The sequence below is a fragment of the Apus apus genome, chromosome 8, assembly GCF_020740795.1.
Source record: "Apus apus isolate bApuApu2 chromosome 8, bApuApu2.pri.cur, whole genome shotgun sequence".
NCBI classification, from domain to species: Eukaryota; Metazoa; Chordata; class Aves; order Apodiformes; family Apodidae; genus Apus; species Apus apus.
The window spans coordinates 5,630,847-5,698,478 of record NC_067289.1 but is presented as its reverse complement, the minus strand read 5'-3'; the positions used below and the strand labels follow the sequence as shown (position 1 = coordinate 5,698,478).

Below are 67,632 nucleotides of genomic sequence, written 5' to 3'. Positions count from 1 at the left end.
GTGGAGACATGATGTGGAGTCTCTCTGCTGGGGCATTGGGAAAACCTGGTCCTTCAGTCCCTCATTGGTGCAATGTGACTGTTGGTGGAAATGTGGTGTTTCTAGAGCCCACTTTTATACAGCAATGTAGGGCAACAGTTAAACAAGTGACTGTGTGCTGTGGCACTCGCCAAGGGTGAGAAACCTACAGTCTTGCTGTTGCAATTTTGAGGCTGATAAAAGTCAGGCTTGAAATATCTGTACCAATTTTTTACTGAATGAAGGCAGGGAGCCAAAAGCTAGAAAGACAGAAGTATGCAGTGTTCATCTTGGTAGAAAAATATCAGCAGATTGAAGTGAAGAGAGAGTTTTGAAGGTAATATAGCTGCTGGCAGACTGCTGACAGGGTTTCTGATGGACAGAGTTGCATTTGCTGCAGCCTTTTAGCACCTTTGAGGAGTGCATGGTGTCAGACTCTGTCCCGCACAGGACAGCTTATTCTTTTGGAATGACTCAGTGTTTCTCAGCCTGCAGTCACAAACTGAGATGTATAGGAATGCCTCTATCTCAAGCTCATGAAAATAAGCCACCCTGATTTTCACTTCCCCAGAAGTGCCCTCTTTCTCTGTCTTTGATGAAAGCATCTTTGAAGTATGTCACAGTTCTTGGTGGCAGCTTTCACACTTTCCTTCCCACACTTGACATTCAGCTGAACTCTCATTTTTTGGTCAGCTGCTCTCGTTCAGTACTTGGCAGCAGGGTTCAGTTAACGTGTGGCAGCAACAGCGAATGGAAATCCCCAAGGAAGAAAACTGGTGTGAGACGTTACCAGACCTCTGTGAGCAACAGCATGAAAGTTGGAGGGAGGTTTGGCTGTGTTCCTACTCTCTGTGTCCTGGCTGCGCAGCCACCTCCAGTGTGCTGCAGCAGCTCCACTCATGCTTTCAAGTGATCTGCTTTTTGTAACAAGTCCATTCAGTGCATGGGAAGGGTACCAAACTGCCTGCGTCCGGCTCTGTCATCAGTTCATAGAATAAAAATTAATAAAATGTAGGAGATCCCAGTGCAAGATATTTGTGCCTACCTGTGTCCTGCAGCTGCCAAAGAGGGCAGGATGCAGTCATGCATGGAGGGAGACACCTACCTCCTCATCTCCTGGAAAGCATGAGGTTGATGTTGTCCAGGCTTGGCTCTAGAGAAATCTGGGAAGTCTGGAAGATTTCTGGAAGCCATTGTCTGGGGAAATGGCTGCTAGTGGAATGGGTCCTCCTTAGAGCGAGACAATTTAGCAGAGTCTGCTCAGAAATGCTTTGTTTGCAGGCAGCTTTGTACCTCCTCCACCCATTTAATTAGCGGTTTCTGGAGGAGAAGTAGGTTTTTTCCTATGCATCTAAAATAGCAGTTTAGTTTGTGCAGAGCTTTCACCTCTAAGCAGCTCACACCCATGTTGTTAAGTCTGGAGGTCTAGAAAAAACACACTGCCCATTGGGTAATGTCCCAAATTGCTGTGCTTTCAGCACACCAATCTCATATTGGGGGGGGATCTTAAAGGTATGCTTAGCCTTATTTGGGAGCAGTCCATCAAATCAAAGTTACAAAGGTGCATATGTTACTTCAGAGATGCAGGCAGCCCCGCAGCAAGCAGGGCTGGGCAAGGGAAAGGGTGAGCCCTGCTGCAGCTGGGGCCATGCTGCACCCTGGGCTGAGCTAGGAGACTCCCATCTCTGCATGCACAGCACCAGGCCTTGCTGCTTTGATCTCTTCAAAGAAAAAGTAAGGGTAAAAGAGTGGAAAAAACCGACCTCCTTAAAAGGTTTTATTTGCGACTAGAGCCTTTGCTACCCCCCACCCCCCCCCACCCCCATTGTGCAGTGAGCAAAGGCCCCGTCCTATGCTTAGCTTCTTGTGATGACAGAGCAGATTTCCCCCTTTCTGCCTAAATCTCTGGGAAGCACAGTGAGAAGACTACAACCACTTGGGAAGGTGTCAGGGCTTTGCTATTGTCCTGTGCAGGTGGCATGGGCTTTGCTGGGCAGTGGGAGGGCTCTTCTCAAGTTGTCTGCAGCAAGGTCTCTCTTTATAGGGTTTCTTCCTTTTGGCATGTGCCGTGAGTAGGAGGAGGTGCAAAGGCTGAGCTGCACGTGGGCCTGTAAGACCACAGAGGTGGCAGCAGGGTTTGGACCAGCACATGCAAATGACAGCCCAGGCCAGGGTCAGAAAACATGGGTGGAGGTATGTGCCTTGTATGTCCCATCCTGAGGCATGTGGGTGCTGTCTGAGCATCAACACAAAGGGGCTCACTAGTGGTTTTTACCTACTGAGCTTGTTGTGGGTAAGTGCATTGTAGGGTGACAGGCACTTTTCTGCCTTTTCAAATCCCAGTCTCCACTGCAGCTCATACCCTGTGTCCTTAGCTTGGACAGCCAGGGGGTTAGCTGTCCCTTTTGGGGACAGGCAGCAGAGCAGATCCTATACCACCCAGTTCCCCACCTTTCCATGTAACTCATTAACAGACTGCACTCTGTGCCAGTAACACGACTTTATTTCGACTGGATGCGTTGAACAACTGGCTGCCACTTTCTTTAGACAGTCCTTTACATTATAAGGTTGAATAGAACCCGAATAGTCCTTATTCCCACCACCTCCCCAGCTCTTTGGATAGTAGCTTTAATGCCGTTTGCCTCTAGTGCTCTTGATGTCAAGTTTTTCCCCAGTACAAGCAATTGCAATTTCTTCTGACCTTGTATTGTGATTGATGACCATTTTGTAGCTGTTGTGTGTGGTGCTATAGACTTGTCTAAAGCAGACAAAATCTATCTCTGATACTCTGATTGTACATTATTAACAACCAGAAACCAAGACGTTAGTGACTTATGAAAATATCCTCCTTTCTTTTTCTTCAGTGGTTTCATTTTGACTTTTTTTTTTTTTTCTTTTTTGATATTTGGAGTAACCTCTGTTTCTTTGTCACAGCTAGAGCTGCGTAAAAACTGATCCGAGGTAGGGAGAAGGGGCAAAAAATCCCCTGTACCCCGAGCTGTACTTGGTTTGGGTTTTCTGGGGGGAAAAAGAAAGGACAATTTTTGCAGGGGAAAATCTATCTTTTTACTCGAATGTGCATAGGCAGAGAATTACCAGTGGCAGCCTAGATCATTACCTCAGGATCTGGACTGCCATGGATGTCTGAATCAGGGCTAATTTTCATGTGCCTTTCATCCTTCTCTTTAGCAGAAGAGCCCTCTGTCCCACTCGCAAAAAAAGAAAGTGTGAAAACCTGCTGTTGAGTCCCAATTGAACATAGCAAGTATAAAATGCATGCTGCGTGTGTTTTGCCCTAATGTGTTATACACGGGAGCTGAATTTCAGGTTCTTCAGTGGCTTCATATTTGGATTTTGTTAGCTTAGGAGATGCTTCCTTAAATTCCTTGTTGACAAAGTAGTAACAAATAGCATCCAGGCAGCAGTTGGTGTTTGCAAGGACCGAGGCGAGGTGAACAAAATTGTTCACTCTCTGTATTGAAGAGCAGTTGGAGTTGGTGGAGTCCATTATAAAGCGAAGGAGGTGCCCGAGGTAAAGAGGCAAAAAGCATATGATGAACACAGCCATGTTTGCAGACACAATGTAGACAGCCTTCCTTATTGACTTTTCCTTGTGACAATTTTCATTCCTCTTTCTCATGAGTTCTGCAATGACTTGTATGGAGCAGTAGCTCAGGATGATCAGTGGTATGAAAAACCCCACAATAATAGCGCACAGGGTGATCACCGAGGGCTCAGCAGAAGATTTTTCAAAGCAAAGTTCATCTTGTGCTCGGTCCTCTAGCTTTTTAATAAGGGACACCACACAGATGATGACTATCCAGAGAAATCCAGAGGCAAAAGCTGCCTTCAGTGGCGACCTCAGTTCCTTGGCTTTCAAAGGGTACTTGATGGCGACGTACCTATCAGCTGCTATGATAGTGACAATACCAATGCTCATTAAGCGGTTTATGAAGTAGCCACCTTCCAGAACCAGGCACCATCGACCTACCTTCAGCTGATGAAACTGGGATAAAGTTTTAAAAGGCAAAGTAAAGAGCAACAGGCAGTCAGCAGCAGCCAAGTTGACCATGTATACTCTGGTTTCTGTCCACTTGCTGAGTTTGCAGCAGAACACCCACAACGCCAAGACGTTCAGCAAAATGCCCAAGAGCAAAACTGGGGTGTAAATACACAGCTGGACAAGTGGAAAGCTTTCGTAGGCTGTGACACTGCAACTGCTGAGGTTCATTTTGGGGGAATTAAGAGGCACAGTTCCTGCAAAAGCAGATGAAACCTTTTAGAAGCTAGACTCTGGAGTAAATCTGTGATTAATTCAGATAGCTCAGGGCTTTACCACGAGTGAAGTCAAGATTGTGGAGATGACTCTGTAGCACAAAGCTGTCTGTGTGGTACCAAGTAGGAAGGGAGGGAGAGGGACGCAAGCCCGGTCAGTTCTGGAGGAGAGAACGTTCTCTCCACCACACCATGTTCTCACTGGGTGCCATGCAGGGAGGGCTGCTTGCAGAGCGCATCAGGGGAAAATGCTTGGGCTTCTGTTTTGAGCCAGACTCAGATCAGGCAGAAGCAGTTATCCCACAGCTAGAGGTATGTGAGCTGGGGGATGCTTAAACCCAGTTTTCATCCCTTTCCTTCTAGCAGTGCTTAGGAGAAGCCAGCCAGCATCTTTACAACTTAAAATGGTCCTGGAGATGTACTGCAAAAGGACAGCTGTCCTGTCTTTCAGTCCTGAGCTATCTCTGTATTTCTCATTAGTGCTAAAAGCAATTATTAATACATCTCTCATTATTTTTGGCTGCCATTGGCTCCTATGCTCAGTGATAGCATTTAGTGGTCTGCAACAAGGATTGGAGTAGCAGAGATACATGCTGCCTTTTAAGGATTTTGAACACAGGACTTTGTCTCAGAAGAATTGGAGCAGTGTGCCACATTCTAAGACAAAAAAAACCCCACCAATGTCATGGCAAGAAAAGTGATCAGCAACCACTTAAAATAGAGAGACAAGCTGCATGTGGTCAATTGGGTGGTGTTATCTCCTTGGATCCAAAGGCATTATTACTGTTTCTCCTGCTTTGGAGGAGTTACTATAGGCGTATATTCTAGGTGCAACTGTACATGGACAGTGAAGACCCAGGAGGTCTGACATGTCTCAGGATTTTCCCTACAAGGGGAACATGGCTCCATGGGTACATCTTCCCAGGGCTCTAAAGCATCCCGAGCGAGCAAACCATAGGGCAGTGCTGCAGCATCTGTGTGCAGCTGCAGCTCTCAGCTGGCTTTGAAAATTGTACTGCTGAGGAATCATGCCAGGAAACCTCTTCAGAGGTGAGGGAATGTGCTACAGCTGTTATGTATAGCAGCCCTGTGCTGTGGACACATGGAATGAGTTAGGAGCCCAGAAGAAATAAGGATAGGTCGTCTGAGCCAATGGGGAGATCTAGCAAAGGCTGAGACGGCCCTTAAGCATTCAAAACCTGCCTAATATGGCCAGTATCGAAATAGGCCTTTGAAAATACACAGTCTCCAACCTCCTCTCAGTTTCTCCATGACCATTTTGGTCTCCCACCGTGGCTGGGGAAAGGTAGTGCCTTGCAGAGCTCAAATAACCAGGTCAGCAAATAGGCAGGAAGAATTACCTGTTCAGTCGGTGTCCTCAGAGAGAGTGAATATTCCTCCAGACCAGCTGTGGTGGGGCATGCATGCACAATGAGCCCTCCTAGCACTGCTCCTGGCTTGTGACTGATGAGAAGTCCTGTGATGACCATTTGCTAGCAGCTGTGGCACCAGCAATGCTTGTGAAGGAAGCACCCCCACCCCTCCTCAACGCATTTTTCTGGGGTTGAGCTTCCTCTGTTACCACTGGCGTGGCTCGTACCACCCTCCGTTGACTGAGGAGCAAGCAATAGCCCTGCAGTGAGGTGAAATGCTCCTCTGCCATGTGGCCCTGCAGCAGTTCCTCTGGTGATGGAATGGCTTTGGGTTTTTCCTTTGATTTACTGGCCAGTGCCTGCTGTCTCTTTGGGCAATGTCCATTGACCTTCCTACCTAACAGGCTGTGCACATTGCTTGGAGGGGACCCATTGCTCTGGAGGGTCCTGAGGTCTTTTCCTGGCCTTCTAGGCTGCCACTCCTGCTGGGGCTGGAGCAGGGACTGGCTGAGTCCCAAGACAGAGCAGCCCCAGCAGGCCCCCAGTCCCATTCACAGAGCTCTTGGAAACATGAGGGCTGTGGTTCTCAGACAGTTTTGTGATTATTTTAACTGGGTTTCACTCTGATTCATGGTAATTATCTTGATATCCATACTTCTCATCAGCCAGCAATTCTGTGAGAACGTGACCCCGTGACCTTCTGACTTTGTGACTGCTCTGCTGTTGCAGGTGCCTGCTGGCCAGTAGTTCCTCCTTGGCTGTCCATTGCAACCCATTACAAGGAGAGGTTAGACAGGTTGGTCAACAAGCTCAAGGGTCCTTGCTGTGAGTACCTTGAATAGCTGTCTTGGGCAAACACATTTCCCCTTCATGCTTTCCAGGTCATCTCAGAGGAGTTTCAGGAGTATTTCTACATTATTTATGCATTGCAAACCAGCCTTTGAGATTAGTTCCTTGCCAATATATAGTCAGTATAGAGCTTAGCTTAAATACTTCTGAGTTTCCAGGGACTGATTTTACCTTTCTTGTGACTGCTTCTTGGTCTATGTTTATAGGTAGTTACTGGCTTATTAGTACATCTGACTCATTGATCCCCAGCCACCATAACTTTAGTGTCATGGTCCTTGTTTTCAGACAGCTCCTGGTCATCCAGCTCCTGGGTTGTGATACTTCTGCCACTGTACACAAAATACTTCACTTTGCATCATCCTCAAGTGTTGTCCACATGCTTCTATTGTCTATCTCAAGGCAATCTCTATTGGTATTAACCATGAGCAGTTAAAATGAAGCCTATAGGGAGCTCAGCTGATAGCATCTCTCCAGTGTGATACTTCTTATCCACAGCTTGGTGCTATGGTGGACAGACAAGGGCAGCTACATCTCCCATCAGCCCAGTGAGGCTTCAAGGGAGGGACAAACCCAGTCACCAGGCACAAAGAAGCTGGCTGCGATCAGCAAGTTCACCAGGGTATGTCAGAGCAACTCAGCACTAGCTACCGGTAGGTGAAGAAGAATGAAGTGTTATCTGTGGAGAACTTACATGTCTTCTGGTGTAATCCTCAGGTCCCTCTCTGATTCCTGGGCATCACTGGGTCAGGGTCCTCATGCGTCTCTTTTCTCTACCTCGGCTCCCCATCAGCTGCCTTCTAGGCTCTTGCAGCTGCTTATGGCTGCCTTCTTCCATCCAGTTGCAGTTTTTCTTACCTCTGTCATGGACCAATGATGCTAGCTTGGTATTTTCCCCTGCCTCTGCATTTTTCAGCCTTTCTCAGCCCTGAGAATGCTGTCATCGTGTGGTGCAGTGCAGGTGACACTCATGCTGTTTTCTCACTTCCTTGCTGGCAGCTCTGGTGGGGCACTCTGGGGGACCAGTGTCTGTACAACCAGTGTTACTGCTCACAGTGTGCTCCAAAGGACCTTTACTGACCCCCCTGCCTACCACACCTTGGCTGGAAAGGTGGTTTTCTTAGTGCAGGGAGCCAGTGAGGCAAAATACTCCTGTAAGGTGAAGCACCACTTCACTTTTGGCTTTCTATTTGTTCCCTCCCATCAAATGTTACTCAGACACACTGCAAAACTGTGTGTTTTTCGTGCCTGAGCATGGTAGAGCTGTTACTGGCCAGGCTCTTTCTCTTCTTCCCCTGCCCTAGAGAAGGGACTGTGTTTAGTGCTCCCTGACCCTTGATCCTGGTGTGGCTGACTTACTTAAAAGCCTTATTGCCAGTGTGAGATTTCATGTGCTGATTCCTTTAAAGTTCTGGACTTCTCAGCTTTTTTCTCATTACTGAAAGCTGTGACAAAGTGATATGGTGGTTTTCAGGAAACACCTGGACAGCTTTACTGTTTTTATCAGCAGCAGTACTGGGTTAATCTCACTTCTTTGCTTGTAATTTTTGTATGTAGGAAGCTTTTCATATCTAATGGAAGAATTTGATAAGACTCATGTAATCCTTACACTTCTTGATCTCTAAGACTCATTTCTGTTCAGCAGAATTGTTTTTCCATCCCTTGTAAGCTCTTCCTGATGTCCCTTTTGAGGTTGTTTCCCAGCCAAAGCAAGCCCTTCTCATGGGGTTATCCTGTGCTCCTGGTACAGATTGCTACTAGACAAGACAGCTCAGGACACAGAGGTGATGCCTGCCATGCAGGCTGACAGGGCAGGATAAGGGAGAATGGGCTGAAAGGGATGCTAAACTTCCTACTCTCTGAAGAGAGTTAATGGCAGTATATTTGTTGACAGCTTCAAGACTGACAATACTCACATCTCCCTAAGCAGTCAATGGTTCTTAAGATCAGGCACTATTATCTCATATCTTTTCCTGTCTTTGAAAATATACTTTAAAAGGCAGAGTGAGGGCCAAAAAACAGTGTGCAATATACACAGGGCCCTTTTGCGCTGCTTGTGGTGAAGTACCAGTAATGCCAGAGCATAAACAATACTTCAAAGAAGAAAATTAGGACATAAATGATCGACTGAATGACCTGAACAGTTTCATCCATTTTTATGCTGCAGTTGCTCCCTGCAGCTTCCATCATGCTGGGACCTCTGCTCAAGTATTGACATAAAGCAGGTAGAGCTAACAGCTGGATGGGTAGTACCTGCTGTGATGGGAATAGCCTTTCCCTGTGTCATTTGGCCAGTGTCTAGACAGTGGTTTCAGCATATGGTCTGTAGACACTAGAAGGTAATAGGCCACCTGTAGGAGAACTATTTGTAAGTCATCACTAAGTAAATGAGCAGAATATGGGTTTGCATTCCCTGGAGGAATATGTTAGGGATTTAAAAGTCAGAAGACACTGAAAGTCAAGGATTTCAAGCCAACCAAAGTACAGCTATCACATGCATTTAAAAAACACCTTCCCGTGCTGACTTTAAGTTACTGAAGCGACTGTGTCATAAAACATTAGATGCAAATAAATGTGCCCTGGCACTCCCTCTCAGCCCAGCTTTCTCTATGGGTCGCTTCCTTCCTGAGCCCTCCCTTTGTTGCTTAACTTTTTTTTAGCTGCTCTGCTGTCACTTCCCTGTGGGGTAGGAGGATTTGTGATGCATAGTGAGCAAGCACAGATATTATAGAGGAATTTGGTACCTGGGAAATCTGACATTAAAACTTATGCCTGGTCTGGGATCCAGCTAAGATAGATTAAGACTCTCTGTATAATGCATGGAAAGAAATCTGTCAAAATAGGTACAGGAGAGCTGTTGAACCCTCACTGTGCACTGTCCAAGCAACTGGAAGGAAAAAATCCCCCACAAATTCAAAGCAGTGATTCTTTATACAGAGCAATGCTGAGAACCCCTCAGCTGTGGGTCTCCCCTTTCTCTGCAGAAAGGCCTTACACACCCCACTGTCACCAAACCTGCCTTGAAAACTGTTCATGGATGGTGAGGGAAGGATCAGGGCTGAATCTCTTTTGTTGTTCACTGCTGGTTTCTGGGCGTCAACACTCCCGCAGTGTGAGGCTGTGACAGCTCAAGCAGATGCACTCACCTCTCACCAGAGGGAACAACCATTGAAGATTAGATCCTGTTGAAGTACAACAGACCTGTCACCAGGGCTTGTGGTATTTGGTTGGGTGAAATCAGATCTTTGCAGTTCTCTACTTGATGTGCATAATGCTCAGGGTCTATTCTGTGGTCCACCATGCTTTGCCTAGCTCAGTTTTTCCATGCAGTAATGGCTTTATTTATACTCCCAATTATTTTAGTCTCTCAAATGCCAGGGCATTGCCACAAGCTAATACAAGTGTTACATGGCAAGAATGGAGCAATAGTTTTATGCTGCTGTCTGACTCCGGTGGTTTACTCCATGCACAGTAGAGCTGCATCCTGGTGATAGCTGCAAGCTTTGAAATTATATAAGTTGGCAGGAAACTGCCATGGCACAAGCAAATTCTTTGATGTAAGCAGCGCAGATCTAACAGGTTTGGCAGGGGCTTTTTCTTGTTTTTAAGTTACCATGTATTACATTACTAGAAGGGAATTTGTGTATTGCTGTAAGAGTGCTCCATTTCCTATGTTTAGCTGCATGATATGTACAAATAAGCTGATGCATGAAACATTGGTCTTATCATTGGTTCCACGTACCACGTGGCCCTCCCTCTTGACCGTGAGATGCCTGAAGCTGCAATACAACGATCCAAGAAAGCAGTCAGAGCTGGAGTCATTGAGGACAGAAGGACAAGATTCAAGTTAGTATCAGACCCTTGGGAGGGGGTTGCCCCTTTTTGTAGGTGTGCCTGTATTGCTGATGCTTGCAAATATTGTAGGTGGTCCCATTCCCTCTGCCTTGAAACTTCAGCAGCACCTGGTGATGTGGTGTTTATGTCATGTGGTTTAATATCATGACTTGATCTGTGCGTGGCTGTGACTCTTGGTGTTGGCTCATGTTGGACCTCCTCGTTATGCAAGTGGGGAACAGAGAAGGAAATTCCTGGAATTCCTTGGCTGCAAAGTAATAGCAAAATGCATCCAAACAGCAGTTAGAATTCACCAAGCATGAACAGATCTCTATAGAGGCTCTAACTTTCGAGAGTAAGGAATGAGCTCCAGCAACATCCACTGCTAACCGCAAGACCAGTGTGATGTAGAAAGGTGAAAAACATATGATGAATACACACAGATTCACAGAAACAATGTGGATTGCTTTCTGGACTAACTTTGTCTCATGAGGGCTCGTGGCCAACTTCTTTTTGAGACATTTGATGACTTGTATTGAGCAAAAAATCACAATCCCTAAGGAAATAAAATACCCAAAGGTCATGGAGAGTAACAATGAATAATTAACTTCAGTAGATTGCTTCTGAAAGCAGAATTTTTCTTTTCTACCATGAAATTTTGAATGCAAGTAGGAATAAAGTATCAGTATTATCCAAAGAAACATGCAGATAGCAGCCGATTTCAGTGGGGATCGAAGAATCTTTGCTTTTAGAGGGAACTTGATTGCAACATATCGATCAATCGCGATCAGGGTGATGATGAGGATGCTCATAGGCATGTTTGTAAAATAGATGTTCTTTATAGTTAAGCACAGCTTGTCCATGGGTTGATTATATTTCTTAAAATATAACTGGAAAGGCAGGGCAAAGAGCAGGAAAGTGTCTGCGACCATGAGGTTGATCATGTACACCCTGGTCTCAGTCCACCTCTTGAGTTTCCAGCAGAAAACCCAGAAGGCAATCATGTTCAGTGGGATCCCCAAAGAGAGCACTGGGATGTAGATGATCTGCTGAAACAGCATGATACCCTTCTCCAGCACATTGTCATCTTTGGTGCAGTTCTCCATGTTGGTCTCTCTGCAAGAAAAGGGTGCAGGCATGAGACTGAGCTTGGGGATGGGTCCTTTGGGTTAGGTTCAGCTGCAGTGCCCCCACTCTTACAGCTCTATGGCCCCTTGCACCCCAGCACTGCACGCCACTAATTAGATGACGAGGCATTTGGCTATTTATAGAACATAACGGAGTATGTTCCTTTTCCGAGTTAAGTAAAGGTGGCTCGTCCACCTATGTCAAGTCAATGTGATGCGTCATGTTTGAGGTAATCATTACAAGATCCCAGTTTTTTGTCCCACCCCTATCCTGCAACATTTAATAAAACAAAAAGTGAAACCCACACGCTTACAGTTGAATCCGACGCTAGCACTACACACGTGCCTGTGATGCAAACATATGAACAATTTCAACAGAAGAAAACAGTGCCCAATTAACTATTTTTCTCACAAGTTTCTGCTGGTGAGATTTGGATAAACCAATCTCTGTCAATAAATCATGATTTTCGGAGTAGGCAGCCCCTGAGGTGCTTGGTGGCTCATCAGCACCACCTGTTCCTCAGCCATCCAAGTACCACTGTCCCTTGCAACCAGCTAACACAAAAACACAGAGGCAGACTTCTTCTGCAGCTGTTATAGGGTAGCAGCCCCTCTCCAACCATAAGCCTGCCTTGTCCTCCCTCCAGTCCTGGTTTGCACAGTTTGGGTAACAGCAAAGAGTCTGCAAAGCAGAATGATAGTCTTTGTGGTCCCTTGTCTTTGCTGCTGCTGTGGTTATCAGAGAGCTTTAGGGCAGCCTGCAGCAGAACTGAGCAGCGTTCCACACTTGCCTTCCAAGGCCCTTGCCTTGCTGCTGAAGCCACCCCATAGGTTTGCTTTGGGTCATGCTAGGCTTGTGAACCTGCAGAGGACACTTGAGCCCTTCCAGCCATGTGTAACTCAGGTGGTTTTACTCCTGGAGGTGGTGGGAACATTGCTGCAGGCTGCCTTGAGGATGAATCCTCTCCTCTCACTGCAGGATGTTGCAGAGGACTAGCTCAGCATGGGTACCACCAGCCCCAGCAGGTAACAGGTCTCCAGAGACAGAAAGGAAAGTGAGTACAGGTGTCTGATCTCAGCCTTCAAAAAAGGAAGCCAAAATGTTGCTAGAGTAGAAAACATGCATCCAAGAGCTTAGACTATCTCCTGAAATTCCTTTAAATATTTCAGGGTCTCTGCTGCCAGCAAGAAGGCTGTGTAGGATGCATCAGACTGTAGCTCATGAAGTGTTTACAGTGAGGCAGGAAAGGAAAATGCCCAGATTCCTCCAGTCTCTGACAAATACATGGCCTTATAGGTCAGCAGCTTCTCAGCATCAACATCTAAACTGTAGTGAAAGTTTGATTTTATGAACTATAGTAACTGGTTTTAGTGTCCAAGAATGGGAGACTGATCTGGCAACCACAGAGGAAAGCACAGCACCTGCCCAGTACCAAAACTGACATGGCATTACTGAGCCACAGGGACACAGACATTATTAGGGTGGAACTTACGGAAGAACTAACCAACAACCAGTGTCCTGGCTCTCTTGGGCTTTCAGCCTCACAGGTCCTTGGCTGTACTGTGGTACCACCTACCCTGCAGCCATTTCTTGCTAGACTACCACGGTCATCTCACAGTGAAAAAGCCACTCTGCACACATAGCACTGCCTTGAGGAGCAGCTGAGCCCTGCAGCTGGGCATCCCAGCTCCACGGGATCCTCCAAGTAAGCACAGAGCCCGTGGTGGCTCCCAAGGTCCCATGCCACAGCATGCCCAGAGCCAAGTGTCTCCACACCTGTGGAACAGACATGGTCAGAAGCACTGGTGTGAAACCACAGCAAGGGATGAAGAACCCCTTGAATGACTCATGTGGCTGCAGAACAGTGAGGCACAACAGCCGTGAAAGCAGGAGGAATCTGAGGCATCTGTGTGCAGCTGAGGACAGACCCACAAGTCATCAAGCAGGCAGCCCCGGCTGGCACTTCAGAGGTGAGAATACACACCCTGAGTGCAGAGCACACTGCCACACACTGGTGTGGGAAGAATTAAAAGACATTACCTGCTTCTTGTGGGGCCGTCAGGTGGGTTTAGTTCTCAGAAAGGTTGCAGTGTAGATGTGGGTGTCCTGGCAGGGGAGGAGATCTGTTGTGGATGCAGGTGCCAGGGCAGGGTGCTGCTCCATGCAGGGCACTACTGCCCAGGAGCCTGCTGAGGACAGCTCGGGAACACTGAAACCCAGCAGTGAGCTCTCATCCCCCAAGACTCGTTCGTTTATCACCTACTTTTGGGGAGCGCCGAGTGTCTAGCGCCCTCTCTTGTTCTACTCACGTCAACTCTTTGCTTCACTATAATTTTTTCCACCCAGGCTGCACCACCCCTCCTCACTTCACAAAAAAATAGCAATTAAAATTTAATATTTTTCAGTCGTGGGAAAACAAATAATTTCAGAAATCAAACCCATAATGCTTGCAAATTGCCCTTCTGGCAGTGAAAGGGCCCCAGGGAGAAGAGCAGCCCAAGCAGCCTCCGGTGCAGTGGCAGAGTGTGCTCAAGGCAGGCAGCAGTGGGGGGATGATGGCCTTTCTGAGGGAGCATGGGCATGGTGGTGCTCGTGCACCCCAAGATAGTGTGCCCAGGGCAAGGGAACCCACCATGCTTCTCTTTGGTGTCTTTAAAAGAAAGGTGACAGATGTTCTGGGCCGGTTCATCCTTTGCTGAGCAGCCACTGTAAAGCCCAAGCTGGTAGTGATGGTCACTGCCAACCTGGCATGGTTAACAGATACCACCGTGGCAGTGAGCACACCATCAGTGGTAAGACCTTCAGAAACATGTTTAAGAACATGTCTGAGTGGTATTTTATAGTAATTTTGATGGCTTTTGTTGTCTATTGGCTGCAGCAGTTGCAGTCTCATGGCTGCGAGCCAGACTCTGACTCCCTCAGGATTTGTCCCATTAGTTATGGTCTCCTGAGCTTGTAGTCCCAGAGGTGAAAACAGCAGATGTGAGCAGCAGCTATAAGCTCCCTGAAGGCAGATGTGGGTCACTGGGAAACAGCATAAGTAGGCAGGAGAGACTCCTCCACACTGTCGCCTGGAGCACTCAGCATTGCCTGGGCAGAGCTCAGAGGCCATTTTGGAGATTTTTCAGTATTTAGAAAGAAAAAAGCCCCATCCTAGTGAACATTTGAATAACGTTAGAGGTCAACCCACACCCCAACTCCCCTGGCTTTCTGAGGCTGCTGACCCAAGGACCAATGCATTTCCCCCATGTAAACAGCAGGGGTGTCACTGTGGGCAGCCTGTGCAGACACAGCCCACAGTGGGCTTTGGTGTGGGGGGGGGGGTGATACTCTGAGCTGCATCCGGGAGGGTGAACCTGAGGGCCAGCCTGATGCCACAGCATCAACCCAAGGAAGGACAAAACACAGACATCAAAGGTCTAGGCAGAGTTAAAAGTGGTGGGTGGGAGCTGCAGCTCCTGGGGAAGGCTGTTCGAAGGATGGGTCTCTGTGCTGGTGCTCAGCAGTGCAGCAGGAGGGGAGCCAGCAAGAGGACTTAGCTCTGAAATCTCCTGGCCTTGGTGGCACTGAACAAGTCTTGCTTTCATCCAAAAGGTGTTCCTTCACATCTACCTCCCCTGTTGACTTGAAAGGGAAGGGCAGACAGCAGAATCTTGGCTGTTTTGTAGGGCTGTGTGCTCAGTAGTATCCTGGTACCATCCTCCCCTAACCCACCAAAGGAGTATGATAAAAATAAACAGGATTATTTTAATAATGCTAACAACCTGAAATACACAATGAGGTAAACCGTGATACATTCTCTTGAACGTGTTGGCAATAAGGATCATTTTATTTTAGCTGCAAAATGAACTAAAACAGGGAGACATACATAGGTCACCTGTCTTTCTGTATTAGGGTAACGAGTAGGGGCTGGAGGGTGGGATGGAGAGGTGTTGATGACCAGCAGTTGCACACACACTTGTACACCTCTCTGAGAAATAATTAATAGAAACATAGAGTATAAATCACAATTAACTTAATAATGCTAAACCTAACATAGATCTCCCTAAAGAGACAAAGCAGTAGTTATCCCAGTAACACTGAAGCTGTTCTTTTTTTTCTTTAGCAAGTGTCTGTCTGAAAGGGCTGGGTTTGATTTGTTTTTTCAGTGCTGGGCTTGGGCAGCAGAAGGGTTTCATGGAACTCCTTGGTCACAAAGTAATAACAGACACTATCCAGGCAGCAGTTGGATGTGGCAATACACCTTGTCATAGAGGAGAAGTTCCTTGTAAGCTGGAGCAGGAAACAAGTAGCTCCAAAGCTCTCCATTATGACCCTGGCAAGTACCCCAAGGTAGGCTGGCAGAAAACACACTAGAAATACAATCAAATTTGCATAAATAATGTGAAGAGCTTTCTGGATTAATTTCTTCTCTGGTGAATTTGTCTTCAGATGTCTCTTAAGGTTCCTAATTACTTCAGTGGAGCAAAAAGTCAAGATTGCTAATGGAAGAGTAAAAATGAATAGAATGGAAAGCACGCTCCGAGTAGTGGGTGCAGAGGTATCATTCTGAAAGCAGCGTGCAGCATCTCTGTGCCAGAGCTGAAAGGTGGCACCAGTTATCACAGAGACCCACAGAAGCCCACAGAGAAGAGCAGCCCTTGATGGAGATCTGAAGATTCTGGCTTTCAAAGGGTGCTTTATGGCAATGTATCGATCAATGGAGATAAATGAAATTATGTAGATGCTCATTACCATGTTGATAAAATACATTGCCTCTATAAACTGGCAGAGTTCATTCCGGGTTGACTTATTCCAGAGCAAATAAGCCATGCAGGGCAAGGTGCAGATGACAAAGCAGTCTGCAAGGACTAAATTGATTACATATACCCTGGTTTCTGTCCACTTCTTTATCTTCCAGAACACCCAGAGTGCAAGGGCGTTAAACAGTGCTCCAAAAAAGAAAATGAGGTTATACAGAGCAAATTCAATGAGACGAACATGGTGATATAGTTCTAGATTTGTGACACTGCAGTTGTCAGACACATTCATTGTCCTGATCTGTAGATGGTGTTCTGAGACCTGAAATAGGAAAAGACATGGTAAGACTTTCCTTCTACCTCTTTATGGATACATGGCTCCTATCAAAAAAGGCATTTAACTAAATACTCACTTTGTTATGATTGTTAATTTGAGTTGATAAAGCTGGCCTTCTCTGTCAGCCTGTAGCTGGGATGCATCCTTTGTCAAGCTTTGTTTTTTTTTTCTCAGATTATGAATAAATATCTCAAAGTAGAAGATGCCCCCATAGATTGCAAGGGCATCCTGTGACAATATGAACACTTAAGTCCTTAAGCCAGACTGTGCAATTGAGGTAGAATTACTCTTAGCTTGGTTTTGATCTAGGCAGGGATTGCAGCAACCAAAGCTAAAGTCCAGCACAACCCATGAGCAAAAGCTCTTCTACCAGTTCTGCTGGCTTGGGAGACAGACTAGAGGGGTGAAGGGCTGCAAGGGCGTAATAACTTTCACTTGGTAGACATCCTTATGGCTCTAGCTGGGCAGGTTTCCAAACCTTTGGGCTGCCTGTGAACCTGGAGCTCCTGCTCCAAGCTGAGGAAAACAGAGATGAATCTGAGTTCCTGCATCCCAAAAGCATGCTTGAAACCCTAAGGGAGTGAGAGAGGCATGCTGGTCTCCACCTCCCTGGGAGCAGAATCAGGGGTGGAGGGATTAACCTGATTTTAAGCCCATTTTTTTCCAGGAGAGAATATGAGCCATCAGATGTCAAGCAGAAAGACAAACATAAAAGAGGAAAAAATGGTGCAAAATGAGGAAGTTGCCTTGAAGGGCTGCATTAGATGGTTCCTGTTCAAGGCAGGCATCCTGCCACCCTAAGAAATCCTTGAGATGTAAGTAGCAGATACTGAGCCTCTGTCACACTGGCTATTAGATGTTTTGTAAGCGTATTTGTTGTGTAAAGAATGTGCGTTCATGGGCTGATAAAAATCAGCTTTCATCAGACCCCATCCTGTGCACAGTGGCTCTGTGTGACGTGCACATGGAACAATTCTCTGAACTGGTGATTTTATGTATATGTCACAGAATTTTTGCTTGCATCTAAATGCACTTTGGAAAGAATTTAACCTTTTAGTTTATAATAAGTTTTTTACCACTCTAACAGGAGAGTGAAGTGTTGAGGGACCTGGTGAGATCCTGCAGCTTTCAGAGATTTAGAAGGGGAACACCATGACTGACCATGCCTGGTTAAGCAGTTATTTGTCTCCATGCAATGCAGACCATGGCTCAGCTGGTGAGGGCACTGTCTGCAAAATCAGACTTCAGTTCTGAAGTAACTGATAGCCCCACAAATAGGTCAGTTGCTGGGGGGATGCATAAATGGGCACTAGCAAAAAGTTATGTGGCTCTGCATGGAGCTCTCTCCCAGTTCTTGTGTGCTTAGGTCTAGGTTTCTCCACAGAGGCTAGGTGCCTGCACTCTGGATGGAATGTGACAGCTGTCACCTGAGGAAAACCTCTCTGTCTATGGTAAGTAGCAGTAGGGAAACAACCTACATCAAGGGCTGAAGCTGCCACATCAGTATGCTCACTAACTGCATGAGGCAGATGTCCTGGTCTACAACACTGGCCCTGGTCTCCAACACCAGCAGCTGTCTCTGAGTTCAAGTACAGCACAGGTGAACTACACTGGTGGCTCTGCAGCTGAAAGGGCTCTGGCTGCCACCACCTTTGGAGCTAGAGATGTAGCCCAAATGCAGTTCCCAGCATCAGGACTTGCAAATGCTCCAGGCCATGAGACAGCCCAGAGGCTGGGGTAGGAGGAAGGAAACCAGCAGAGCGTTTAAAGCAGGCCATGCAGGGTATGGCTGAGCACAAACCACCTGTAAATAGATGCAGTTTGATAAACTAGCATATCCTGTGACTGCTGGAAATAGCTAAGGTGGGGTCAATAAGATGGCTGCAGTCTCAGGGGGGCTAGGAAGCAACCTACAGTTATGAGAAAAGGGAGAAGTTGGCTGTAAAACAGCATCTTGCTGCTGCTAGGGGACCTGGAACAGGCAGGGTCTTAATGGACAATGTCACCAGTATTGTGAAGTATATCCAGAAGTCCCTTCCAACCCCTACCATCCTGTGATTCTGTGTGGTTCTGTGATTCTTACCAGAGAGCTTGGAAGAAGGGAAGCAAGGTGGAGGCTGAAGGCACAGCGGGTGTCGTGGCTGTACCGTGGGGGCAAACATCCAGTGTTTTTCCCAGCGGGATGCCCCTGAGGAAGCAGAAGCACTGGAGGGGAAGCCCTGCATGTAAAATCCTCCATCCTCCTTGCGGGAGGATCTCAGAAGTGAGCAGGTACCAGAGGGGTGAAGGGTAAATGTGGTGAATGGAATGACAAAGGACAGAGTGGGAGTGAAGGGAGCTGGAACTGAGTGGAGAGGGAGGACGAAGGAAAATGGGCTGGGAATTATGGAGTACAGCACAGCACCCCCACCACCTTCAAACCTGCCACCTCATGGCAACTGCCCTGATTTCCACCTGTGCAGTGAGCAGTGAGCTGACCTGGGAGGGAAGCACAGCCAGGAAGAGGGAGTAGACAAACTGCTTCTGAGGCAGAAGAGCCCTAGGTGAGGGCCCTGCCACAGCACTTCAGTTAAGAGGGTTTCCTCTCTGTTTTCAGACAGCATAAAGAAATTTGGAAACTGCCTGCTCTGACCTTGCTGTTGATGTTCACAGCTCTCTCAGACACAGCCATCTAGGGCACAGCAGTTTATCCTTTTCTTTCTTGAAACTGTTGTTCTTTCAGGCTCATCTATCACTGGATCCCTTGAAAACAGCAATGCAGTCACTCTAACCACAGAACAGCTTTGAAAGACTCAGGAAAGGGGATGCAAGGGTTCACTTAGACTAAAAAGCAATCTCTTGGTTGTTTCCCATGCTGGGATGAATTTAGCTTCCAGTTCCCAGCTGCTGTTAGGAAGTAATATGCTCTGATCTTCCAGACAAAGTACCTTGAAGGTACCTTGGAGTAAGAACAGTAACTGAAAGACTCAGACATCACAACCTACTACATGGACCTCTGTGGTGCAGAGACAGCAGTGCCCTGCAGAAATGGGGTGTCTAAGCCTCCTCTGCCTCCTCCCAGCCACAACAGGACCCTGAGCAGCAGTTCACAGAGAGCAAGAGAGAACAAAACAAAGTGATGTTACCTGTAGGTTTAATGTCACAAAACCAGCAGAGGGTCGAGGCAGGTCATGTGGGGGCTGCGCAGCCCGTGTCCTGGTCAGGAGGAGCAGGCTGGTCTGGAGGACAGGCACAGGCTGCATGTGCAGGGAAAGTGTCAGACACCAGCAGCTCACTGGTACTTGAGGGTTCCTGTAGCACCTCCTCCTCCTGTGTAGGGGAAAATTTCATGTCAGTTTGGTCTTGAATGTCAGTCTGCTGACCAAACAAACAAACAGTGTCAGTACTCTCCAGTGAGGTCTAGTGCCTCATCATTCAGCGCTTTCTAGAACTGTGTGTTCAGCAGCGAGCAGCGCTCCTGAGCAGCTGTGGCTTCAAGAAGCTGTGCTGAAACCTAAGCTAAGCAAGACCAGGAAGATGCTCTATCTGATATTAGATCACCCTCTGCAGCTGGAGGTGCAGACCCCAGACTGAGTCACGCTTGCACAACCTGGGGCAGTGGGCACACCAAGAAGCTTGGCATGTAGCATAGGCTACCACCTGGGCTGAGGAGCAGCATAGATGATGGAAAAGGGGTTGAGCAGCTGGGCCCCACAAGTGCTGAACAATGGCCCCAAGTCTAATTGTAGGCCAGGAGCCAATGCTGAAGCCCAAGGCAAGGGACACGCCAGTACCTGGAAGGAGATGGTCCTTCTCCTCTGCTGTTTCCTGCTCTGGGCTCCCCAGTGCAAGCCAGAGGTGGCCATATTGAAGAGAACATCCAATCCCAGTGCCCAGCCACTTTCCGTTGGGATCAGTTGGAGCCAACAGCCACCAGAGTCAGCAGCACAGAGCTGGGAAGAGGCAGGGGCTCGCCGAGCAGAGCTGCACCAGCAACAGCAAGAACAGCAGCAGCAGGACCTGCTTCCCCTCTCTTGTCACCAGCTGCACCACATCCTTGGTGCCCTGCCAGGGCCCTCCTCTCCTGGGCTGGATGGGCCAGGCCAGCTGCTGCTTTAGCTCCAGGTGGGCTCCCTGTCCAGCAGCTCAGGGACACACAGGACTGTTCCAGCCAGGGCCCAGAGCAGCAGCCTTGCTGATGGCTGCTGCCCTCTGCTCTGCAGGGAGGCTGAGGTGCTGCTGAGCGCAGATGTGCAGCTGACCCGGGGCCGCAAGAGGAGCAAGAGACGCCTTCTCCTCTTCCAGGAGGAACTGGTGGTGGCCAAGTTGCAGTAAGCCTCTCAGAGCCCCCCTGCCTTTCCCCCAGCCCTGGCTCTGGAACACCCTGGCAGCAGCCCCAGACCCCAGCACCCTGGTGCTGGATGCACCCATGTCTGTTCCAAGGGCAGCTGGGACACAGACAAGGCTCTGGCCAGGGGCACCCCGAGGAGGCCACCTCCAGCTGACTGCTGGCTGCTCCTCTCTGCAGAGGTGGCACCACCCTGCGCCCGCAGCTCTGCCTGGCCCTGGACCAGCTGTGGGTGTTCAGCTGCGGGAAGGAGGAGGTGCGGGAGCAAGAAGAGAAGGAGGGAGGCAGCAAGGAGGACGGGACCTCCCTCCTCTTCAGCTGGCCCAGGGGCTCCTGCATTGTGGATTTTGGGTGAGTCATGGTGCCGTGTTCCACAGCCCTGCAGGAGAGGTTCCCAGCAATGCCCCCACCATCCTGGTCATGGCCTGTGCCCTCCCTGCAGAGCCTGGGCAGGCAGGTCCCCCTTTGGTCCCCAGCAGGGAAGGGCAAAAGTAGCTGCTCTGGCTGGATAGGAAGAGTCAGGGCTTGGACAGCTCCACCGGGGGATGTCACCCTGCCTGCCTCTGGGCCAGGGGCAGCAGGGCCTGACGCTGGTTCTCCTCTCTTCCTGCAGGTCCCAGGAGCTGAAGGAGCTGTGGCTGGGCACGCTGCGGGGGTAAGGCAGGGATGCTGCAGGTGCAGCCGGAGGGGTGAACACAGCTCCTAGCTGGGGAGAGGGGCCCACAGTTGCGGGCAGCTCTCTGGCAGAGGTGCCTGCCAGGAGAGAAGAGGTGGCTTAGGGCTCAGCCAGCTCTAGCCCTCTCCCTTCCTGCTGCACAGGACACCAGAAGGAGCCAGAGGAGGTCGAGTGAACCTCCTGCCATCAGTCCAACTCCTGGAGAAGGAGCTGAGCCACCACCATGCTGTGAGTGTCTCCCTGGTGTGGGCCCTCTCCCCTCCTGCAGCCCAGCAGCAGAGGCATTGCTTGCTCACCTTCTCCCACTCCTCCTCTCTTGCCCAGTGGAAGACACTGAGTGCCAGGAGCCTAGAAATGCTGGTGGAGGGCCAGGCAGAAGTGAGTATGGCTGCCTTGCCCCTGCCTCGGGCTGTGGCAGGGATGTGTGACAAGGGGGGTGAGCTTGTGCAAGAGGGAGGGAGGAAGGACCCTGCTGTGCCACTCTGGGAGCAGAGGGGGTTGGGGAGCCCCAAAGAAGGCTGGTGCATGTTGGCTGGGGGAGCCTGAGGAAACCTGCCATGTGGGTTCTTGCAGGCTGATCCCAAGCAAGGACATGCACCAGGCCCACCAAGCAACGGCAGGGGACTTTGCCATGCACTAGGTGAGTTTTGGAAAGAAAGGCAACCTCCTGCAAGTGACTGAGCTGCTCTCACTTGTCGTTTGAGTGTCGCCATGCAGGTTGGGCAGCCCAAAGGTGGATGTCACCTGGAGGAGGAAGGACACCTGCTGGGCAGCGGCCACTGAACATGCTTCTGCAGGGACATGGAGCCTCTGCAGGGACATGGAGCCTCTGCTGCTGCCCACAGCTTGCAAGAGGGCAGGGCGAGGGCTGGGCCAGGCTGTCCTGCTATCCCCCTGGCTCACAGAAGCCTCCCAGCCAGAGTGGTGGCTGCAGCTGCTGGCTCCCTGCCCATCCTGCCACACAGCTCAGCACTGCGCTGCAGGCAGGGCAGGGCCAGGCAGGAGAGGCTCTGGGAGCGCTGGCCTGGCTGTCTCCATTGAGGGGCTCCTGCTCTCTTTTCCTTTGCAGCAGGAGGGAGCAGCAGCAGGAGGAAGGGGCTGCCCTGTCCCTTAGCTCTGCAGCAGAGCCCACCCCCTGCCCAGGTGGCAGGGCAGGTGGGCTCTGGCTGCAGCACGGCCCTCTTTGGGCAGCCCCTGGCAGCGCTGTGTGGGGAGGACGGCAGGCTGCCCCAGCCCCTCCAGGTGAGCCAGACCAGGCAGGGGGTCCCCATTCCTCCTGTGGCTGCGGCGTACAGGTAGTGGGTGTCCCCAGGAGCTCTGTGGGCTCTCCAGCCCCAGCAACGAGCCAGCTCTATGGCAGTGCTCTGGCCACCACTGCTGGAAGGCAGCCCCTCAGCCAAGTCACTGTCAGCCTGCCTCTCCTGCAGGAGCTGCTGGCTGTCCTGCAGCAGGCAGGACCAATGGCAGAGGGGATATTCCGCCGAGCAGACAGTGCGACAGCGCTTCAGGAGCTGCGAGAGGCCCTGGACCGTGGTGAGGACATCGACATGGCAAGGCAGCCTGCACTGCTGTTGGCCGTCGTCCTGAAGGTGAGCACTTCTGACCTGCAGCTGGAGGGGCTCCTGCCTGGGCTGGAGCATTCCAAGGCTCAGCTGGAGCCCTTGGCCTTGCAGGACTTCCTCCGAAGCATCCCCTCCAAGCTCCTTGTCAACAACCTCTACGAGGACTGGATGGCTGCAATGCAGAAGACCAGCAGGGAGGAGAAGGTGGAAGAGCTGAAAGCGTAAGTGTGGGCAGCAGCCTGCCTGCTGATAGGAGCCCTGACCGCTGGCTGAGAGCAGCTGGGAAGCTGCACAACACAGCCACTGGCTGCCACCTGCCTTGGGCGACCTGGGGGACAGCTGTGGGCAACCTCTCCTTGATGAACCTTGTCTTCCTCTTCCCTCAGGGTGGCTGATAAGTTGCCTGGGGCCAACCTCCTCTTCCTCAAGCAGCTGCTGTCCCTCCTGCGGTGCATTGGCCACAACGCAGCCACCAGCAAGATGACGTACAGCAACCTGGCCATTTGTGTTGGGCCAAACTTGCTGAGCCCACCCAACGAGGACGGGCTGCCACTAGAAGCTATGCTGGAGGTCACTGAGAAGGTACACTGTCTTAAGCATCTGGTTGCAGCCTTCCTGGATTATCAGAGCTTGGCTGCTCAAGATGAGATGCCTGGATGCCTCCTGCCTTGAGCTAAGAAATGCTGCTGGGGTGGCTGCCTAGAAGAGCAGCCCCACGGCCACAGCCTTGTGTGCAGAGGAAAGGCTCAGGAGCAGGAAGGGCTGCTTGGTCCCTTTCAGGCAGCTGCCTTGAGACCAAGGCTTTGATGTGTGCAGGTGAAGGGGCTGGTGGAGTTCCTGATTGAAAACTTCAGGGACGTCTTTGAGGAGGAGACCACTGCTCTTTTCTGTGCAGCAGCCAAGGAGGGTCCAGCCCCCACAGAAAGATACAGTGGTAAGGGGAGGGACTGAGGGCTGTCAGAGGCTGGGGCTTGGGACACTGGGAACCTCAGCGTCCTTTCTGGCATGGCTGGTCCTTGAGTGTTGTCCTCTCAGCCCTGCTTGTCCTGTGGCCTCTCTGTGGCCATTGCCTCTCGGGGCAGGAAGGCTTTGCTCTGCAAGATGAGCAGAAGCGAAAAAAGAGAAGGGGTGTAGGGCTTCAGGTGGGTTTTGCTACTGCCAACAAGCCCCTTTGCTACATGTGCTTTTTCTTTCCAGATGTGCCTTTGGAAGAGCCACGAGTCCCCACAGGCAGAGCTGAAACAGAGCATCAGGCAGAGGCCTTGTCCCCTACACCCCCTTCCCTGCTCCGTGTCCTGAAGGAAGTGGGGGAAGACATGGTGGTGGAGCCCAACACGGGAGAGGTATGTCAGGTCCACAAATACTGGGACAGCTTTTCTCATGTAGAAGAGAAGTTCCTGATAAGCCTAAGTAGCTGCTGTTCCTCTTCCTGGCATTTCATCTCTTGTGGCTTTGTTTGGGGTTTTTACTTCCCCTGCAATGACGCATTGTGAGTGACACTGGAAAGCTTTTTTCTCCAGAGCCTTAGGCTCATGCCCAAGCAAAGGACACACCTACAGTGTTCACAGTGCTTTGTCTTGGGATGGCAGAAGGCATCCTGGCGTAACAAAGTGGGCAAACCTTCTCTTGCCAGGAGGGGGACCACAGGCTCCCTCTGGAACAGCCCTCACACATGACCTGAGTGCCACACACCTGCAGGAACACTGTGTTCCCAAGGGAGGCCCTTGCAAGAAAGGGCTAATGCTGGCCAGGCAAGGGGAGCCTGTCTGCAGAAACCAGGCAGTCGTTTGGCAACCAGGCACTGACTCCTGCAACCTCATGCCAGCCTTTCTGTTTTAGGCACCCAGAGCTTTATCTCCAGCCACACCAGAGACCACACCAGAGATCTCACCAGAGATCACACCAGAGACTGTGCCAGATATCACACCAGAGACTGTGTCAGAGACCACACCAGAGACTGTGCCAGAGACCACACCAGGGACTGTGCCAGAGACCACACCAGAGACTGTGCCAGTGACCTCACTAGAGATCATACCAGAGACCATGCCAGAGATCACACCAGAGATCACACCAGGGACTGTGCCAGAGATCACACCAGAGACCACACCAGGGACTGTGCCAGAGATCACACCAGTGATCACACCAGAGACCACACTAGAGATCACACCAGATACTGTGCCAGAGACCACACCAGAGATCACACCAGAAATCACACCACAGGCTATGCCAGTGATCACACCAGAGACCACACCAGAGATCACACCAGATACTGTGCCAGAGACTACACCAGAGACCACACCAGAGACCATGCCAGTGACCTCACTAGAGACCACACCAGACTCCCTGGCATGTGGAGAAGAAATCAAGAGCTCTTCAGAGGAGGAAAGAAGGTAAAATGGTCCAGATTTGGTTACCTCAAAAGCTGATTCCAGTTGATCCTGGCTTTCCCTGTCTAATCACACTGTGGGATGAAAAGGTTTGCAGGCTGCCAGCAGGAAAATGAAAAGAGGAACAGAAGAAAGAGAAAAGTAGCTTGGACAGAGGAGAGAGAGTGGCAGCGAGAGATGAAGAGGAGGAAGACAGAAGAAAGCTGCAAATTCAAAGAAGCAGGTAGGCCCAGCAGGTCAAGAGGCTGAGGTGTGTACCAGACTCTGCTGCCCACCTTCCCCAGCCCTCAACACTAGGTCAGTCCAAGTGGCTGCCAAGGGGCAGTGAGGGATGGTGCTGGAGTGCAGGGCTTGGAAAGAATTCCATGGCAGCTGCCCCGGGGCTCCCCATCCATCCCTGCTGCCTGGCACAGGGCCGCTGGCATCTCTGCCCACACACAGCTCTCCAAAGGTATTCCCATGGGGAGAAGGTGCCAGAGCCAGCCAGCAGCCACTGCCAGCCAGAGCTCTCTCGTCAGGGCCATCCACAACTCCTCACCAAGTGTTCCCCAAGGAAAGTGGAACCAAGTGCTGCCTCTTTATGCCTTTGTGGGCTCATCAGACCTTTCCGACACTGTTGTTGCAGGTGTTCTTCTCCTGTTACCTGTGGAAGTGCTGTGACTCCTGGGCTCCCACAGTTGTCATCACAATAAAATGATCTTTTTTCTCTGCTGAATGTGCCTGCCACGGGATATTGTGGAGCGGGAGGGTGTTGTATGGTGGTAAATCCTCAGGGAGGAGTTAGATATTGTCCCGAGTCCCAGCATCCTTTCCAGCAGGTATCAGGGCTGAGTTGAGGGGCTTTAGGAGACCCAGTGGTTGTCTAGGTCAGAGTGAACATCAAGTGATGGTTCTTCATAGACCATGTAGTTAAACTTTTTGCTGCTAGACAGTGTAGGGCTTAAATGGTTTATACTCACAGCTTTTCCTGTTAAAAATCCTTCCAAAAAGAATTCTTAAAGGTAGCCACGGCTGGGAACTGTGAGCCTGACTCCTCCATGCGGTTTGGGAGAACTGCCCATGGAGCTACAGCTTTGTTCTCCTGCAAGCTTGGCAGCTCATACAACTGAAAAGAGAAAATAGGATCATATTAGAACATGAACACTTTACTTAAGGCACCTGATTGATATTGTGCTGTAATTAAATCACATTCCCATGGTGCCTATAAGATCAGGGTTGTAGTAAGAGAAAGAATTAGTAATTAGCTCTAATCAGATCAGTCAGTGAATGGCTGATTCCAGATGAACAAGCTGGCCAACAGTGTGTGTGGTCAGAAAAGCCAAAGAAGAAGGAAACGTAATTTCTTCTGAAGTTTTTTTCCTGGAACCTTAAAGTCTCCCTTATTCCCCTTTTCCCCTTGGAGGATAGTGGGGGGATAACAGAGCCTCTGTCCCTGGTTAATGGCTAAAACTGTGACACAGGGGAGTAAGGAAGAGATACTTCAAGGCTGGAAGGTAAAACTAGAATAGGGAAGGGAGAGTAACATGTGGGTTATAAAGAAAAATATACAAATATATACCAAACCAATTTCACTAGTCACTGATAGTGTTGGGAAAGAACTCACGAATATAGACCGATGTGACAATTCTGTGTAAGATGTGCTCTGCAGGTCTGAACAAGCTAACAACTGCAGTCAGAGGCACCCAGCTAGTACCAGAGCTAGCACTGAGCAAGGACATCCTGGAATAACTGGGCCTTGAAGAAGGCACATCATCAAGAGGCTTTAAGAGTGTCTCATGTAAATCACCATAATCGGACCTAAGGAATGCAGGAGGTGATAAAGAACAACCCAAATCAAGACAATTGATGGCTAAACCAGGTAAACTTGGCTCATTATAATGTAATTATAATACTAAAAATCACAAGCCCAGGTCAAAAAGCCCCCTGCCCAGGTGAAGACCCTTCCCCTGAGCACACATGATAGTAGAAATAGTGATGTAACCATATTATAACTATATGTAAATTGCTAACCAATCACTTCAAGGAAGAAGGATTTGGAAGCTTACTAACTTTATTGTTTTCTGTATAAATACGAAAAATTTCATCTGCTGTGGTTGATTTGTGGGAAGGCACCAAGCATCCAGCTTTGTACAAACCTGCACTAAATGACAATGTCTCTTTCCTAAACATAGTCCCTTTGTCTGCATTTTGGGAGCTATCTTAAAACAGTAACAATGCTGACTGAAGATGTATTTTGGGTTGTCAGTACCTGATTCCTGTTTTACATCTTCCACAAACCAAGAAACTCACCCCATTGCTCTTTCCTTCCCTCCTGAACCCCTCGTCTCTGCACCAGGAGAGGGCTGAGCCTGGGCAACGAGGCCTGGCCCTGCTGCCAGCTGGGCTGGTGCTGCTTCCCTTCCACACTTGGATGCACAGCATGAGGGGTTAGGGGACCATCCTGTGTCCCACAGCACGGTGGCACAAGGAGGGTAAGAGCAGCTGGGTCTGCCTGTGCAGCTGGCTAGAGCAGCAGCCCAGCTCCACGTCCCTGCTGAACAGGGCACACAGCTCACCCAGTCTCTGACAGGGACAACTCAGGACATTGTCTGCTTTCTCCTTGGTGCCACCATCTTGGTGTTGATTCAACATCTTGTACCCATTCTCTTTCTGCAGTGCCTCCTCAGGGTGCCTTTCATGTCATGACTCTGCTGTAGCCTTTGAGCCGTGCCAGGGGAGCTGCACCCAACGTGTGTCCAAGTACCCACCTGCCTGGGCTACAGGACAAGGAAAGAGGTCAGTGACTCCAACTAATCAAAGGCCTTCCCTGGTTCACTGTTGAGGTTTCTGCATGGGGAACACCTTGTTTCTGTACCAGCTCCTCTTCCACATAGTTGATACTGGCTTTTGATACTAGGTTTCTATCCATGAAGAGTTGATTTTTGCCTTTCGTTGTCTAATTGTCCTTGGTGCTAAATTAGAACCTTTCCTGTTTCATACCCATCAGTTGTAATTTCCAGTCTCTGTGAGTCAAACTTTCCTCCCTGGCCTCTTTCCCTGCATGGAGGGGGATGCCTGCTCAGCACTGCTGGCTCTGTAAGGACAACAGTGCTATGCTCATACTTAAAAGTAACATTATCCAGGCTGCTCACAGGTTGCCTGCAGCTCGAGGCTGAGCTACACTACATTTCTCTATCCTCAGGATAACCAAGCATACCTCAGAATATCTTGCTGGATTGTTACTTTCATATCCCTTTTCTAGAGCATTCTCAAGCCAGAGACATTACTGGAAGCCACACATTTCACGTAGCATCAGAGGCTAGTTAGAAAATAACCACCAAACCTCCAACAGGCAAAGAAGAGAGGTGGCTCGGGGACTTGCAGCCCAGTGGAGGTCTCATGTGAATGGGGGAGTATTTCTGGGACTCAGATAAACCCAGGGTGTGCATGTGCACCCACAGGCTGCTGGGCGGCTGGGTGCCAGCAGTGCCAGCTGGGGACCTCCAGGGCAGGCACAGATGCTGGCTCCTGCCTGCCCCCTGCCTCACCTTGCCTGCACTTAGCCCCCCCCCCACCCAGGCACCCTTGGGAGCAGCGTCCTTGTGTCTGTGTCCCAGGACAGCACAACCACAGGCAAAGCTTGTCCTGAGCATCTGATTAAGCCTCTGCTGCCTATAAATGTGTTCAGCTTTTGCCATTTGTCCACACACCACAAGCCATGCCTGGTAACATGGGTGGAACTGGCTGCTAATTAATAGGGCTCCTAAAGGCTTTGTTACTGTCCATGGCTGCTGTTGTTGCAGTTTTAGTTAAAAAACACTCCAATCTGATAGCTCTTCATTACTGGCTAAAGAAAGGTAAATAGACCAAAGCTGCTGTGCTCACAGCAGCAAGTTTAGAGGCAAAGTTCTCTCTAGAGGACCAGTAAAATGCATTTGATGGGACAGCCTGAAGGGATCCCTTGGGAAGCATTCAGGTGCTTAAAAAACTAGATCATTCTAGGCACTCAGCATCTCACTAAAATCCTGCTGCTGCTCCCTCATGGCAGTCACTAATATTTATAACAATCTAGAGCAAGTAAAGAGATGACACCAGCTCATTGCAGACAGAGCCATTCTTCACACTCACCAAGTCCCATTAAGATACTCTGAGGCTAAGAAACAGCCCTACAAGGAGATGATGGTTTATAAAGAATTAAAAATTAATAATAAAAAAATCATTAAGAAACAAAAAATACAAAGCCAGAAATTGGAACAAGAATAAGAAGAACCAAATAGAAAAGTCTGTTATAAGCCTGCCCATTTATAACATAGAGTAGCAATTGTTCACACAGGAATGACTCACACAATCATTAGAAAACTCATTAACTAATAGACTTTATTTTAGGAAATAAAGAAGAGAGAACACCAAGGACTGCAATAACAAAAAAGACAGACAATAGCAAAAGATCCATCCCAGGTATCAAATGTTCAACTACTAGCAGTTAGAGGAGGGACTTTTGGAGGAATTTAGGCTGATCTGCCAGCAAACCCACGTCTTCGTTACCATCTTTGGCCAAACCCAAAGAGAGGGCAAGAAATCCTGAGCAGTAATTGGAACTAAAGAGTCTGGGCATCCAGGACAAGGTGAATTAACAGTGAGAGGACTTTATTGTGAGTGTTACTGTTAGACAAGCACATGCAGCTCTGCCAAGAGAATTACTGGTAGGCATCACGCTGCCTGACCCCTGCACAGCTGAGTGGTGACCTCCCAGCAGATAGTTGGCTCTAACCCACATCTGGCTGGTTGACCCCTACCAGTATCTTGCAAGCAAGGCTGGATAAGGCAGGAGAGCACCTTCCTGACGCATGTCCCAGAGAACCAGGGGGCTGCCTCCAAATCCACACTGATCCAGCTGTGCGATGCCAGGGAGACACTCAGCAGCTGGACTGCTCAGCCTTTGGTGAGATTACACTGATTTCCAACAGCAGCAAGGAGGAGCTGGCAGGTAGGAAGCAGAGCAGGCCCTACATGCTTTGTGAGACATAAGCCTAGTTCACTTCAAGTCAAACCAAACCAGAATTTTGTTTCTACATAATTTCCCAGTACTTTCCCTGCAGCATTTAATCCTCTGTGACTAATTACATCGTGATTTGCTGGGATCAGAACAGAGGGGACAAGAGAGAGCCGTGTAAAAAACAGTAATTGCTGTTCACATAAGCCTCTTATTTCATGGAAATTGTAACTATTCAAATTCTGGCAATGGGAGCCAGGTTCATTACCATATTTTCACTGCCTGTAATTAGTCCAGTAGGAGGGTTATTACCTCTCTTATAATTAATAAGAGAGATAAGATAATTTGCCACACTGTTTCTGACTTCATTGCCGTTCTTGGCTGCTGCTGTTTCAGGGCCTTTTGGAACCACTGGAGCTGCAAGCATCTCACTCACCACCATGAACCAAACAGCATTGGGGGGGGGAGTCCTTGGCCAGGGGGTGGCCTTTGGGGGCTGCCCACAACTGTGCCCCACGTGCTGGGCTGCCACCACATCATCCCTGCAGGACTTGCTGCCAGACATTGTCTTTAAATAGCTCAAAATACTAGTGCAAGAGGTTACTCTGGGTTTCCTCCAGCCAACCCCTTACTCACCCCCTACAATCTACACCTCCCAGCAAACAACCCCCTGTGACCTACATGGCCTGACAGCCTCCCATGCTATGGGTGAAACCTGTTCAACATCTCCACTATCTATTTTATGAGCCTCCCCAAATACCAGCCCTTACAGCAAAGCTTTCTGCACAGAACTCAGCTGCAAATACCATGTTTTGGGCTGCAGTGCAGTCACTCATGTGCCCACTGACCGAAATGCCCTTTCCTTGGGTGGCCAGGACCCAAGAACCCTTGAACAAGACAGTGATCTGAAAACCACCTTCCCCCAGCTCCCACCAGCACCCGGGCTTGGCTGCAGCCCTGGGCTGCTCTGTACACCCCGAAGTGAGATGGGGTGAGGGACTGACCCTCTGCCTGGCTGGCACCGCCCAGGAAGGGCTTGAGACTCAGCTCTCATGGGTATCACACGCCTTCGCTCAGCCTGGATTCAGGCATTTCTTCCATGCTCACATTCGCATCTTACTAGGAGGGGCCCTGTGCCATCTTGTGGCCATTGCTAAAACAGAGACAAACGTAACTAAACCTAAGGAAAAACCCTGCTGCTGGCCGCAGCCCGTGCTCCAGGCTGGCCCTGGCACCCACCTCTGGACACCTCTGAGCTGCGGCAGCTCAGCAGCCAGACTGGCTTTTTATATATATTTTATTATTATTATTTATTTTTAAAATAAAACGGAGAAGTGAATCTTAGAATAATTTTGGATGGAAAAGATCTTTAAGATCATCAGGTCCAAACATTAACCTAGCACACTGCCCAATCCACCACTAAACCACATCCCTAAAAACCAGATGTGCTTCTGCCTGAAAAATACATCCTAATTTTTCCACTGCCTGTGGATTTCCACCCTGTAAATGGTATCAAAATTGTATGAAATTGTACCAAATTCCCTACAAGATGGGGTGACCCCGATGTGCCCCATCACCCACAGCCCCCACAGCTGCACAAAGATGTGCTCAGACCTTGGACATGGGTGCCCAGAGAGCAGGGGTATCAGCAGCAAAACTCACAAACCATTCCATCACAGGCATAACAGATCTCTTGTTGCATATAAATTAATCCTAAATTAAGGTGGTAAAGTGCAAGGATCTGTAGACAAGTGTGTTATTTCTTTACTCATCTCAGGAAGGGTGGAAAAGATCTCTAGCAGAGGGTCAGTGATGAAGCAAGGAGAGAAACCATCAGAACTATCTGGATTTATTTTTTCTTCTTCCAGCAAAGACTGGCAGAAAATGTTTTTGCTGCTCTCAGCAGGCACTTCTGCTGCTCCCCCAGTGCCCACCTGGTACCCTGATCCTCGCCAGGTACCAGCTCTAGCCTGGCTGAGAGACCTTCTAAGACCTAAATATTGCATTATAAAAACGATGTATTACACTGTCTCTCCAGAGCAGGGGAGACCTGGAGAAGGGATGAATTGTCCCCTGTTCACATGCTCTCTGGCACAGCCACCCCTTCCTGGTGAAGGGCTGGCTGGCAGCAGTGGCAGGGCTGCCCCCCCAGGCCTTGCCTATCAGGGGAAATAACTAGAGTTTTACAACCCTAACACATAAGCACAATAAAATAATCAGACACAGGGCTTTCTATTTTCAATTAACTTTGAGCATCAGACACTTTCCATCCTTATATATTAACTACACGTGTACCCTCAGGCCACTCAACTGGCTGCTTGTGCTACCTGCCCAGTTGTGTTCCTGGTCTTCAGAAAACAGTGATGAGAAGAGAACAGCCCTCTGCTGGACCCAGGGTGTCATGAACCAAGTATACCCTTAACACCCCTGAGGGGAGGCAAGAGGCAGCCAGCTTTCCCAAAGTCCAGATTTTTGCATTTAAAAAAAACCCAAAAACTTAAAAGTTCATTACAGGCAAAGATACTCTGAACTGCCTCTTCTTCCTAATAATAATCCAATAAAAAGAGAAGGGGCTGAGGGGGGACTGGGTGGGGGCGTGGGGGTGAAGAGAGGAAAAAAATAAATCACCCTTTACACCCTCCTTTTACACCCTCCTTTTTGTATTCCCAGCTTTGCAGCTGCTCCCTGGACAGCTCCTGCTCCGTAGTGAGATCCCCCAGACCAGTGTCTTGGAGGTCTCCCGGCAGCAGCCGTGGGTGCAGCACAGGGCAGAGGAGCACTGAAGGACACTCTGTCCCTGTCTCTGTCCTTCGGCACCAAGCTCAGCTCCCCCGAAATTGTGGTGTGTTACAAATGCTGCAGGTCAGCACACACTGTGCTTTCTGGTTGGTCCCAGAGGATGTGATGCTGTTTGGCACACTGAGCCCACCATCAGTTTTCAAGCAAGTGGATTAGTGCTCTCAAGTTTAACAGCTTCTGAATTAGGATGCTAGATCCAACTCATCTTTTGTACTCCAATGTAGTGTTTAAAGAGACCTGGAAGGCAGAGGCAGTCATGTACAGCCAACACAAGTCTTGGTAGAAAGGGATTAAAATGAGCATTTAAAATTACTATCTCTTGTCTGTATCCCCTGATACATGTGTCTTAAATGCTAATTTTCATCCTTTTTTAAAAAAAATTTCTGAGGCCTCCTTTAGCATGGAAACCCTGAGAATTTATTTCCATCTCCAATCAGTGCTTTGGCAAGTGGAAAACTTTGATACGCATTTAATTGAAAGCCTGTAACTGCTGGAAGACTCTGACTCTCAGATGTTATCCTGGAAGTGGGTGACTCCAGGCTTCAAAAGACAGATTAAGAAACTGTAAGGAGGCAGGTGTAAAGGTGGATGTCAGACCATGTTGTGACCTGAGTGACCCTGGACCTGATAACCTCCTCCTCCTCTTCCAGCAGGGTTAATAGCTCGAGGGGAGAGCTGCAGGATGTGACTGTGTTAGGAGCATCAAGTCTCCTTTGTCATCACTGAAGCATGTTCTCTTACCTCCCTCTTGGAGGTACACCACCCTTATTGACTGCTAAAACAAAAAGCTGCTGATGGATGTGCACAGAGGTTGCTTTATGCTAATTAATTACAGCTAATTTGGGTTTTGTGTGTGTTGGCACATGTCAGTGCTTCCCACAGTTGATTTGCATAGAATATACAGCTTAGGCACTGCAAGGGGAAGTGCTGTTGGGCTTTGCAGGCAGTGCTGCTGGGTGGACCAGAGTGCACGGCTGCACCCAAGGACTCCACCAAGCAAGGATGTGCCTTCTCCCACTGGAGCTGCTGCCACCCAGGTGAGTGGGGCAGATGGCTGATGTAGGGCCCCTCCTGCAGGCCTAGCAAATGTTAAACAGGAACATTAAAGCCTTTCAAAGATGGAACAGGTTCTGCTTTCATAATATTTTTCTTTTCAGTCTCCACAAGAGTTGGCACAGCTTGGTGTCCTACAAAGCACTTTTTTCTTCTTGTTCAGAACATCTTGAATTAATTCTTGGCAGGACTATCTAACTCTGCATGAAGATAGGAATAAGCTCCAGCAAAGCTGGGGCCTCCTGCAAGGCCACTCACTCCACTCTGGGACCTGGTATGAGTGTGCAGACTTTCCCTGTGTGACACTCCTGTGGCAGACAAGTGGATGTGGCAGAGCAAAGGAACCAGTTTCAGGTCCCACGAGGTGTCTGAAGTTCATATAAATTATTCTGTAGACTCAGAGTAAAGGCAACTGAAAACCCCCAGGTGAGAGGGAGCAGGAGAGCTTCTATCAACCATAGGATCAGATCACTGCAATGTGACTGTGAGCCATGAGCTCTGCACTGGAATTTCAGCAGTTCCTTTCCAGACTGGGGCCATCTGAAAACAGCTGCTAGGTTTGGCAACATGACCTGGATGGGCATGTCTTCTAGGAGCATGGGAATCCCCCCATCTCCCTACAAGTTGCAGAGTTCTTCCTGTTGTACCTTAGTTCCTGACTACACCTGCTGCCATCAGGATTTTTGTGCTACAAGAAAACCCATCAAGATGTGTGCATCACTTGGATATTCTCCAAACTTCTCCTCTCCAGGCTTTTTGATGTGCTGGATCAGTTCAGCAACCTGCACAGAATGGAGCACCTGCTGGTAATCCAGAGAGGAATTTTGCCAGGAAATCAGCATCATGTGAAAGTGCATTTCAATGCACCTTATCAGCCCTCTCTGAAGGCTGCAGTATCTGTACCATCACCATGACTGAGGTAACTGGGGACCCACTTCTTTGCTTAATTGAAGCTGATTTATTTCAGTGGGCACTTGGTGTCTATCTATACTTTAAGATCTAGATCTTAAGGATTCCAAGTAAGAACATAAATGAGTGTCAAGTGTGGGCTTTGTGACTCAGCTGGATAGAGAACTCAATATCCTCTTAGCAATTTGCTCAACATTTCTAAAAATATTTTTCTGAAAGGAAACAAAGAAAATCAAGAGGGCAACAAAGGTGGTAATAACTGAATTTGCTTCTGAATTTTCTTTATCTTCAATATACAAAAGTATTACTGCCAAAGCTAGTTCTGATTTCCTCTCAGAAACTCTCTCTTCCATGGACAGTGCTGAAAAAGAATGCAAATGTGAGTAGTTAAAATACCTCTACCTGAAGGCAACAACATCAGATTGGTGGTGTAACTCGGTGACGTTTCTCTCCCTTTCCCCCACCCTTCCTTAAACAGCACTGCTATTTTACAGCAAGAGAAACCCTTTCAGAGTTTTGTAGCTGATTTGGAGCTACAGACCTTTACTACTGCAAGAAGGACAAAAGGGAAGAGAGAGAGGTAATTTCTAAAGGAAATTAACCAAAAAAGACCCAACATTTCCAAAGATATTTAATTTCATGTCAGTTCACAAGTGCCTTTTACTTTTATGCCACCTAAAACCAAAACATCAGTACACACTCAGGACTGTGGTTAATACTGTGTTGCAGTTCAGAAACTGTAAGGAAATGTAATTGGGTCTTGTTATGCCTAAATGAATAATTAGAATCTGTTTTGGAAGAGATTCTTCCAGTACAAAAAGAAATAATAGACTTTGTAAATATTAATCTTTTGTAATAATCCCCAGCTGTACAAATTTATTTCAGAAACGAGCAATATCCTGCAGAAAAGATGACATTTATTGGCTTGTTTTTCTTCTGTATGCTGATGAACGTCCTAACAGGTAAGATTACTATTGAATTTATTCTCATTTATTTTTTCAAGCAGCCAGAAATACTTTGTTACTCACACAGTATCTTCTATTTAGTATCAGATGTTGTGTATTAATCACAACTACTCTGGCTGTTAGTTAAGAGTATTTGGTTTGCAGCACAGAGTAACTGCAGGTGGGGAATTTCTTACTCAGCTGTTGAAGAAGCAGAAAACATTTGGCTATATAGAGGGTCCTGCATGTGCATTAAAGAACTTGTTAGCTTCTGGCTCCACAGGAAACCTTTTATTAACAAAGTCCTTCTGTGCAGGAGCTGGTACTGATGAATTTCCTCTTAATTTACAGATGCTCGATCAATCCTGGATGGAGATGGTAATTATTAATGTCTTTTTCTTTCCATTGTATCACTAACAATTAGAAGTAATTTATAACTCCCAGACCTGATCCCCAGCAGTGATTTTGGCAGCAACACTTACTAACCACCATGGGCTGTGCAAGTGCTTTCATCTAGTTCTGGTAGAGGAAGAAAAGTGGATTTTTAGAATTTCTTTAAAATATATTTAAAGCTGATGTATTAATGTCTAATAATAAGGCAAATGCAATTGCAGTCTTAAAACAAAAAGGGGTTATGATCAAGTCACTAACTCTGTACAAAATTGTAACTGGAAAGTACCATATTTATTAAACATCTGAGAATGTTGTCTGTCCTGAGCAGTAATACTATATGTGTATCTAGCTATTGGCAGGAAATACTGACTTCCACAACAAAAAGCTTAACATTTACAAATTGCTACAAATCCAATTAGAGAAATGTTGGAATAAATCCTTTAGCACAGCTACCCTGTGGTTCGTGTCACTTTGTGTGATTAGCCCATTGGATTAGCATTTGCTTTGGATTAAAGAAACCCCTCAACATGCAGATGATGTTTACACTGGCTTATTGATGACTTAGTTAACTTCTCTTTGGTGTTTTCAGACAGAATTCTCTCTGAAAACAGTTGCAGAGCAGTATCTGCAGTAACAAAGTTCTGCCATTGCCAGTGTATATCTAGTATAGCAAGCAGCATCCCAAGTGCACAGCTACAAATATGCAGGGAGAATATTGTAACAAGTATTGAAAGGAGAAATAGATACACGAAGTGAGGGCTGATGTGATTACTTCTAACTAAAAACATTTTCCCCTATGCTCCATTATTTCCTTATGGCACTAAAATCTTTCGAATGCATCATCTGTGTTTTCATGAGCTTAAGGGGTGCTATGGTATTTGTGCACTATGGTATTTCTGTGGCAACCTATTAATCAGGGGAGTGTGTGTCTGTCTAAAAATAAAACCCTGTTCAGGCAGTGCCCTGTTGCATTACCAACAATTATGGTTTTCTTTCACAGCGGGCCAAGCAGCAGACTGCAAAGTGAATCTAAGGCCAGCTAGTGTAAACAGTGAATTTTCCACTGCAGACAGCATTTAGCTGGCTCATTTGATTTGTTATTTGCCATCTGTGCCTGGGTGCTGCAAACTTGACTCTGTAAAATTAAGGCCTGGCATTAGGATTGTAGAAGGCTCTGAATTCCCACTAAAGACCCCAGTCCCAAGCTGAGCCTGGTGAGTGCTGTGACTCCCATTTATTTAAATGGGCTTTAAAATCAAAACAAAATGCTGGGATTAGCTTTGCTGCACACAAAGACATTTGTAACTATGTGGTCTCAGCAAGTGTTGACATTCTATAGATGCTCTGTGTTTGCCTGGATTTGGGCCCAAGGGTGGTCAGCTCCTTCAGTTTCAGAGTTGTGTTCTGTACTTAGCTGGGCTGCTTTGTGCTGGGATGCTGGGGGAGCAACATTGGGGCCCTTGCCCCTGGCTCTACTGCTGGGAGCCTGTGGGCAGCTGATGGTGCCTTATTCATTGTCTTTTTATACTGGGCAGAGGAAATGGTGTGGAATAGGGAAAAATGGCTTTCAGTTGTAATTACTCCTTGCTTTTAAATAACCAGCTGCCTTCTAGAAATTAAAGCAGCCCGAGGAATTCCTGAATTGCCCCAAATGCTGATGGTGTCCCTTCATTCCTACTCTCCATCTTGTCCCACTCTGCTATTTCTTGTGCCACTGGAGCAGAGGACACTAACTTCATCTTCTGTGCAGAGGGGCATGGAGGGCATCATGGCCCTGCCTGCCTCTCTCCTGCTGGAAGAGCCCACAAGGCCCCCAAGGGAACCTACAACCCCAAACTTTGTTGGCTCCCGAGCCCAAGCTTTCAACAAAAATGCTTTCTATTATAGCAATTTTGTGTTTTGTTTGTTTTTGTTTGTTTGTTTGTTTTCTAAGATCCTTACCAGGAGTCTGTAGCCTTGCCATACTGGCCCTTCTCAGCCAATGATTTCTGGTCCTATGTGGAGTATTTCCGGACCTTGGGAGCCTACGACAGGATTGAGGAAATGGCCAGAGCCTTCTTTGCCCAGTTCCCTTTTGGGAGTCACCTTGGCTACCACGTGCCCAACCACGACCACTGATTGCTTCACTCATTTGTGCTGCAGCTGGTGCTGGCCAAGGTGTTTAAGTGAACCCAAGGCTGCCAGCAAATGCACCTTAACTGCCCCTTATTGGTACCCACAGCAGCCACATGTAGAGTTTCACGCTTTAAATTAGCATTTTTCTTTTTACAACTTATGCTTTTGCACAAAATCAATAAACTCCTTGATTCTGTTGCAGAGTTTGGGGAGGTTTGGTGTGGGTTTTTTTTGCTTTTTTTACAGGTAGCACTAGCAGTCTTTGCTCAGGAACCCATTCTCTTTGTGTAGCAGCTAAATACCAATTGGGTGGCTGGAAGTGTTATCGTTTTAAGACAAAGATGCTACCTTTAGGAAAGAAACATTGTTATTTAGTGCAAGTTTGTACAAAGCTGGGTGCTTGGTGTCTTCCCACGAATCAAGCACACCAAATGAGATTTTCCATTACATATTTATACAGAAAACAATAAAGTTAGTAAGTTTCCAAATCCTTCTTCCTTGAAGTGATTGGTTAGCAATTTACATATAGTTATAATATGGTTACACCACTATTTCTATCACCCATACTCAGGGGAAGGGTCTTCACCTGGGCAGGGATCTTTTTGGCTTGTGCTGTGATTTTTAGTGTTAGAATTACACTGTCATGAGCTAAGTTCACCTCAAGGAAATGACATTGCAAGTTTTACAGCTCCAGCTGCCCCAGGCTGGTTTAGCCATCAATCATCTTGATTTGGGTTGTTTTTTAATCACCTCCTGCATTCCTTAGGTGCCATTATCTGTATAGACCTCAGTCTTCTCTGCCAAGTTGGTGATTTGCACGAGACACCCTTCAAGCCTCTTGATGATTTGCCTTCTTCAAGGCCCCGTTATTCCAGGCTGTCCTTGCTGAGTGCTAGCTCTGGTCCTGTGTGCCAGACTGCAGTTTGTACTTGTACATATAGCACACACGATCCCACCATTCTAAATCTCGGAGTTATTTTCTGCCGGCAGGACCCGCAGCCGCGTCCTCCGCCTGGACACACGCACAGCCTGGGCCCCCCCGGCCGCCATTTCCCTCCCTCCCGGCCCGGCCCCCGTTGCCATGGTGAGGAGGGCGGGGGGAGCAAAATGGCGCCACCCCGAGCAACCAGCGAGAGCACCGCCGAGCGGACAGAGCGCCGCCCCGCTGGCGCGGTAAAGGAAGCGGGCGCCGCGTTTCCGGAAGCGGCGGCGGGTGGGGCGGTCCCGCCATGAAGCCGGCGGTGGACGAGATGTTCCCTGAGGGCGCCGGTCCCTACGTGGATCTGGATGAGGTGAGGGGGTGTCTGGGGGCGCTGCCTGCCAGGGGTGGGGGCGGCGGCGGGGTTGCTGGCGGTCGGCGGGGCCGTGCTGCCCGGCCGCGGCCCGCAGGGCTCAGCGCTTGGTTCCCCAGGCAGGGGGAAGCACGGGGCTGCTGATGGACCTGGCTGCCAACGAGAAAGCCGTGCACGCCGACTTCTTCAACGGTAAGGGCCGCGCCGGGGTGGCGGGTCGGGGGGCATCGTGGCTCCTTCACTCCCGGCTGGGCTGGTAACGCCTGGGCCCTGCCAGGTGACCGCGGCGGAACCGGCGGCTGCCGGCACAAGCCTGGCTTTGCTTCTCTTCGCTCTCGCGTCTCTAGTGCTTGGTAGTCGCTCAGGTTCTCACTAACCACCCTCCTAGTGAGCGCTGTCGTAAGATCGCTTCGGTGATCAGCTACGCGAGCGGGAGTGATACAACCCCTGCGTTTCTTCTCTCCTGGAGCTGTTAGGCGGTTTAGCATGTTAATCGCTGCACGGAGGATGCCTTGGTCTGTTTGGGTAACAAGCAACTTCCGCTAAACGCTGCTAATACGTGTACGGATGTGGACAGAAGTCTACAAAATTGTCTCTGGGTATTACTACTTTATAGATAATCCTTTAGTATCTTAAGGTATGTATGTATGTATGTGTATCTAAAGCAAAGGAAACCCGGTTTTTATGTGTTCTGCTTTTGAAATTCAACTGTGCAGATATACACCTGCTTTTAGAGAGGAGAACAGATCTGGCTGCTTAGGGGCAGGGTATACGCCACCTTACATTGGTTTACCAAGATGTATTTTTGTGTTTCTTAAGACATTTCAACAATGAATTTCACTGTTGAATTTTGCTGTGGTGGTGTTGATTTCACAAACTGGTATAAATTCTGAAATAAAGTAGGTTTCTTGTATTGTTAAAGACTTGAAACACAAGTGAAAAAGGAAGTTCAACTTCGATAGATACTCAACGGCTGTGAGCTCTCAGCTGGAGCCAGCACAGTTAGGAGTAGGTATTTCCATGCAGTTCTGCCATCGAGTTTGGTATTATATTCCCTTACTCATTGAGAACTTTTCTAAATGAGGATTAATCCTAAGTTTATTGTGTGACACTTACATGTTGCCTTTTGTAAGAATAACAACTTGGCTTCAGTAACGTTGTTAGTTCATGCTCAGTATGAAAATAAGATACAAGTCCAAGTAGTTAAGTGTACTTCCCAAAGATGACTACAACAGCTGTGATGAGCTGGCCATGTTTCAATAGTCTTGAATGAGATGAGTTTTCTGAGAAACATTATTAGCACCTTCACAGCAATGACATATGTGTTTGAAGAAGCGCTTTTTAGCAGCAAATCACAAATGCAAATGTCAGTCTGCAAAATTTATAAGTGTGTGCCTGGATACTGGGACCTGAAGCCAGAATTCTGCAGAGGAGCCTACATGTGAAACTTGCTGCATGCAACAAGCTAGAACTTAGTTCTGGAGCCTGGGAGTCATGGTTGATCCACTCTGAATGTGATGGCTACTTCATGCATTTATAAAAGCCCCTCCTTTGAAGTTTACTTTTCTTTCCTTAATTTACTGCAAGTTTTGCATTGTAAAAATGAAACAGTTTAATTTGTGTATGATGGAGAACATATATATGGGTCTGCCTGCTTTCCTCTGTCTCTTCCCACCCTGAATGTTACATTTATAGTAAGTGATGGTGCAGTAACTCTCATTCAGTTAATTCACCTTTATTTGTCTTTAACTCAAATAATGAAGAACTGTACTTGAGTGTGTACGTATGTAACAGTTGAAACTTTAAAGGTTAATTTTACCTTATCTTTTCTGACTAGATTTTGAAGATCTCTTTGATGATGATGACATCCAGTGAACTTTGTTGTCGAGCTGTGCAGTGTGAGATGCGGATTTTTCTCTAGGATCACCTGTGGTGTCCCCATTATTTATTAAAATAATTAAACCAGGAAAATCACAGAGGGTGGGAAAAGCCTGTATAAGCTGCTCGGGGAATATGAAAACCAGATGGTTAAAGATAACTAAGGAGGGAATTGTGGACTGTTATTTCTAGGAAGCTGTGTGTAGATTTATCTTAAAATTTTACTTGCTGATGTGCTCATTCAATAAAATACTAACAAAAACTCTCTGGGACATTCTTTGAAAGTAGATATTGCTGTGTTCCAAGCTGCCTCTGAGAATGACTTTTTTATTAATTCATTCACTGTTACTTTTGGATATTATATAAAGATACACAGCAGGGCGTATTGCTGCCTGGAAGAGTTTTTTAATCCCACAACATAGGTTTATCTGGGGCTAAGGTGGTGGGTTTTTCTGAATAGTCTGTCATTTGCCAGCTGCACTAAGAAGATTGTGTGTTGTCTTCTGTTTCAAGACAGATAATCAGCAACCATCAGTACTTTAAATCTAGGAAGCACAGGAATACAAGTAGTAATTTTATCTTAATGTTTTAAAGCAGAAAAACATTTTGGGCATAGGAATGCTTGTATTTAAAAATCTAGTTTCATTCTTGAAATGGTACTGTGTAGAAAGAATATACTTTTGAGATTCTTTTCTCCTCCAGCAGGTAATTAATTATTCATACTTATATGTGTTGTGTATATGAATCAGTCTATCAGGTATTTATTTGGATTTTGACACAAAGTTTCACAACATTTTTGGAAGTGTTTGATTTTGCACCCTTCAGTGACCAAAGTGAATCTCTGAATGAAAAGAACAGGTGAGTTTTTAGTATGTTATTTCAGAGTCAAGAGTTTAATGCTGTCTAATCTGAAGTGCAGTCAGTGTTCTGTGAATTGATCACAAAAAATACACTTTGAGCTTTCTTTAGAGATTTCACCTGGAGAGAAACCCTTTCTTCTCATACTTCCTTCACCTATTTTCCTTTGTTGGGTTTGGCTTAAAAAAGGAAATCTTGAGTGTAACAGTAACTGCTGGCCCCTGAGCCTAAAAATGTGAAGCACACTAGGACTTCGGTGTCTTTCTGCTGTGTTCCTGGGGATTTCTCAGCATCCTCTGTGTGTTCAGTCAGCGTGCTGGCGCTGGCTCTGCATCGTGTCTGACTTCACAGGGTGTCCCTGCAGGAGCAGGCTTGCTGGGCTGCCTCCTTTCCCGCTGCAGCGCTCAGGCAGGCCTGCCCAGCTTTCCTCACGGAAACCTGCCTGAAGGTCCTGAGCGGCAGCAGCTGCGCCCGGCCTGGCTCCAGCCTCGGCGGGGTGCGAAGGGAGCTGCTGCCGGCAGAGAGGGGCTGCGTCCTGGGCAGGTGCAGAAGGTGAAGTTTAGATTTAAAAATCACCCTTGGCCCCTCAGCTCCCTCAGCCGCTTTCTTTTGCTGACACCCCGATTCCTCAGGATGGTTTTGGAATACTTCTAGTCCTCGTTTTGCATAGAGTTCTCTGTTGCTTTTCGTCCACCTGCCTCAGGTCTGGTTCCAGCAGCACGAGTGTGTTCAGGGTGTCTCGTCCCCGCGGTGGGTTTGGATTCTGAGGGAGAGCTCCCCAGGCCCGGGATCCCGCGCTGCTGGCCTGGCTGTGGCCCTGAGGGGGTGGGCGGGAGTGAGGAAGGGGGAGGGAATGAGGGAGAAGGCAGAAGAATGAGAGCTCGGGGCCTTCACACTGAGCCCACCCGCCCTGCAGGCCGGGGGTGCCGCGTCGTCCGGTGAGAGGAACCGCTGCTGGGGCCTGGAGGCCCAGACACGGCCCCGCGCCTCAGGCCCTGGGATTCCACACCGGGATACAGCCCTCACGGACAGTTGTGCTTCAGTACGAACTGTTACAAATCTGATACCTGGTGCCAGCTCGTTCTCTTGGGATGAAGGGAAATGGAAGTTCTTCAGAGTTGGAACAGGGTGACAGCCAAGGTAGGTATGTTGTAGCTGTCTGAAATTCTCTTTGCAATAAGACTGAGTGAGGGGTGTGTGTGGAACTTCATCTTTCTGAGGAGAGATGTCAGTGTGTAAGGACTTCCACCAGGGACTTTAATTTGTTTGGGTCCCTTTTGGGACAGTATTAATATGGAAAGGCTAATCTGAGAAACGAAATGCCCTTCAGCTTCAAATGCTTTTTCTGTTGTCATTTATCAAGACTTCCAGTCTAATTAGTCTGCAGGCAGTCAGCCTGTTGTCAGGAAATAATCAAAAGATGTCAATGTTTAATATAAATTGATTTAAAGGGCATTTACCTGCCTTGGATTCATTTACTGAGCTTTTGTTCCTGTACCTTTTGTGGAGATTGAACTTGCTCATAATAGATATTTCCGAGTGGAAGAATGAGACTGTTGTAGCAGCATTTTGCACCCATTTATACTAATGTAAATTATTTGATAAGCTGCTGGGTACTGCTCACTATTTCAGTGTCCAAATCAAGGCTCTAGTCTGAACAGATTTATGGAGGCACTGAGGTTAGTGTTGTGAATTGTCCCCAGCTGGCAATCTATAAAGCTGACCTTCGGTCTGACTCTTAGTGGGATGAGGTCCCAAGTGCTAAAATGCTTCAGAAGGGGTGCAGCCTTGCAGATGAAAAGGAATGGCTTCAGAACACTTAAATGTCAGCCTGTTTCCTTCGATACCCTCACAAGGCAGCTCCTCTGTTTGCAGGAAACTGCTAGCTCTCACAGTATGTTCTTAGGAATTAAGAATGTGTGATCTATTTTGAGCTGAAAACGAGCCATTGTGAGGGAGAAAAAGTTGCCATGCCAAGGAAGCTGGCTGTCATCTGTATGTAATAGTTCTGCAGTGCCTTTTCTGAGCTGGTTGCCAAGCTAGCAGGAGAACCCATGCTCCACTGCTCTTTATGGGAGCAGGAACAGGTAAGCTCACACCCAGTGAGCCAGTAGTGGGTTTTTCTTGGTTGTTTTGTTGGGATTTTGTTTTGTGTTTTTTTTTCCTTAGTTAACTTCCAGGGAATTAAAAGGTTTTCCTTTCAATATTTTACTTTAGTGATTGAAGTGGAAGGTATTTTTTTCTTTTAAGAAGGAGTTGATTTAGATGAATAAACAGAGTTCTAGCTGCTTCCCCAGCATGCTGGGAAGCTGGCAGGCATCTTTCTGCTCTCAATGTGCAGTTGTTCAGCAGATGACAACATGCTGGGCAGATGACAATGCAGCCCTGTTCCCTGTGAGCCCCCCTCTCAGTGATGGGGCTGGGTGTGAGTGGATGCTCTTGGAAAAGCGCTGAGCCTGAGTATGCCCAGAGTTGGTTTCCTCCCGTGTATTTCAAAGGGTAAACTTCAAATCCAATGGCATTTCCTGCATAGAAATACAATAGCTGATTAGCTAAACCTAGTGCTTTATCCTAATCCCTCTGCCTTCTTCCATGCCAGTGAATTTATACTTCACAAATAAATACAAGTCTAGCAAGCAATTTATCTCTTTCTTGTAGCTCTTCATGGTTTAGTGCAGCTGCTGTTTGTATTCCAGTTAACTGTTGGCACAAGTGACTACGTGGGGTTGAGGCACAATTAGGATCAGCCTATAATTGTGTTTAAAAGGGCCATGGAAGCTTTCACAGATAGTTTCTCTGCTGGATGAGACTGGCCAGTCTAGTCTCTCCAGCTGTAGCCACAGTATTTCTCCCTAATTGTTAGTGCAGTGACTTCAGTATTTTATTGGGAAGTGTTCTTGCTTTCTGCCTTCAGTAGAGCATGCTGCCTTCCTGCTGTATTTTTATGAGCAGCATTACAGGGAGGGGAGAGTCAAACATTGCTGTCAAGATAAGGAGAGCCAAGTGCTCAATTTATCACCTGCCCTAGTTACAAAGCTGCAAATAAGACCTCATTCTTGGTGTCTTCATCATATTGACTGCCATCTAATAGGAGCTGCTGGCAATGTTGATGCTCAGAGGCATCCCATTTGTGTGCCTGCAGAAGTATACTAATTTTTAAAGGGAAAACCATCCATTTAGACCTGCCACAGCTATAGAGACAGTAGATACTGAGACCTAACTTTGTACCAGGCGTCTATTGTCAGGATTGACTAAAAAAACCCAACTAAAACATTTAAATATCTTGGAGAGCAGGTTATTCTGTGCTGTTTCACCATGTCAATATCACTCTTGTCTCTAGTTACAAGATAAATTGTAGGTTCAAAGCATTGTGCAATCCTTGGGAGCCATCCCAGGCCTTGGATATCATAGAATAGTTTGGGTTGGCAGAGACCTTAAAGATCATCTAGTTCCAACCCCCCTGCATGGACAGTGACACCTCCCACCAGACCAGGTTGCTCCAAGCCCCATCCAACCTGCCCTTGAACACTTCCAGGGAGGGGACTGCCACAACTTCCCTGGGTAACCTGTGCTAGTGTCTCACCACCCTTACACTGAAAATTTTTTTCCTAATCTCTAAATATGTGCCTTTCTTGGCCAGGTTTTCCCATCCCACAGGTTTATGAAGCATGAAGGGAGAGTAAAACCACAGCAACTCAATAATGGAAAAAGGCTGGATTCATTAGGAGCTTCCCATAGCTCATCTGCCCTCCCAAACTCTGTATGCAGCTCTCCCATAAAGTAGTCCAAGGCCAGTGTGGTGCCCTGCAGCTTCATGCCCTTGGGCCACAATGGTCAGTCTGCCTGTTTGCTCCTGGCATGGCAGAGCCAGGGAGGTGGGATTTTATATTTAACCACATGTTGGGATTTGGGTGGTCCCTGGGCTATAAAGACTCCCTGGGGGGCCTGCAGCTTGGGGGGGGGAGTAAGTGCTGGTCATGCTCAGCTGCTGCTCCTGAAGCTTTTCAGCAGGTTTTTGGCTAGTGGAGCACCCCCATGCAGCCACCTGCAGGGGCTAAGGGCAGCTCTGGGGGCAGTAGTGGATGGACTAAGGGCAGCCCCAGGGCTTGACCCTGGCTGCAGTGGGGCAGGGCTGTGTTTGTTGAGAGTGTGGTTCTCTTCTGCCTGTCCAGCCTGGGCTTGCTTTGCTGATGAGTTAAGCCTCTGTCGGGAGTATTTGCCCTAGGGCTAGGAGGGGGCTGATTGCTGCTCCTGGGGGTGTTGTGGGTGGGTGATGGTGTAAACTAGGATTTGGTGCCTACTAAAGAGGTGTCTCTCTAGCTGAATGCTGCAGACCAAGAGTCTTGCAGAGATTTGAGGTGAAAGGCTTCATAAAACAGTCCAGATCCCCAAAGGGAAGGCTTAGATCCCAGTTTCAGTGTGGCAGGGGCTTGCCTGGCTTGCAGGCTGGGCTGTGCTCACTGGGGGCTCCTCTGCTGTTTGCTGGTTTTGTGGTGCCTGGCTGGGACACACGTGAGCAATGCAGGTGCCCTGTGTGGAGCATCCTTGTCTGAGCAGAGAGCTGGGAGGATGTCCTGGAGGGTGAGTACCATGGTGAAGCTGTGATTCAGTATTTATGGCTGTGAGAAGGTGGAAAAGCCTGTACACGGAGCAGTGGTGCCTATATGGCTTTCTTTAAAACTTTCCAAGTGCTTTGTCTTATTTGTTTACTGAGGTTTCTTTCTTGATAAAACAGGCAGCCTAGAAAGAGCATGCTATTCTCAAGCAGGAAATCTCTCCTTGACCAGAATTTTAGCCTGGGATTCAAACCCTTTCAAGTGTGTTTGAAAATGTCCTGTAAAGACACAAGTCCCTGTAGTGCTTTGGAAAGAGAGAGGCTGAGAGGAGGCTCTCACCAGAGCTGCTTTCCTGCCCTGGGTTACTGCAGATGCAAACACTCTTAAAGGCAGATCTGGCATGAACCAGGCTGCTCTCTCCTTTATGCATCCCCACAGCTTGCAGAGGCAACAGTACTTGGGCTTGTCAAGACGTTCCCAGAAGGGCCAGCATGGCCCAGGTCCTCTTGTTTCTAATGCACTGTGTGTTTCTTGCACTACAGCCGTGGTGACTCAAAGGGGGAGATGCAGTTGGCCTGGGTGGAAGTCACATTGATCTGGGTCACTCTGGGAATGGGGCAGTTGTGGGAGGTGCAGAGAAATCCTGAGTTCTGCCCTGGCCTAAAGCCCACGGCATCAGATCAGTGTGGCAGTGTGAAAAGCTGTGTCTAAACCTCCCAAGTCCTGCTGTACAGAACAAAACTGAAAGCATGTTTGCTCTCGCTGTGTGGCAGCAAAGAAAGGAATAATTTGTTTTGGCTGCCTCTTGGGAACTAGTCTTTAAATTAGTATTTCCTCCTAGTGTTTGTCCCAAATGCCTCTTAGCACTTTGGTTGTTTCAATTTCCCCTGCCTTCAGAAAACCTATCTGAAAATATTTGAAAAAAAACACTGCAAAAGCTCTGACTTGCTTCTTTCAGTTTAAGCCTTTTATGCCATTTATTCCAGCAACTGTTTATGAATTAGGTTATTAGTGTTTTGTTTTTTAATCCACACAATAGGAGCAGGGTTTTTCCCAGCTCTCTGAATTCAGCATGATCTGACTGAGCATCAGTTTGGCCCCCGCTCAGTCTAGTATGCTTGAAGTCCCCTGGGCCAGCACAGGCCCTCTCTCTGGTGGGCTGGTCAGGGTAGATTCAGGCACAGTGAGTTTGGGAAAACAGTCTGGAAGTCAGAGCTTATCTTATGCAGAAAGGAGGCAATACAGTGTGAGGTGGTGAGATGCTGAAGCCTTGATGAAAGCTAGAGGGTGAGGAGTTTCTTGGGAAAGCAAGAGGAGAGTGTCCCTATGTGTGCCAGACCCAGATGCCCTTACCTTGCTGGAAAACTGTGTGTGTGTGTGTGTGTGTATATATATAGGTTTTGTTTTTCTTTGGGCTGCCTGCTGGGGTGAGGAGAATGTCCCTTTCTTCAAATCCTTCCCAACGACGCATACAAAAATGTGGAAACATTCTCATTGAGAGAGATTTTTATTGTTGATAGTATTTGTAATGTGATAATTTGCTGGAGTGTAGAAAATGCTGCTGTTGGAAGTTACTTCAGTTGAAGCTCTTAATGCTGATTTGTGCTTGTAATAACACATTAGCTTTGATCTGTGTTAGCTTGTTCTGAAGCTTAATGGCAGTCTTCTTTGAATGTATCTGAGAAACCATCAAATCCTCTTTTAGCTACAAGTCAAGCGAGCTCCTTGAAGAGCAGTTTGATGAGATTGTTACTAATCCCAGCATTAATAAGGTACCAAAGTTACCATGAAGGTAACTTTGAGAGCTGGGGCAGATCCTGGAGGTTTTCATCCCACGAGCCCATTCAGCACAGGAGATCCCACCACTACCTGAAGCTCTGCCCAGCTGGCGTGCAAACCATCACTTATGGCACACATTTAGAGTGTGTGAAGAGTAGAAAGACAGTTGCTGGATCTCAACTTCTAAGTGCACTTGGGAGCCATTCAGAGGGGAGATGGGAGAGGATCCTGCCAGCTTGCAGATGGAAACTGTAAGATGCTGCTAGTGTGCCCCATGCTGTCAGCCTCTGGGCTGAACAAGGACTTGTACTATCACCTCCAACACCAGGTGAGTGATATAGGAAGGGATACATCCACCTGCCCAGGAGCCTTGACGCTGCCTAGTCAGGCACAGTGTTTGCAGGGGAGCTGCTGGCATTTCTGAGCATCACAGCTGTGCAGCCAACTCATCTGTGATCCTGTTGGGACCCCCAAAGCCACACAGTCAATGGGCTGCTTTTGTTGTTTGATTTCACTGGCATTCATAATGCTTTTCAGATAAATCAAGAGAGAAGATCCCTGCCCTAACTAAGCATACTGCCCTACATTAGAGATAATGATAGGGGATAAACATAAAAGGAAAATCAAAGTAATAAAATAAATGAAAGTCAGTAATTGGAATATATTCAAAGATCTGGGCTAAATATTGGAGACAACAAACCATAGGTGGAATTCAAAGGCCCTAGAAAGGCAGGGAGTTAAAATGGAAAAAATGGAGCTATCTGTTCCAGTTGAAAACAAGAGCAGAGATGGCTTTTGTGAATAGTCTTCTCCCTCTTCTACTCAAATTTTAAAATGCTGGCTAAAATGTATATCATTGGTTTAAATGGACTTAGGTGGTTTAAAAAGGGAAATTTAGAATATGATATTTAAATGTAACCAATTTTTCTTTTATCATTTTTATATTTAAAAAATGGTTAAGGCATCTTGAGAGTTACTCTTTCATGGTGTGGCAGGAGTGGTATTTGACTTTGGGCCTAGGTTTCCACAGGGACAGCAAGAGCAGAGGTAGGGGTGAACTCTTGGTCCCCTGGAAGTCACTCATGTATAACCTCACTGATCTCACAGCAGAGAGGGTCCACCCTTGGCAATTGTTGCCCCCACAAAAGGCAATTTTCTGGTAAATACAGTATAGCTATAGTGCCAGTGCCCCAGGACAGGGCTTAAGCCACCTCAACCTTTCCCATGCAGCAACCCTGCTTTAATGGACACTCAGGTCTGGATACAGGAGGAAGCCCATGAAAGTGGAATCATTGATGTTGTCAGCGTAGACACCATTGTTTTCCCCCTCCCCATACACCTGAAGCCAGACCTCGTCCCCACTGCTAAGGTGCAGCAAGACAGAGCCGCTGGCTTGGTCAACGTTGTTCTGTTGGAACTGGTCGTAGGTGAAGATCACTGCCTTGTCCTTCTTGTACAGGCTGACCTTGACATCTGTCAGGTAGACAGTCAGGTGGTAGGCGAAGAAGTAGGTGCCCGGGATGCTGCAGAGGAACTTGCCGGTGCTGGCATCGTAGTGGTTCTGCTCATTGTAGTAGATCTTGGTGAAGCGGATGGGGACGTTGGGGTGTGGGGCTCGTTCCTTCAGGCCCACGCTGAAGGCAGAGCGGTAGATGAAGGCACCTTCGCCCTTCTGTCCCATCATCCCTGGGGTTCCAGGAAATCCTCTCGGCCCTGGGATTCCTACAGCACCTTGGTCGCCTTTAGGGCCTTGCATACCTGGGGGGCAGAGTGGGAGGGAACAGGGGGCTATGTTCGCACTGTGCTGGCAGCCGCTACCCACGAGCCTGAAGCATGGAGGGGGCTGTGGCATGAGGATCTGCTTGGCAGCACGGAGCTGAGGAAAGGTGCAGGACCTCAACACCCCCCATGAATCTGCTAACCCCCCTGACTGCGTGCAGAGCTGCCAAGAGCAGTGTGTCTGAAAAAACACCATTAATTGGAAAAATAGCCAGCAGACCTCTTTGACTTGGGCTGTGGGATCTCCATTCCTGGTGATATTCAGAAATCATCTGGACAAATGTCAGGCATGGACCCATCAGATATAAGACATGTAGGTGCGGGCCCTTAGGGCTGGGGCTGCCCACAGGCTCCAGCACCAACATACTCCCTGCTCCTCACCAACCTTGTTCTCCTTTCTCTCCCTTTGGTCCATCATTTCCGTCTCTCCCATCCCTGCCAGGAAGCCCGTTGTGGCCAGGGTAGCCAGGTGCTCCTCCCATCCAGTTGGCACATGGCATCTTAGGGTCAGGCTGGGGCTCCTGGGTGGCCACTTCTGTGCAATGGGGGGCCACCAGCAGCAGCGAGCAAAGGAGGAAGCCTGCTGGGCTCCTCATCTTCAATTCCTGATATGGACAATCACTTTAACTGTAAACATTAACAGGAAAAAAAAAAAACAACCAAACCAAACAACCCACCCTTGAATAACAAGAGGCAGGGAAGGCTAAAGTTGCAATCAACATGTCCAAAGGAAAGCAATTCTGCTTGCCCAGAGGCCCCTCTGCATCCAGCATAGTGCTGGGATGAGCTCCATGAGCCAAATGGTGATGAGGCTCCTGGGAGCAGCCTGGTAGCACGTCCAGTGTGGAGAGGAGCAAATGCCAGCTACTCCCCCAGTGCTCACGGCTTCTTTGCACAGGCACAGATACAGCTTGGGACTAAGCAGGACAGATGCTAGGCTATCTGTGACCAGTTTCTTTGCAAAGCTCTGCTCGGTTAGCCATGCTTTAACTTCTGCCTGGCTGAGTGAGCAGCTGATGAGAAGCACAGGTCTGGCAGAGCCTGTCTCAAAATCTCAGAAGCTTTTAAACCACCTGCTCAGCTCACAGTTGCACTTAAAGCCCTCTGACCCTGGTCTATCTAAAGTGAACAGAAGCTACAGCCAGGCTTCCATCTCCTCTGAGCAACCAGAGGAAATTATTATACTGTTTTTATCCACCCAAATTATGTTTGTGGATTACAGGAAGACAAATTGCACAGCATTTAGGCACTGTACTGTCATACTCTTTAATTTAGTTGCTTTGCTAGTCAGAGCAATTGGTGCAGCTCCCCACAACCAGTTCAATGGTGACACCCTACAGCCAGCTTGGGGCTTTGTTCTGATGCTCTCAGAGAGGTCCCAGTGGGACTTTGGTGGGTTTGGGTCGGGCTTTTAGGAAACAGATATTTTAAAATTACTATTGTTGTGTGACATTGCTCCCCAGGCAGAGATTATATGCTGCAACAATAAAGGTATCCTATTACGAGGGTAGTAAGAGGCATAATAGGGAATAAAAAGTGAGTAAGAACATGGCCATTAGAGTCCCTTGGCTCTGTAATTTCCATTAAAAACAGTATTTTGGAGCAACTTCTTTGCAGAGTTGACTTTCCTAGGAAATCTATTTAAATGTCATATTTTAAATAATGCCTTATTAGTTCTTGTGTAGTTGATTCAAAGGAAGCTAAATAACAAGGTTACCATGACTGCAGTTTTTGCAGGATACTGGGGGTCTTTGAATAAAACTTCGGAGTTATGCTTAATGGCTTTGGTGGGCAGTACCTAAGGCATAAAATCAGGGAACTACTGAAGCCATGCCCACTCTGCTGGGCTCTGGCACTCCAGCAGCCACCCAGTCCCTGAGATGGGTCTGAGCCCTGGCTTGGAGGCAGTTTTCAGGTAGAGGGTGCCATGGTATCTGGTGACCACAGCCTGAACCTGAGCCAGCATTCTCTGTGCTTGGAGAAGTGAAAAGCACCTTTGCAAAAAAGGCAGTAGCCATTGTCCATGGACAAGTCAAATAGATGTCTATGAATTCTCAAAGTGGCTTGTTTTGGCAAGCGAGGGTGTATGTGTTTGGCCAGGCTGCAAGGCAGCCACTTTGCCGTGCCCCAGGGGACAGCACAAGGGAGAGGGGGCTCTGTCCCCTCCACCTGGGTCTCCTTTGGCTCAGCTCATGCATGCACCACCCCCCCCCAAAATAAGCACGGGCTGCCTGGAGGTATCTTAACTGCATGAAAGCACAGTAGTGTTCAATACAAATCTGCTTCCAAACTGCATTTCTTGAGCTGCATTTTGGTGATTTTATTTGGGCTAGTTCTGATTTCTCATATGCTGCTTAGAGCTGAAATGTCATTAAAATTTTAGTGATGTGCTAAATAGACAGCCCCAGTTTTCTGCTGGTGCAGACTAAAACTCTCCTTTAAGGTAAAAAGTGGTGCCAATTTGAGGCAGCCCAAAGCAGGAGTTTTCCTGGCAGCCGTCTCTCCAGCTCGGAGCGATGCCTGCTCACACTATCCCTGGGTGGCTCTTCACTGCCTGTACGTTCCACAATCTATTTTTCTTCTTTCTCATAAGACAAATGTTGTGATAATCAAATAGAAAACAACCTCTGTTGCTACACTTTGACTCAACCACAAGTGGTTTGCTTGTTTGAGGAATGAAGCAGTTCTCTGGCACAGGTTTGTCTTACAGAGGGGGAGTTTTAAGCTCTGTCTGGAGTTTAAACTCTGGTTTAGGTATGATATTCCTTTACTGTATCTTTCCCATGTCTTTTTGTCTTTCCATCTGATTCTTAGCAGTGTAACATGAAATAATCTGCTATATTTGAATGTCAGTTGTACCTTTTGGACAAGTAATAGATGAACTAAGTACTCTTGGTGGCTTTCAGTTATTCCCTTGGCAGCTACTATATTAAAAGATCATATGCATTATATGAACCCTATTCATTTATCAGCAAAAATCAGCATATCCATAGGAACAATGACATTTGTAAGTGCTACACTGTGAGTGATTCAGACAACAATTTAAATTTTACGTAACACTACCTAAATATTATATATTTTATGTAGATATATAAAATAAAAACTCTCAGCAGAAAACACATTTTAAAAATCCATCTGTTTTCCACTGACAGTGTTTTCTTCAAAGGGTATAACCAGGGGTTTAACTTATATTCAACTTTTTTCTTTTTGTAATGCTTGTAGCATGATTTTTTGCTGATATTCCAGTGGAGACTTGCTCCAGGGGACTCACACCTTGAATCTGAGTGGTCCAGATTTCTGGCAAGCAGCTGATACAACTCAGTGAGATTTGGGGCAAACCGAATCTTCCCAGGAGTCTTTGAGGACAGAGGTGAATTGAAAGGTGCCAGTGCAGTGCTAGCTGTCATAGCCATGTGGTTTTTCACTGTCATTCCTGACTACTCTTGATTTAGGAGTTTTTGATCTATAAATAATGTTTCCAAATACAGGAGTATGAATCAAGGGAGATCAGCTATTCTTGGTTTAAAATACTGGCTGGCTATTCTCAGAATATCTCTAAGAAAGGAAACTTCTTGCAAACAGAAAAGTCTGTCTGTCTGATTCAGCCCAAAAGGAGAGAAAATCCTGAACTTAGTAAGAGGGGGGAAAAAAAATCATGCTTACCAGCCGTTTTGAGTCCTAGTTGGCTTGCTGCAGTCTCTTTGGAAATGAAGACCAGCTACCACATCACTGTCCCTAAGGGCATGAGGAGCTGTAGGCTCAGACGCTGCATTTTCCATTTGCTAGTGCGCATGCTGACCTAAAAGTTGAGTCTTGCTATTATTTCTTGGCTATCAGTTAAGTTTTGGACCACTTGTATAATCCGGTCACACTGGGATAGCTTGTGAAGATAGCCTTAAGAGGGAAAAAGATGGGTTTGGGAATTTGATTGGAACTGAAGGAGCACTGGCTTGCCAGAGAAGCCTGTGTAAGCTCCACTCATTCAGGGCTGGGCTTGTACAGCACAAGCTGCTGCTCCACGTAAGCTAGGCAATGTTGTTAGGAGCTGATGAAGAAAGTGTGTCTGCAGCCTCACATTAAGGCACTTGAATATGTTTTTTCTTTTTTCAACGTGTTAGAAGATGAATTATTGTGGGAGAAGTTTTGGCTTCTCCTTTTAACGGCAAGAGCCGTTCCTGCCCAGAGGCTGCTGCCACACCAAAGAAGGGCAAAGCTGCCCGAGGGGACGGGCAGTGCTGGGGGAAGAGTTTTGCCCTAAGCCAGCCAAGTATGCACCAGCACTGTTGTAAATCATCACAGTAATTTCAGCTCTACAGATGCCTTTCAACCTATCCCATGTTTTGGCTTTAAGTCAAGACAGAATATTTTTTTCCTTGCATCTCTCCCCTTCCAAAGCAGAGGTAACGCCTTGGAGAGGGGAGGCTTTCCTCCCCAGATGCCCCAGGGCAGTTCAAAGTTAGCTAGGAGGAACCTGGGCAAGCCTGGGCTTGCAGAATCAGACCAGGAAAAACAGTGTGATGGGTCTTGTTGCAACTGGGAGTGTGGAGTCAGTGCTGGGCAGCTGGTGTCTTGGGAAACTTGTGTCAGCAGGACCATATCCCAAGTTACTGAGTTCTTGCAAAGACCTGGCTATCTGGAAGGACTAAAAGGATGTGTAAATGAACACATAAATAAGTTCTTATATGTAGATGTGGGAGTCAGCATGGGTGAATTTTGAAGTCCTGAGGAGAAGAGTGCAGAAGGGAGGAGCTGCAGGAGGGCTTATTTGTCTTACTTTGGTCAAGCCTTCAGTTCAGCATCTGAAGAATTTTAATTTTTTTCATTATTATTTTCCATGCAATGTTGAGACTTAAAGCAATCCCTCTTGCAACCCCAGGAAAATATGACATAGAACTAGTTAGGTTTGTTGTTCTCTTATAAATATGATTTATATAAAAAGTGAGATGTGTGTTTCTGTGATGCCAGTGTTTGTGTTGAAGTCTTGTCTCCTGAGCAGTGATGTAGGAGCAGGATCTTGGAAGTGAAACAGAATATTTTTTTGCAGAATGATGAGAGGTTTTCGGCTGCCTTTGCCTGGGGTGTGTGCAAGACAAGGCTAGTTTCCCTGCCAACTCTCAGCTTGAACCCCAAAATGCAGGATTGGTGTATTTATTAGGCTGCCAGGCTATGAAACTAGGACCTGACATGTTTAATAGGTAGTGCTGCTATTAGCTCATGGCTTTTCCATTCAGTCATTAGGAAAATACCACAGTGATAAATCAGTGCCTCATCAAACAGCCTCCCAGACATTATCCCTGCCTCCTAGAAGAGGGGTTGAAGTTCATCTCTGGGTGTATAACCAGCCGATACAACCCCTGATGCACTTGCTTGTGGTTGTTACTTGGTTCACAGGTTGGTGCTGGCTCTTTTTCCCACTGCAGAGGGAGATATTGTATAATCCAGTGAGCTACTTGTAGCTGTGTGCTAGGAAAGCATTTAAAATGCACTTTGGTCTGCCTGGTGATGAGCAAAACCTGCCACCAAATGCAGACTGGACTGGCTGTGCCTGCAGCTGCAATGCTTGGAGGCAGCAGCTCTTGTGGGTCTTTCTGGCTCAGAGAAAGCTGCTGTCCTCAAGTCCTGCAATACCTTCTCCTCTTTGCAATGTGGTCACCAGATCTCTGGGGCAGGACCCACTGCCAATAACTAACTCGGCTACAAACCTTGTGTTCAGTCCGACTTTGTTTTCTCTCTTGGATCTGATATGAGCCTGTGAACATGAAAAATACAGAAATGGTGGTTTGAGGATCTCAGCTTTCATTAAGAATTAAAGATGAACAGAAAGTTATATTTAGCCATCTATAAACAGCGATAAAATAAGAGTAGGAGGCTCATTATCAGCTGTGCTCCATCAGTGCAGTCACGGTCCCACTGGTGTAATTTGAGGGGTGAAAATCTGCTTTGGCCATGGGGAGGTGGGGATGGCTGCCTCAGGAGGAGGCTGGAGGCTGTCCAGGCCAGCCTGGTCGCAGGGGGAGGATCTGTGCCGTGGGGGCCGGGGAAGGTACTGTTGTCCCTTGATCCAGCAGCATTGTGGAGCCCAGCCCATGGGAACCACTGTCCCTCTGGTCTTCCCGAGGCTGCTGTGCCTCCCCGCCCCAGCGCCGGAGCCCCTCCGCCGGGAGCTGGCTCCTGCCCTGTCCCAGCTCGCTGTTCCCCAGGACGCCTGGCCCTTCCCTCGCCTTCTCGCTCGCCCTGGATACCGCACGTCCCAGAAACAACACACATTCCCCACTTTGCTAAAAACGGCAAACGCTGCGGCTGCCAGTGAGCGTGCTGGCGGGAAGGGCGGCTGCCCGCTGCTTCGGGGCTGCCCGGGGCTGCGCGCAGCGCTGGGACCGCAGCCTGCTGCTGGGGTGCTGCTGGCGCTGCCCCCGGGTGACCCTCCGCGGACCCCGGCCACGAATGGCAATTCCCGATCCCCGGCATTGCTGTGCGCCCGGACCCTTCCCGTCCAGCATCGCACTTCCCCCTACTGGCTGGTTATTGATGGAAGGGGAGCACTTTTCCTGCGGGCGGCAGGATGTGCATGCCACAGTGGGGTTGCTGAGCGAGAGCTTGGGGACCACCAGAAGCCAGCAGTGAGGAAGGGATGTGCCCTGCTCGGCCAAGCAGGGGGAGCCCCCCCTCTGGCTGCAGGGCCAGGGGACCTGCCTGACGCCTTTGTTGGATGAATCCAGTCCACTTCTCGGCAGCAGCGATACCAATTTCTTGGCCCATTTCACATGGACAAATGGGCTCTTTTCTTCCTTGTAATAGGCAGCTCGGACAGAACTGCTCCTCTCCAGGCTTGAGCAACAGCGAGTTTCTCTTTTTGGTGATTGCAAATAAACTTGCCCAACCTCAGGGGATCCCTGCTTGGCTCCCAGTGAGGGATCTTGGCGTAGCAGGGTTTCCCATGCTGAAAGGGATATTAAGACACATTTGTTCAGGAAACAGGGCCCTATAAATACTGCTCAAAGCTCATTTTATTAACATTATATCTGTTCCCAGGGCGCTTGTTCCTGCACTGCAAGTCCAGGGTGTTGCTTTGGTTTGGCCAGGCTGTGCCAGGGAAACACAGCTGAGAGCCTGTGTAGGGGTTGTGCTCGACTCTGCCCAGCTCCTCTCCTCTCTCACCCTAACTCACAGCTGACCTGGGTACTGTCTTCTTCTAGCAGAGGCTGGTCTTGTTTTGGGGTTTCTTCTAGGCTGGAAAGAGACTGAGCAGCGAACGGAATAACAACCTCAGCCATCTGGTATGCAGAACCCTCTCCTGCACTGTTGCCTGCCAAAGCTTCATCCCCAAATTTTGCTACCAGCGGTGATTGCATCTTTAAAATGAGGCATCTGAGAGCATCCCTCTGTCCAGTGCTCCCCTTTGGCTTTGCTCTATGCGCTGAGCTATGCAGGAGATATTTAATGAGACATCCACTTGCCTGTTAAAGTGAACACCTCAATGCAGGCAAGGAAGGAGAGCTCGCAGCTGGTATCACACAGCCACCCTGAAGCCTCCTTGTGTTCAGTGAAATGCATTTTTGCAAAATAGATAAATTATTTATTCACAGAGTGTTTCTGAATAATTCAAGCATGGAGAAGAGCAGTTTCCTTTGCACAGTTGAATTTCCAGGTTGTTCAAGTCAGCTGGGCCCAGTGGCTGTGAGGTGTGGATAATAGATGGTGGTAACTGCCCTGGCCCTGCATGGCCAAGCACACCAGGGCTGGGGCCCTGGGGCCGTTTTGTGGTGGTCCCCTCAAAGAGCCATCACTTGGTGGAAAGCAGTAGGAAGGCATGCTGGGGTTTCCTCTGGAGTTCTTGTGCAGCTGGCACAATGTCTGCCCTTGGTGGCACTGTTGGCAGCGATGCTCCCACAATTCCCACCTGCTTGGCCCAGCCAGGCCCTTTCCCCTGCTGATGTGGGGACTGTGGGGTGGAAGGGGACCCCAACCCCAGACAGCTGAAAACAGAACGGAAGAGAAAAATGTCAAGGTTTGTTTGGGTCTTTGTGGCATTGGTGCAATGTGGTGGAGGTAATCCCAGCTCAACTACCATGGGATCCCTGGTCCATGTCACTCTTCCAGCCTTTTTAAAGGGGTGTTTTTTCCCCCTGTCCCCTGCTTTTTATCACTTTTAGTTGCTGAGGGACAGAAATGGCACCATCCCTCCCTCCGGTCACTACTCCCCACCACTCTTCTTTCATACTCTGTACTCTTGAATTGGGGTAACAGTGTTGCTGGAGTGACTGAAGGAGCCACACAAACCAGAAAAGTGTATTTGCTCTGGGTCTGGTGGGAAAGGAGAAGGTGTGAGTGCAGCCCCATAACCTTGAGGAGTTGGGCAGAGGCTGTGTGGGGGCAAGTGGCTCTGTGCTGGGGCATGGTGCAGGCAGTGAGGGGCCGTGGGATGTTGGTCCTTCTGCTGTTGTGGTTTCAGGGTGACCCCCAGCTCTCCCCACAGCAGCTCATTAGGATTCAGGACTCTTCACACGGGGGTCTTCTTTCCCTCTCTCTGTCCTTCCCTTCCTTTTATCCCCCTTTGCAAACAGGAGAGCAGCTCTCACTGCAGGCAGCTGTGTGGGTGCTGGTGCACTCAGCACGCCCAGTTGTGGCCTCAGGCAGGCAGGGGGCAGGCAGGGTTCCTCTTGGCTCTGTGAACAGCAGCCCTCATCTGCTGTGTTTGGAAGCACTGTCTAGTGACAGCCCAGCACCATCCACGTCCACCCAGCCACTGGGATGAAAGTCATGAGCCCGTGAGTGAGATAATACCCTCACAGCACACTGTTCTTTCCATTATGAAAATGCACAAGAATAAATTTTGGCCATAATGGTTTTTCCATTCACTGCAGTATCAATCCAGAGCCACCAGCTCCTGTAACCTCTGCCGTGCCTTAGCTGACTCCCTGCTTTTGCAGCATGATGGATGTGATTGCAGGGTGGAGGGGGTAGCAGGTTGAGCACTGGCCTGCTGGATTTTGGAGTTGTTTTCCCTATGCAGGACCCTCCTGGTTTGTCATTCAACTGATGATGACACTGAGTCACTGTGTTCTTGAGCCAGGCGACCAGTCCCCTCATGCCTTGCAGAGGGTCTGAGCTCAAACTCAATAATCTTTGCTTTAACACACCAGTGAAGTGCTAAGAGAGAACAGTTCACTTGTTTCTCCCTCTGTATACAAAATCTAATCACTTAGAAGCAAGGACATGATTAATTAAAGGCATTATTAATCTTACTTTACTATGAAATATCATTGTGGAGTCTGAGTTATGAATATTTCATAACAAAACTGTAAATCTGATGAAAAAATTATTACTAAATGTTTTTACTTTGGGCATTTCATAGTTTAGATTGTCACAATGTGCTCTTTGGGAAGTGACAGAGAACGATACATTCATGACACTTTTCACAGGGCATTTTTTTGTGCTTAGCAGAAGGGGTTTATGGTTACTGTAGGGCTAATAAAAGACTTGTGATGTCTTCAGTTATTCATCTTTGTAAGTGCTTGTTCTCCTGACTTGAACAGCCAAAACCACACTGGGACTGGTTTTAGTGGTAAATCATTGGGTTTTTTCTGGAATCAAATGCCTTTGCCTTGGCCGCAGACTTTGCCTCTCTTCTGTATGAGAAACAGCGCTGGGCCACTCTCAGCTATCACCACATTTTCCAGATTTCTGGCTTTGGAAAGCACCTTTCCATCTGGCAGACCACGAGGAGGGCAGCTGGCCCAGCAGCCCTCCTGGGTCCTTGGGGCTGTGACACTTTGCCTCATGCCTTGTGCCTGTCGGGAGGTTTAGGTGAGCTCTGGGGAAGCAGCTCTGGCAGCCGAGAGCAGGAGAGCAGACTGAGAGCAGACTGAGGGCCTCACAGCTCCATCACTGATGGCATGCCCAAGGAGCTCAGGAGGATGGGATGCCATGTCTTCTACGAGTTGGGTTTGCTGCAGTGGGCTGTGGTCAGCAGCTCTGGTTAGAGCTTCCTCCTGCACACCTGCAACTCGGCCTGGGCAGAGGAATTGTTTGCTTCTGTTGCAGACCTGATACTTAAAAAAACCCACAGCTGTACAGGTGCATATGCAAAACATGCCGTTGTTTGTGAGCGCTCCCAGGCTGGCACTCTGTCATGGCTGGATGTCACGCTGGGAGCACAGGAGCCGTGAGACCTTTAGTGCTGCTCATCCAGGCTTGAGGCAACTGAGTACCTGTGCCTGCACAGAAATCCTGTGGGATTAGGCCCCAGACACCAAAACCACAAACAAACCAGATGTCCTGAACCCTCTTGCTACCACACACAGCATCCTGCTCCTGCCGTGCCCCTATGGCTGCCTCTTCCAGCAGGACAGATGCCCTGTCCATGAGCCTCAGGGTGCAGCAGCAATCTGGGCTCAAATCCTGCTTCCTGTGCATCATGAGCATCTCCTGCAGCAAAAGCCACGGAGCTAGACAGGCAGGCGGGAGTGAAAGCACTTCTATATTAAACCACACTTTCTGTTGTTCCTTTATAGGTTTTTAATGTGATTCGTATGTCCCCACCTGGCCCATTGCCCACAGCCAGGCCCTCCCCTTCCTCCCTCTTCTCACTGCAGTGTTTTCTGTGGATTAGGTTCAAGTGGATAAATTAATCTCCTTTTGCATTTATAATCCCTATGAGGGTTGTGTCCTTAACTGAGACTATTCCTTCTCATTGATTTGGCAAAGCAAGTACCAGCTCCCCATTGTGTCTCTTCTCAGATGACACAAAAGTTCTCTGAATAGCAAAGAGAAAAAAAAATAATTATCTAAACTCTTTAGTTTTTACTTCCAGGCAGCTGCATGTATCCACCTCATGGAAAATTCCCCCCAGTAGTTTTGGTTTTGACTTTTCATGTGCTTGCAACCTTGAGGCTCTGCCTCTGGAGACTGCTGGCTCACCCATGGAGATGGGGACATCAAGGAGGGTCTCTTTGACAGGAGGAGAGGAGAGAGAAGGGGACTTCCCTGATGTGGTGAACAGCCTGTCTTCTTCCCCTGCCCCCCCCCAAGCCCCCCTCTCAGACTAAATCCGCTACCGCCCCAGCCGAAGAGGAAAGATTAAGGAAATTAAAAGAATCAAAATAAGGTATGATATAGGCATTCATCATGGTAAACACTCCAGTACCAGCCATCTGGGACTGCAGTGGGCCTATCCTGACCTTTCAAATGTCCCAGCTAAAAAGTGTAATTTAATTTCTATCATGGCAAAAGCCATTCCTGTGCCTGATCCAGACTGCTGATTTGAGGTAGGAATGAGCACTTGGGGCATTGCTCCATTTTCCAAAGGCAGGGCAAAGCCAGCTGACCCTGGGCTCTTTCTCAGCCTGATGGCTTTCCCTGCAGGGAAACCTTTGAGCAAATTTCCTGTTGGTGGCTTTAGAGAGGACCGCTGGTGGCATGTGGATGCTGAGACATCACCTGTACCATGTGGCTGTGCAGCACTAACCTGCCTTCCAAAAACCCGGGTTTCACTCACCTACGTGGACACCAGCATGGGCAGGTGACACTGGTGCCATTACTGTCCCACCAGGTCTTTGCTGGCATGTGCAGTGGCACGGGGCAGAATCCAGCCCCTAAGCCCCCCAGCTTGTTTGTTTATTTGTTGTCTCTTGGCTTGGTCTCTGCAAGTATTTTTCTTGGGCTGAACCACAGATAACTGCCTATAGCTTTGCCATGGGGTTTGTGATGAGCCTGCAAATGCCAGCATGTGTTTGCCAGAGATAATCAGGGCATTTCTGTGCTCAGCAGCTTTGACATCTCTCATTCCCTTGCTTTTGTTTGTCTCCCACCTTCCCCTTGGTGTGTGGGTGCCTTTTCTGATACCTCTGAAAATAATTGACTTCATGTCTTGGTAATGTTTTATATTTGTTTCTGAAATGCAGAAAGTAGCATCTCTGCACGTGTTCCTCAGCGATTGCTGCTCATACAGCATCTCTTTATGATTCAGTTAAAAATGTGCTGACGTTTCCCCAGCAGACTCTGCCACCATCCTGGCAGAGCATTTTCTACCTTCATAGCATTTTCCAGTTGGTGAGTGCAAAGTACTATAACAGCTTTTCCCTTTGGGACAGTGTGCTCAGGCTGCATGGTAATGATTCCATGATGCAGAGTGTTCCTGACGCTCTGAAATGGAGAGAAAGAGTAGCCCCAAGGCCATTGCTCCAGCTGAGCATTTCTCTAAGACTGAGATTACCTGCTTTTTGTAGTGGAATAAATGCAACGAAGTTAACCATAACCTCTCTTCTTTCTGCCCTTGGTAGACACCTACCACCTCAGGTAGGACACATGAGCCCTGCCTCTCCCATTTCCCATGGCAGCTCTGTCATCTGCAGGGAGGTTTCACACGTGCTTAGCTAAGAGAAGCACTGACCATGTTTAATCATCACATGTGTCCCATCACATTAAATAAATATTCTTTCTCTGTCCTGTTTATTTTACCCAGCTCCTCTGAATTTTCTCGTTACTCTTCTTGCTGTCTCCCACACTGTTCACCTTATATTTGGCCTGCACACACACACACACACACACCCCCCCCGGCCCTTGCCTGCATATTCAGTTAGTTGCAGTTGTTCCTGAGCAGAACATCAACACAGCAACACCTGAATCATATTTTTCATTGCTGGTGTTGGAGGGCAGCACAAATTAACCCTTGTAGGTAATGAGAGGGCTGTGGTGGAGACCTGATGTATGCTGAGATTTTAGTAACAGGTGGGTTGGGAAATACCAGTGATAAGAGGTAGTAAAGGAGCATGGGTGGGAACTTGTTTTGGCTGTGGCTCTTCTACATCAGCACATTCCCAGGCTGCTGCTTGGTGGTCCAGCCTCCAGTACAGAAAACCTGCTTTTAACCCTTGCAGTGGCAGGCTGTGAACCCCGGGGGATTCAGCAATCATCCTGCTTAGCCAGTGAGTCAGCTGCAGAGTCTGGAACCCCTGGTGTATTTTGGTTTTGGTATTGCTTAGCTCCATCCTTTGTGTTTGGGCTGTCTGAGCTAGTGGCTCCTCTGCATCCTCTCTTGCTCCTGAACTTGGGAATCTGCTTTCCCAAGAGTATCCCTGTAATATCATCCTTTCTTTTTGCAGGGAAGCCAAGAGCAGTCACAGCAGAGACACTGGGGATGTTTCATTTCATGGCAAAACTTTCTGTTCCCAGTAAATCTGGTTTTGAAGGTGGAGGCCTTCTTGCTAACTCCTTGCAATAGATGGCAATTTACCTGTAGTCACTGCTCAGTTACTCTCTTCTCTATGAAGGCTGTTAAAATGCTGCTGATGGGTTATAAACCAGAACCAGACTTCAATAAGATGAAGTTTGGCTATGTCCTTTTATTGCTTCTTGCCACTTCAGTATATCACTTATATGGTCCTTATGGCTTTTGGTGTCCATTGTAGCCAGCTATGAATTGGTTTGGGCACAAGGCAAGGTCCAAATGGCTGTTTCCAAAAGCAATGCCTTACTAAGAGTGCAGAGATCTCAGCTGGGGGGAGGCTGGTTATTGTTCCCCTGGAGGAGGTCAGCAGAAGCCTCTAGCATGGAAAACAGTTTGGTGCTTGACCCATCACTAGAGATATCCCTTATGTTAGGCATGGGGAAATGTCTGGTTTGCATATTTGTGCAAAATATAACATAGGCAAATAACACCATCCTTTTATTTTCCATAGGAAAGGAACCTGTTCTGTTGTCTCTGACTTTTCTTTGAGCTGTGCTATTTAACCATTTCCTCAGGTTATGTCTAGGCACCAGAGAGACTTTTCTCAGGGGGTGTGCATATCAGGCAGGCTGCTTAGGGTCTCACAACCTCATCCTTTCACTAAGGAGACCTGAGAAGCAGTACCTGCGCCTGCCTTGGGCAGCCAATACTGAGCTGTATGTCCATGGGGCTACAGCATCTCCTCAGTGTCATACTCTCTGTTCAGAGGCTCCCTTTCACCCCCACCCAGCATGCCCACTGCAGTAGGTATCAGCAGGAGTTATCTTCCCTCCCTGTAGTCTAAGCATGGCTGAGTGGCATTCACTGTACCTTGGGATTGTCTCCCCCTCCTTGCTGTGACTTCGTGTTGTGCACTGCTTAGGCCAGAGACCTGGCCAAAGGAGGCAAACATTCCTTGAGCAAACCTCCTATAGAAATCTCTTTAGTTCTTAGAGAACCCACTCTACCCACTATGTGCTCCCATACAGTGCTAGTGGAGTCTTCTTCCCTGTGCTCGATGTATGTGGGATTTATTTCTCCAGACCAGAAGTTTCCTGCCTTTTCACTTGGTGTGGATTCTGCAGGAAGCATTTCCTCAGAGCTCCTATTTCTGCCTCTTTCAACACATTCCCGTGGTTTCTGTATCAGCCTGCTGTGATATAGCCCTGCTTTCCTACCCAGCCCTGCAGCCCCTCTCATCGATGTGCTGTGGATGCTGCCACATTCCAGGTAAATTCCTGTGTGTCTATAATCAGCCAGTGACATCTTTATTTCTCCCAACTCCTTGTTTATTTGGGTTCCCAAGGCTGGAGAAGACTCTCATATGTTTTCCTTCAGCATAAACATCACTTATCTCTTGCCTAAGCTGCATGCTTTCCAGTGGGCTGTGTGATCCTTGGAGTCATTCCAGTGCTTTTAGGGATCCTGTGCTTTTGTGGTAGCTGCTCTGGGTCTCGTGCTCATCCCGCAGAGCTGTGTTTGCTGTTGAGAGCCTTCAGCAGGGCTCCCCTTCAGCTGGTTGCTAGAGCTTTCCACTGCACCTTGAATCCTCCTGGGCCAGCATGGGAAACGGTCCCTCCTGGTGCCAGGACAACCTGGCTGAAGCTAATCCCTCATCATCCTCACCTCCTTTGGAGCATAGAGGGATGTGGGAGGGCCAAGGCACAGGCAGCCCAGCTGTCAGCTTGTGGTTTGTAGGGCGATGGGAAGAGGGGAGGTTTTCTTTGGATCCTGGCCCCTGGGTGTAACCAGTGCAGCCCAGATTTCAAATATTATATTTCAGTGACTTTGATTAGTTAACCTGCTGGTGTCTCAAAGTCAAGCGCTGAGTATCTGCTGGGGTTGTGCTGTACCAATTTCATGGCATTAGTGGAGCCACATTTCTGACAGGGTGATTAAAAATCTGTTCAGATGTGCTGCTTTTTTTTTTTTTTTCTCCTGTTTTTGTCACCTTCTTTTTCCTAATGTTTTTCTGAGAAACCCAGAAATCACATAATAACAAGTGCTGTTGGGTGAGTCCATTGTAAGCATGGTGAAGGACTGCTGTGAATTTTAAAGAGAGAAAAATTCAGTTGTAGTTTCATATAAGGGGCAATGCTGGGGAATTTTCTGGGAGTGGTGGGCAAGAAAGACAGCCCCTTGCAGCACAGAGGAGCTTGTTCTTGCTGGTGTAAGAGAAATGCAGGGCCTGGCTTCTCCCATGGCACCAGCCAGGGAGGTGCCAGACCCAAACTGTCTGGGGATGCTGTGATGTTGAAATGGTATCAAGGCAAACTCTATATCCTTCTGCTGCTGGTAGAGGCTGGATAGGAACAGCCATAGGCTTGGGGGATGCTTTTGTCTGCCATTTGTCTTGCACTCTTAATTGGCACCATACAGGCAGCAAACCTCACATGAGAGTGCTTCTAGTAGAAAAAAAATCTGGATATTTTATTAAATCATGAGGTTGCAGGGCTCAGGGTGAGCACAGTCCTAGTCCCCAGTTTGTCCCATCATGGCTTGTTTGAAGTGAGTTCTGGTGTGATGCTGCAAGTGCAGCCAATTGCCATGGGCATCAGCACTTGGAAAGAGCCTTTCTAGGCACTGCTGAAGTAGGCACTGTGTGGGCTCTTTTTAATCCTGTGTTGGATGTAGATTTAAAAGTTAGCCTGCTGGAAATGGTTCCCTTGCCTTCCCTCCTGTACTTGCTCATGGGAGGATTCAAAGTACCTGTCATCTTATGTGTAGCAAGGGCATGGGCCATGCTGTAATCAGCATTTCCAGCACCCTTGCAACGACCTTGCCTTGCACTGCTTCAGGAAATCAACATCAAGACTGAATATGAAATAATTTTTTTTGTAGACTTAAAACCCCCCGAATAGCTGCCTCCAGAAGCAGAAAGGAGGAAACTTGAGTTCCCAGTGAATTACCACAAGAAGAGAGACCAAAGGCCACTCGCTACCCCACCACTTCTCTAGAAATCTTAAAAATGCAGAACCTGAGGCATGTTGCTGTGTTGAGGAATACCTCCCTCTGAGCGCAGCTGAGGTTCTTGCACACATCAGCATGGATCAGCACATGCAAGGCTGTAAAATCTGTCTCTGAGCTTCCACATTTACAACTTGAAAATGCAGTGAATTTATCTGTAGATCAGTTCAGAATCTTAAGGTGTAAAGAGAGTTAAAGATGCAGGTACATATATTCTAATTAAACAATGCCCAGGAGAACCAAGGGGAAATTGCTAATTTTTAATATGAATGGCACATGGCAAAAACATCCTGTCGCCTGCCTCCCTGTGGGGGAATGTGGAAGAGGCATACCCTTTCCAGGACAGCATTACAAAACATCGTGTGGCTGGTTACTTAAAAAATGTTACACTTTCGTGTCCTCAGAGCACTGTTCTGGCTTTGGCCTGTCACTACAAGAAGGACATTGAGGGGCTGGAGTGAGTCCAGATAAGGGCAGCGAAGCTGCTGAAGGGTCTGGAGCACAAGTCTTATGAGGAGTGGCTGAGGGAACTGGGGGTGTTTAGTCTGGAGAAAAGGAGGCTGAGGGGAGACCTTATTGCTTCCTACAACTACCTGAAAGGAAGTTGGAGAGTGATGGGGGTTGGTCTC

The 67,632-nt window shown here is 48.0% G+C and overlaps 7 protein-coding genes across 10 annotated transcripts; 4 read left to right on the top strand and 3 right to left on the bottom strand.

Moving 5' to 3' along the window:
• Positions 1-3,313: 3,313 nt before the first annotated feature.
• On the bottom strand, positions 3,314-4,249 carry LOC127387720 (G-protein coupled receptor 35-like). The gene has a single exon (XM_051626462.1). The coding sequence runs from the start codon at positions 4,247-4,249 to the stop codon at positions 3,314-3,316; it is 936 nt and encodes a 311-aa protein (XP_051482422.1).
• A 6,240-nt stretch (positions 4,250-10,489) lies between these two features.
• LOC127387777 (G-protein coupled receptor 35-like) lies at positions 10,490-11,452 on the bottom strand. The gene has a single exon (XM_051626551.1). It carries the CDS (start codon positions 11,450-11,452, stop codon positions 10,490-10,492), a length of 963 nt encoding a protein of 320 aa, XP_051482511.1.
• An 8,771-nt stretch (positions 11,453-20,223) lies between these two features.
• Positions 20,224-22,650, top strand: LOC127387776 (uncharacterized). The gene is made up of 7 exons (XM_051626550.1): positions 20,224-20,654; positions 20,753-20,860; positions 21,058-21,228; positions 21,491-21,532; positions 21,697-21,781; positions 21,878-21,931; positions 22,127-22,650. The coding sequence occupies exons 1-7, from the start codon at positions 20,623-20,625 to the stop codon at positions 22,232-22,234; spliced, it is 600 nt and encodes a 199-aa protein (XP_051482510.1). The 5' UTR covers positions 20,224-20,622; the 3' UTR covers positions 22,235-22,650.
• A 350-nt stretch (positions 22,651-23,000) lies between these two features.
• LOC127388004 (T-cell activation Rho GTPase-activating protein-like) lies at positions 23,001-26,217 on the top strand. Its single transcript, XM_051626974.1, has 8 exons — positions 23,001-23,142; positions 23,227-23,336; positions 23,502-23,697; positions 23,932-24,049; positions 24,313-24,458; positions 24,955-25,505; positions 25,592-25,725; positions 26,128-26,217. Exons 1-8 carry the CDS (start codon positions 23,014-23,016, stop codon positions 26,160-26,162), a joined length of 1,419 nt encoding a protein of 472 aa, XP_051482934.1. The 5' UTR covers positions 23,001-23,013; the 3' UTR covers positions 26,163-26,217.
• A 1,010-nt stretch (positions 26,218-27,227) lies between these two features.
• OTOS (otospiralin) lies at positions 27,228-38,732 on the top strand. Of its 3 annotated transcripts, XM_051626976.1 has the most exons (6): positions 27,228-27,360; positions 28,158-28,277; positions 34,515-35,245; positions 36,121-36,197; positions 36,531-36,557; positions 38,506-38,732. In XM_051626976.1, the coding sequence occupies exons 4-6, from the start codon at positions 36,146-36,148 to the stop codon at positions 38,688-38,690; spliced, it is 264 nt and encodes an 87-aa protein (XP_051482936.1). In that variant the 5' UTR covers positions 27,228-27,360; positions 28,158-28,277; positions 34,515-35,245; positions 36,121-36,145; the 3' UTR covers positions 38,691-38,732. The 3 variants fall into 3 exon arrangements, with proteins under 3 accessions (XP_051482936.1, XP_051482937.1, XP_051482935.1); XM_051626977.1 differs by lacking the exon at positions 27,228-27,360 and having other exon boundaries at positions 28,259-28,277; positions 34,431-35,245; XM_051626975.1 differs by lacking the exons at positions 27,228-27,360; positions 28,158-28,277; positions 34,515-35,245 and adding exons at positions 35,528-35,614; positions 35,714-35,815.
• A 1,129-nt stretch (positions 38,733-39,861) lies between these two features.
• COPS9 (COP9 signalosome subunit 9) lies at positions 39,862-42,119 on the top strand. The gene is made up of 3 exons (XM_051626924.1): positions 39,862-39,979; positions 40,099-40,171; positions 41,817-42,119. The coding sequence occupies exons 1-3, from the start codon at positions 39,917-39,919 to the stop codon at positions 41,852-41,854; spliced, it is 174 nt and encodes a 57-aa protein (XP_051482884.1). The 5' UTR covers positions 39,862-39,916; the 3' UTR covers positions 41,855-42,119.
• A 6,640-nt stretch (positions 42,120-48,759) lies between these two features.
• On the bottom strand, positions 48,760-54,724 carry ADIPOQ (adiponectin, C1Q and collagen domain containing). Of its 2 annotated transcripts, none has more exons than XM_051626914.1 (3): positions 54,493-54,724; positions 51,215-51,456; positions 48,760-50,808 (listed from the first exon to the last, which is right to left on the bottom strand). In XM_051626914.1, exons 2-3 carry the CDS (start codon positions 51,423-51,425, stop codon positions 50,291-50,293), a joined length of 729 nt encoding a protein of 242 aa, XP_051482874.1. In that variant the 5' UTR covers positions 51,426-51,456; positions 54,493-54,724; the 3' UTR covers positions 48,760-50,290. The 2 variants fall into 2 exon arrangements, with proteins under 2 accessions (XP_051482874.1, XP_051482873.1); XM_051626913.1 differs by having other exon boundaries at positions 51,215-51,434; positions 54,493-54,723.
• Positions 54,725-67,632: the final 12,908 nt, after the last annotated feature.

What these genes read in the sequence shown, in the direction of transcription:
- LOC127387720 (XM_051626462.1), bottom strand. Translation starts at nt 4,249, where the DNA reads ATGAACCTCAGCAGTTGCAGTGTCACAGCCTACGAAAGCTTTCCACTT.
- LOC127387777 (XM_051626551.1), bottom strand. Translation starts at nt 11,452, where the DNA reads ATGGAGAACTGCACCAAAGATGACAATGTGCTGGAGAAGGGTATCATG.
- LOC127387776 (XM_051626550.1), top strand. Translation starts at nt 20,623, where the DNA reads ATGGGCCAGGCCAGCTGCTGCTTTAGCTCCAG. An exon ending in TGGCTGGGCACGCTGCGGGG is followed by an intron (nt 21,533 to 21,696) that starts GTAAGGCAGGGA and finishes CCTGCTGCACAG; the next exon opens with GACACCAGAAGGAGCCAGAG. An exon ending in AGCTGAGCCACCACCATGCT is followed by an intron (nt 21,782 to 21,877) that starts GTGAGTGTCTCC and finishes TCTCTTGCCCAG; the next exon opens with TGGAAGACACTGAGTGCCAG.
- LOC127388004 (XM_051626974.1), top strand. Translation starts at nt 23,014, where the DNA reads ATGGCAGAGGGGATATTCCGCCGAGCAGACAGTGCGACAGCGCTTCAG. An exon ending in AAGGTGGAAGAGCTGAAAGC is followed by an intron (nt 23,337 to 23,501) that starts GTAAGTGTGGGC and finishes CTCTTCCCTCAG; the next exon opens with GGTGGCTGATAAGTTGCCTG. An exon ending in CCCCACAGAAAGATACAGTG is followed by an intron (nt 24,050 to 24,312) that starts GTAAGGGGAGGG and finishes TTTTCTTTCCAG; the next exon opens with ATGTGCCTTTGGAAGAGCCA.
- OTOS (XM_051626975.1), top strand. An exon ending in ACAAAAGGGAAGAGAGAGAG is followed by an intron (nt 35,816 to 36,120) that starts GTAATTTCTAAA and finishes AATTTATTTCAG; the next exon opens with AAACGAGCAATATCCTGCAG. An exon ending in ATCAATCCTGGATGGAGATG is followed by an intron (nt 36,558 to 38,505) that starts GTAATTATTAAT and finishes TTGTTTTCTAAG; the next exon opens with ATCCTTACCAGGAGTCTGTA.
- COPS9 (XM_051626924.1), top strand. Translation starts at nt 39,917, where the DNA reads ATGAAGCCGGCGGTGGACGAGATGTTCCCTGAGGGCGCCGGTCCCTAC. An exon ending in CCTACGTGGATCTGGATGAG is followed by an intron (nt 39,980 to 40,098) that starts GTGAGGGGGTGT and finishes TTGGTTCCCCAG; the next exon opens with GCAGGGGGAAGCACGGGGCT. An exon ending in GCACGCCGACTTCTTCAACG is followed by an intron (nt 40,172 to 41,816) that starts GTAAGGGCCGCG and finishes TTTTCTGACTAG; the next exon opens with ATTTTGAAGATCTCTTTGAT.
- ADIPOQ (XM_051626914.1), bottom strand. Translation starts at nt 51,425, where the DNA reads ATGAGGAGCCCAGCAGGCTTCCTCCTTTGCTCGCTGCTGCTGGTGGCC. An exon ending in GGGAGAGAAAGGAGAACAAG is followed by an intron (nt 50,809 to 51,214) that starts GTTGGTGAGGAG and finishes TCTGCCCCCCAG; the next exon opens with GTATGCAAGGCCCTAAAGGC.